The sequence below is a fragment of the Loxodonta africana genome, chromosome 7, assembly GCF_030014295.1.
Source record: "Loxodonta africana isolate mLoxAfr1 chromosome 7, mLoxAfr1.hap2, whole genome shotgun sequence".
In the NCBI taxonomy this organism is placed as follows: Eukaryota; Metazoa; Chordata; class Mammalia; order Proboscidea; family Elephantidae; genus Loxodonta; species Loxodonta africana.
This window is the reverse complement of record NC_087348.1, coordinates 14,348,336-14,419,986: the sequence shown is the minus strand read 5'-3', so window position 1 is coordinate 14,419,986 and position 71,651 is coordinate 14,348,336. Positions and strand designations below refer to the sequence as shown.

The 71,651-nt window shown below is 39.1% G+C and overlaps 2 protein-coding genes across 3 annotated transcripts; both read left to right on the top strand.

Annotated features, from left to right (window-relative positions):
- The first annotated feature begins 16,607 nt into the window (after positions 1-16,607).
- MS4A5 (membrane spanning 4-domains A5) lies at positions 16,608-35,054 on the top strand. Its single transcript, XM_003419508.3, has 5 exons — positions 16,608-17,748; positions 26,479-26,607; positions 28,149-28,205; positions 29,401-29,553; positions 34,974-35,054. The coding sequence occupies exons 1-5, from the start codon at positions 17,605-17,607 to the stop codon at positions 35,052-35,054; spliced, it is 564 nt and encodes a 187-aa protein (XP_003419556.1). The 5' UTR covers positions 16,608-17,604.
- Positions 35,055-36,550: 1,496 nt separating this feature from the next.
- On the top strand, positions 36,551-55,083 carry MS4A1 (membrane spanning 4-domains A1). Of its 2 annotated transcripts, XM_003419373.3 has the most exons (7): positions 36,552-36,759; positions 43,816-43,987; positions 44,472-44,591; positions 45,762-45,818; positions 47,517-47,753; positions 48,707-48,808; positions 49,959-55,056. In XM_003419373.3, exons 2-7 carry the CDS (start codon positions 43,829-43,831, stop codon positions 50,175-50,177), a joined length of 894 nt encoding a protein of 297 aa, XP_003419421.2. In that variant the 5' UTR covers positions 36,552-36,759; positions 43,816-43,828; the 3' UTR covers positions 50,178-55,056. The 2 variants fall into 2 exon arrangements, with proteins under 2 accessions (XP_023415471.1, XP_003419421.2); XM_023559703.2 differs by lacking the exon at positions 43,816-43,987 and having other exon boundaries at positions 36,551-36,759; positions 49,959-55,083.
- Positions 55,084-71,651: the final 16,568 nt, after the last annotated feature.

The following is a 71,651-nucleotide window of genomic DNA, read 5'->3' as shown; positions in this document are numbered from 1 at the left end:
GCAAACTGCAGAAAAAGCCAAGGAACACACTGATAAAACTGTTGAAGAACTCAAAAAGATTATTCAAGAACATAGTGGAAAAATTAATAAGTTGCAAGAATCCATAGAGAGACAGCATGTAGAAATCCAAAAGATTAACAATAAAATTACAGAATTAGACAACGCAATAGGAAGTCAGAGGAGCAGACTCGAGCAAGTAGAATGCAGACTGGGAAATCTGGAGGACCAGGGAATTAACACCAACATAGCTGAAAAAAAATCAGACAAAAGAATTAAAAAAAATGAAGAAACCCTAAGAATCATGTGGGACTCTATCAAGAAGGATAACTTGCGTGTGATTAGAGTCCCAGAACAGGGAGGGAGGACAGAAAACACAGAAAAGAGTTGAAGATCTGCTGACAGAAAACTTCCCTGACATCATGAAAGACGAAAATATATCTATCCAAGATGCTCATCAAACCCCATTTAAGATTGATCCAAAAAGAAAAACACCAAGACATATTATCATCAAACTTGCCAAAACCAAAGATAAAGAGAAAATTTTAAAAGCAGCCAGGGAGAAAAGAAAGGTCTCCTTCAAGGGAGAATCAACAAGAATAAGTTCAGACTACTCAGCAGAAACCATGCAGGCAAGAAGGCAATGGGATGACATATACAGAGCACTGAAGGAGAAAAACTGCCAGCCAAGGACCATATATCCAGCAAAACTCTCTCTGAGATATGAAGGCGAAATTAAGATATTTACAGATAAACACAAGCTTAGAGAATTTGCAAAAACCAAACCAAAGCTACAAGAAATACTAAAGGATATTGTTGGGTCAGAAAACCAATAATATCAGATACCAGCACAACACAAGGTCACAAAACAGAACATCCTGATATCAACTCAAATAGGGAAATCACAAAAACAAATTAAGATTAATTAAAAAAAAAATGCTCATAACAGGGAATCATTGAAGTCAATATGTAAAAGATCACAATAATCAAAAAGAAGGACTAAATACAAGAGGCATAGAACTGCCATATGGAGAGTGATAAAAGGCGATATAGAACAATACAAGTTACGTTTTTACTTAGAAAAATAGGGGTAGATATTAAGGTAACCACAAAGAGGTATAACAACTCCATAACTCAAGATAAAAGCCAAGAAAAACGTAACGACTCAACAAACATAAAGTCAAACACTACGAAAATGAAGATCTCACAATTTACTAACAAAAACATCTCAGCACAAAAAAGTAAGTGGAAAAATGAAATTGTCAACAACACACATAAAAAGGCATCAAAATGACAACACTGAACACTTATTTATCTATAATTACGCTGAATGTAAATGGACTAAATGCACCAATAAAGAGACAGAGAGTCTCGGACTGGATAAAGAAACACGATCCGTCTATATGCTGCCTACAAGAGACACACCTTAGACTTAGAGACACAAACAAACTAAAACTCAAACGATGGAAAAAAATATATCAAGCAAACAATAAGCAAAAAAGAAGAGGAGTAGCAATATTAATTTCTGACAAAATAGACTTTAGACTTAAATCCACCACAAAGGATAAAGAAGGACACTACATAATGATAAAAGGGACAATTGATCAGGAAGACATAACCATATTAAATATTTATGCACCCAATGACAGGGCTGCAAGATACATAAATCAAATTTTAACAGAACTGAAAAGTGAGATAGACACCTCCACAATTATAGTAGGAGACTTCAACACACCACTTTCAGAGAAGGACAGGACATCCAGTAACAAGCTCAATAGAGACACGGAAGACCTAATTACAACAATCAACCAACTTGACCTCATTGACTTATACAGAACTCTCCACCCAACTGCTGCAAAGTATACTTTTTTTTCTAGCGCACATGGAACATTCTCTAGAATAGACCACATATTAGGTCATAAAACAAACCTTTGCAGAGTCCAAAACATCGAAATATTACAAAGCATCTTCTCAGACCACAAGGCAATAAAACTAGAAATCAATAACAGAAAAACTAGGGAAAAGAAATCAAATACTTGGAAAATGAACAATACCCTCCTGAAAAAAGACTGGGTTATAGAAGACATCAAGGAGGGAATAAGGAAATTCATAGAATGCAACGAGAATGAAAATACTTCCTATCAAAACCTCTGGGACACAGCAAAAGCAGTGCTCAGAGGCCAATTTATATCGATAAATGCACACATACAAAAAGAAGAAAGAGCCAAAAGCAGAGAACTGTCCGTACGACTTGAACAAATAGAAAGTGAGCAACAAAAGAATCCATCAGGCACCAGAAGAAAACAAATAATAAAAATTAGAGCTGAACTAAATGAATTAGAGAACAGAAAAACAATTGAAAGAATTAACAAAGCCAAAAGCTGGTTCTTTGAAAAAATTAACAAAATTGATAAACCATTGGCTAGACTGACTAAAGAAAAACAGGAAAGGAAACAAATAACCCGAATAAGAAACGAGAAGGGCCACATCACAACAGACCCAACTGAAATTAAAAGAATCATATCAGATTATTACGAAAAATTGTACTCTAACAAATTTGCAAACCTAGAAGAAATGGATGAATTCCTGGAAAAACACTACCTACCTAAACTAACACATTCAGAAGTAGAACAACTAAATAGACCCATAACAAAAAAAGAGATTGAAATGGTAATCAAAAAACTCCCAACAAAAAAAAGCCCTGGCCCGGACGGCTTCACCGCAGAGTTCTACCAAACTTTCAGAGCACAGTTAACACCACTACTTCTGAAGGTATTCCAAAGCATAGAAAATGACGGAATACTACCCAACTCATTCTATGAATCCACCATCTCCCTGATACCAAAACCAGGTAAAGACATTACAAAAAAAGAAACTTACAGACCTATATCCCTCATGAACATAGATGCAAAAATCCTCAACAAAATTTTAGCCAATAGAATTCAACAACATATCAAAAAAATAATTCACCACGATCAAGTGGGATTTATACCAGCCATGAAAGGCTGGTTTAATATCAGAAAAGCCATTAATGTAATCCACCACATAAATAAAACAAAAGACAAAAACCACATGATCTTATCAATTGATGCAGAAAAGGCATTTGACAAAGTCCAACACCCATTTATGATAAAAACTCTCACCAAAATAGGAATTGAAGGAAAATTCCTCAACATAATAAAGGGCATCTATGCAAAGCCAACAGCCAACATCACTCTAAATGGAGAGAACCTGAAAGCATTTCCCTTGAGAACGGGAACCAGACAAGGATGCCCTCTATCACCGCTCTTATTCAACATTGTGCTAGAAGTCCTAGCCAGGGCAATTAGGCTAGACAAAGAAATAAAGGGCATCTGGATTGGCAAGGAGGAAGTAAAATTATCTCTATTTGCAGATGACATGATCTTATACACAGAAAACCCTAAGGAATCCTCCAGAAAACTACTGAAACTAATAGAAGAGTTTGGCAGAGTCTCAGGTGATAAGATAAACATACAAAAATCACTTGGATTCCTCTACATCAACAAAAAGAACATCGAAGAGGAAATAACCAAATCAATACCATTCACAGTAGCCCCCAAGAAGATGAAATACTTAGGAATAAATCTTACCAAGGATGTAAAAGACCTATACAAAGAAAACTACAAAACTCTACTACAAGAAATTAAAAACGACATACTTAAGAGGAAAAACATACCTTGCTCATGGATAGGAAGACTTAACATAGTAAAAATGTCTATTCTACCAAAAGCCATCTATACATACAATGCACTTCCGACCCAAATTCCAATGTCATTTTCTAAGGTGATAGAGAAACAAATCACCAACTTCATATGGAAGGGAAAGAAGCCTCGGATAAGCAAAGCATTACTGAAAAAGAAGAAAGTGCGAGGCCTCACTCTACCTGATTTCAGAACCTATTATACAGCCACAGTAGTCAAAACAACCTGGTACTGGTACAACAACAGACACATAGACCAATGGAACAGAATTGAGAACCCAGATATAAATCCATCCACGTATGAGCAGCGGATATTTGACAAAGGCCCAGTGTCAGTTAATTGGGGAAAAGATAGTCTTTTTAACAAATGGTGCTGGCATAACTGGATATCCATTTGCAAAAAAATGAAACAGGACCCATACCTCACACCATGCACGAAAACTAACTCCAAGTGGATCAAAGACCTAAACATAAAGACTAAAACGATAAAGATCATGGAAGAAAAAATAGGGACAACCTTAGGAGCCCTAATACAAGGCATAAACAGAATACAAAACATTACCAAAAATGACGAAGAGAAACCACATAACTGGGAGCTCCTAAAAATCAAACACCTATGCTCATCTAAAGACTTCACCAAAAGAGTAAAAAGACCACCTACAGACTGGGAAAGAATTTTCAGCTATGACATCTCCGACCAGCGCCTGATCTCTAAAATCTATATGATTCTGTCAAAACTCAACCACAAAAAGACAAACAACCCAATCAAGAAGTGGGCAAAGGATATGAACACACACTTCACTAAAGAAGATATTCAGGCAGCTAACAGATACATGAGAAAATGTTCTCGATCATTAGCCGTTAGAGAAATGCAAATTAAAACCACGATGAGATTCCATCTCACTCCAACAAGGCTGCCATTAATCCAAAAAACACAAAATAATAAATGTTGGAGAGGCTGCGGAGAGATTGGAACTCTTATACACTTCTGGTGGGAATGTCAAATGGTACAATCACTTTGGAAATCTATCCGGCATTATCTTAAACAGTTAGAAATAGAACTACCATACAACCCAGAAATCCCACTCCTCGGAATGTACCCTAGAGAAACAAGAGCCTTCACACAAACAGATATGTGCACACCCATGTTTATTGCAGCTCTGTTTACAATAGCAAAAAGCTGGAAGCAACCAAGGTGTCCATCAACGGATGAATGGGTAAATAAATTGTAGTATATTCACACAATGGAATGCTATGCATCGATAAAGAACAGTGACGAATCTGTGAAACATTTCATAACGTGGAGGAACCTGGAAGGCATTATGCTGAGTGAAATTAGTCAGAGGCAAAAGGACAAATATTGTATAAGACCACTATTATAAGATCTTGAGAAATAGTATAAACTGAGAAGAACACATACTTTTGTGGTTACGAGGGGGGGAGGGAGGGAGGGAGGGAGAGGGTTTTTTACTGATTAATTAGTAGATAAGAACTGCTTTAGATGAAGGGAAGGACAACACTCAATACATGGAAGGTCAGCTCAATTGGACTGGACCAAAAGCAGTTTCCGGGATAAAACGAATGCTTCAAAGGTCAGCAGAGCAAGGGCGGGGGTTTGGGGACCATGGTTTAAGGGGACTTCTAAGTCAATTGGCAAAATAATTCTATTATGAAAACATTCTGCATCCCACTTTGAAATGTGGCGTCTGGGGTCTTAAATGCTAACAAGCGGCCATCTAAGATGCATCAATTGGTCTCAACTCACCTGGAGCAAAGGAGAATAAAGAACACCAAGGTCACACGACAACTAAGAGCCCAAGAGACAGAAAGGGCCACATGAACCAGAGACTTACATCATCCTGAGACCAGAAGAACTAGTTGGTGCCCGGCCACAACCGATGACTGCCCTGACAGGGAGCACAACAGAGAACCCCTGAGGGAGCAGGAGATCAGTGGGATGCAGACCCCAAATTCTCACAAAAAGACCAGACTTAATGGTCTGAGACTAGAGGAATCCCGGCAGTCATGGTCCCCAAACCTTCTGTTGGCACAGGACAGGAACCATCCCCGAAGACAACTCATCAGACATGAATGGGACTGGACAGTGGGTGGGAGAGAGATGCTGATGAAGAGTGAGCTAATTATATCAGGTGGACACTTGAGACTGTGTTGGCATCTCCTGTCTGGAGGGGGGATGGGAGGATAGAGAGAGTTGGAAGCTGGCAAAATTGTCACGAAAGGAGAGACTGGAAGGGCTGACTCATTAGGGGGAGAGCAAGTGGGAGTACGAAGTAAGATGTATATAAACTTATATGTGACAGTCTGACTTGATTTGTAAACATTCACTTGAAGCTCAATAAAATAAAAAATAAAACCTACCTTGGGTTTTTATGCCAAACATAATGTCTACCCCTAAAATCTCTTAGGTTTGTTTTATAAAAATTGGGAACAGTTGATTTCCAGATGCTACTACCTTATATCGTGGCACAGTGGTTAAGAGCTCAGGCTGCTAAACAAAAGGTCAGTAGTTTGAATCCACCAGCAGCTCCTTGGAAACCCTATGGGACAGTTCTATGCTGTCCTATAGGGTTGCTATGAGACAGAATTACTCAACGGCAATGGGTTTATGGGACTACCTTATAACTACAGCTCCCAAGTCCGTGTGGTAAAAATGTGCTGGTTGTTCACAGTATTCTTTCTTTTTTGCTAGATTAAACATCCCATAGCAAGATTAAATTTCCCAGCCCCCATGCATTTAAGTGGAGGTCCTTGGCTGGTACAAGAATTTTACGTTCAACTACTCATCTAAAGTTTGATGGTTCAAACCCATCTCAAGGCTCCATGGAAGAAAGGCCTGGAGATATGCTTCTAACAGATCACAGCCAAGAAAACCTCACCAGGAGTCACAGTTGACTCGACAGCAATGGATATGTTTTGTTTTGGTTTAGCCTGTTCCAAGTGGTAAAGTCACTAAGGCAAAAAATGCCAAATCTTGCTTTATTTGCTTGTATTATCTATTGCTGTGAAACAAATTACCACAAATGCAATTGCTTAAAATGACACAAATTTATTGTCTCACAGGTTCTGTAGGTCAGAAGCCCAGCACAGTGTGGCCACGTTCTCAGCTCAGAGTCTCGCTGTACTGGAAGTATCAGCTGGGGCTGTGGTTCTGGGGCCGGAGATCCTTTTCCAACCTCTTTCATTGTTGGAAGAATCCAATCCCAGCTGTAGGTCTGATGTTCCTGTTTCCTTGCTGGCGGTCGGCTGGGGGCTGCTTTCTGCTTTGACAGGCCACTTGCATTTCTTCTCATGTAGCCACTTTTATCTTCAAACAAGCAATGGCATGCCAAGTCCTTCTCAGATTTTGAATCTCTGGCTCCCTCTCCTGCATCTGCTTTTAAGCAGTCCTGTGATTACATTAGAAACCCTGGTGGTGTAGTGGCTAAGTGCTACAGCTGCTAACAAAAAGGTTGGCAGTTCAAATCCACCAGGCTCTCCTTGGAAACTCTATGGGGCAGTTCTACTCTGACCTATAGGGTTGCTTTGAGTCAGAATCGACTCGACAGCAATGGTTGTGGTTTTTTGGTTTGGTGATTACATTGGGCCCACTCAAAAAATCTAGGATAATCTCCCTACTTTAGAGTCAACTATTTAGTAACCTTAAGTACATTCGTAAAGTCCCTTTTGCCACATAAGGTAACTTATTCATGACTGTAGTATCTGATCATATTTATTCAGTTCTGGGAAGTAGGATGTGGAATAATCTTTGGAGCCACAATTCTTCCTAACATACCCCCTAATGAGTAATACTAGTACAGTACCAGTTGCCAGTGAGTCAATTCCAACTAATGGCCACCCCATGTGTTTCAGAGTAGACCTGCACTCCATATGGTTTTCATTGCTGTGGGCTTTCAGAAGTAGCTTGTCAGGCCTTTATTTTGAGGTGTCTCTGAGTAGCTTCAAATCATCAACCTTTTTGATTAGTAGTCAAGCACTTAACTATTTGTGCTACCCAGGGAATAAGAAAAAAAAATCAAATTAATAATTCAATCTATTTAATGCATTGTTTTTTATTTTAAATGCTAATTTGTCTTGCCATGCATGCAATCAAAGTAGTCATTTTTTAGGCTTTAATAATTACAAAATGTGTTCTTTCCTTTTGGTTTTCTATCTCCAGCTCTTTGCACATGTCATTATAATACTTTTTCTTCTTGATTCGGTCTTTGAAATCTTCTGTTCAGTTCTTTTACTTCATCATTTCTTCCTTTTGCTTTAGCTACTTGACATTCAGGAGCAAGTGTCAGAGTCTCTTCTGACATTCATTTTGGTCTTCTCTTTCTTTCCTGCCTTTTTAATGACCTCTTGCTTTCTTCATGTATGATGCATCGCTGCAAGTGCTCATTCCTCTATGTCAAGAAACTTGGAAGACAGCTACCTGGCCAACTGACTGGAAGAGATCCATATTTACGCCTATTCCCAAGAAAGGCGATCCAACCAAATGTGGAAATTATCAAACTATATCACTAATATCACACACAAGAAAAATTTTGCTGAAGATCACTCAAAAGCAGCTGCAGCAGTGTATCGACAGGGAACTGCCAGAAATTCAAGCCGGAATCAGAAGAGGATGTGGAACCAGGGATAACATTGCTAATGTCAGATGAATCTTGGCTGAAAGCAGAGAATACCAGAAAGATGTTTACCTGTGTTTTATTGACTATCCAAAGGCATTCAACTGTGTGGATCATAACAAATTATGGATAATGTTGCAAAGAATGGGAATTCTAGAACACTTAATTGTGTTCATGAGAAGACCTGTAGGTAGATCAAGAAGCAGCTGTTGGAACAGAACAAGGGGATAGTGCATGGTTTAAAGCCAGGAGTGGTGTGCATCAGGGTTCTATCCTTTCACCACACCTATTCAATCTGTATGCTGAGCAAATAATCCAAGAAGCTGGACTATATGAAGAAGAACAGGGCATCAGTATTAGAGGAAGACTCATTAGCAACCTCCGTTATGCTGAAAGCAAAGAGGACTTGAAGCACTTACTGATGAAGATCAAAGACCACAGTCTTCAGTATGGATTACACCTCAACATAAAGAAAACAAAAATCCTCACAACTGGACCAATAAGCAACATCATGATAAATGGAGAAAAGATAGAAGTTGTCAAGGATTTAATTTTACTTAGATCCACAATCAACATCCATGGAAGCAACAGTCAAGAAATCAAAAGATATATTGCATTGGGCAAATCTGCTGCAAAAGACTTCTTTAAAGCATTGAAAAGCAAAGATGTCACCTTGAAGACCAAGGTACACCTTACCCAAGCCATAATGTTTTTAATTGCTTCATATACATGGAAAAACTGGGCAATGATTAAGGAAGACTGAAGAAGGATTGACGTCTTTGAATTATGGTTTTGGAGAATAATATTGAATATACCATGGGCTACTAAAAGAATGAACAAATCTGTCTTGGAAGAAGTACAACCAGAAAGCTCCTTAGAAGCAAGCATGGTGAGACTACATCCATATACCTTGGACATGTTATCAGGAGGGATCAGTCCCTGGAGATGGACATCATACTTGGTAAAGTAGACGGTCAGCAAAAAAGAAGAAGACCCTCAATGAGATAGATTGACACAGTGACTGCAACAATAGGCTCAAGCATAACGAGGTTTGTGAGGATGGAGCAGGACGAGGCAGTGTTTTTTTCTGCTGTACATAAGGTCACTGTGTGTCAGAACTGACTCAACAGCACCTAACAACAACAAATTGAAGAAGAAGAATAAAGTGGGAGGACTTGCACTACCTGATCTCAGAAACTGCTCTACACCTCCAGTTCAAAACAGCCTGATACCGGCACAACAGACATGTGAAGATGGAACAGAATCGAGAACCCAGATGTAAATCCATCTTCCTATGGTCACCTAATCTTCAACAAAGGCCCAAAGTTCATTAAATGGGGGAAAAACAGTCTTTTTAACAAATGGTGCTGGCAAAACTGGATGTCCATCTTTAAAGAAAATGAAACAGGACCCATACATCACACCACACAGAAAAACTAATTCAAAATGGATCAAAGACCTAAATATAAAACCAAAAACTATAATGATCATAGAAGAGAAACTAGGAAGATAACCAAAAGATTCCAGGCATAAATATGATACAAACCATTACTAACAATACACAAACACCAGAAGATAAGATAGATAACTGGGATCTCCTAAATTTTAAACACTTATATTCATCAAAAGAGTAAAAAAGAGAAACTAGAGACTGGGAAAAAAAAATTTGGCTATGACAAATCCAAAAAAGGTCTAATCTCTAAAATCTACAGGAAAATCCAATGCCTCTACAAAAAAAGACAAAAAATCCAATTAAAGAATGGGCAAAGGATATCAGCAGACACTTCACCAAAGAAGACATTCAGGAGGCTAGCAGACACATGAGGAAAATGTTCACAATCACTAGCCATTAAAATTAGAGAAATGCAAATCAAAACTACAATGAGATACCATTTCATCCTGACGTTCCTGGCATGAATCAAAAAAAAAAAAAAAAGCAGAAAATAACAAATGTTCGAGAGGCTGCGAGGAGATTGGAACTCTTATGAACTGCTGCTAGGAATATAAAAGGTACAATCATTTTGGAAAATGATAGGGCGCTTCCTTAAAAGGCTAGAAATAGAAATACCATACAATTCAGCAATCCCACTCCTAGGAATATATCCTAGAGAAATAAGAGCCGGTCACACAAATAGACATACGCACACACATGTTCATTGCAGCATTGTTTACAATAGCAAAAAGATGGAAACAACCTGGGTGCCCCTCAACAAATAAAGGACTAAACAAACTATGGTACATACACACAATGGAATACTATGCAACAATAAAAAACAATGATGAATCTTCAAAACATCACACAACATGGATCAGTCTGGAGGACATTATGCTGAGTAAAATAAGTCAATCACAAAAGGACAAATATTGTATGAGACCACCACTATAAAAACTCATGAAAAATTTTACACACAAAAAGAAACAATTTTCGATGGTTACAAGGGAGGGGAGGGATGGGGAGGAAAAACACTAACTAGACAATAGACAAGTGGTAACTCTGGTGAACGGTAAGACAATAAACAATACTGGGGAAGTCAGCACAACTTGACCAAGGCAGGGTCATGGAAGCTTCATAGACACACCCAAGCTCCCTGAGGGACCGAATTACTGGGCTGAGGACTGAGGACCACAGTCTTGGGGGATGTCTAGCTCAACTGGCATAATGTAGTTTGTAAAGAAAACGTCCTACATCCTACTTTGGTGAGTACCACCTGGGGTCTTAAAAGATCGTGATGGCCATCTAAGATACATCTACTGGTCCCACTTCATCCGGAACAAGGGAGAATGAAGAAAACCAAAGACACAAAGGAAAGATAACTCCAAAGGACTAATGAACCACAACTACCACAACCTCCACCAGACTGAGTCCAGCACAACTAGATGGTGCCTGGCTACCACCACTGACTGCTCTGACAGGCTCACAATAGAGGGTCCCAGACAGAATGGGAGAAAAATGTAGAACAAAATTCTAACTCACAAAAAACGACCAGACTTACAGGTCTGACAGAGACTAGAGAAACCCCAAGAGTATGGCCCCTGGACACATTTTTAACTCAGTACTGAAGTTACTCCTGAGATTGATCCTCCAGCCAAAGATTAGACAGGCCGATAAAACAAGACTAAATGGGCACAGTAGCCCAGGGGCAAGGATGAGAAGGCAGAAGGGGACGTGAATGTTAGTAATGGGGAACCCAAGGTCAAGAAGTAGAGAGTGTTGCCATGTCATGGGATTGGCAACCAATGTCACAAAACAATATGTGTGTTAATTATTTAATGAAAAAACTAGTTTGCTCTGAAAACCTTCATCTAAAGCAAAAAAAAAAAAAAAGGATTACAGGCAAGAAAATCCCTATGGAGCAGTTCTACTCCATCACATGGGGCTGCTATGAGTCAGAATCGACAAGACAGCACACAACCACCACAACAAACCGTAGGTCCATTTCAACATGGTAAAACAACTTTATTTACTGGTCTGTTGAAAAGTGTCAAAAGCATTACGTTCTAGTTTCATCTCAAAAATCTTACAATTAATTTAAATAAAAAGGTTTTTAATTTTCTTACAAAAAAGAGAAAATCGTAAAAGAAGCTAGAGAAAAAGACAATCATTAAAACAACAATTAAAAAATATATAGCTGGCTTCTTACCAAAAACATTGCAAGATGGAAGACAATGATAGTACACCTCTAAAATTCTGCAAGAATAATGTAAAACTACAATTGTATATCATGACGGAAAGGACAGTATCTCTCTCTTTATCCTGAATTATACAGATTATCTCCCTTATTTTGCGGGAGTTGGGGAAAGAAGTAAGCGGATGAAAAGCTCATCTGACCACAGGAAACAAAGTATCTTCAGTTTTTTTTGTTGTTGTTTTTGGGGATTTTTTTTTTTTTTTTTTTTTAGAATAAAAGCCCTGGAAAGTAATGAAGGGAAGATCTAATGTCTATAATGTCTACGAATAAGGCAAAAAATAAGAATCAGAATATTTCACTTCCTGCCTTTGTAGGTACTGTAGACATGTTTGCTATTTTTTAAAGAGTGTTACATATGCAACATTGGGTTAGTGCTACTTTGGGGGAGTGAAGAATCAGGATGATAACCAGCAGGATAGCACATTGAGCAAAAGATTCATCATACATAGAACCCCAGATATATAGTGGAAACTAAGAATCCAACAGAAGCAGGAAATCAGAGCACACAGCCACTAGGCAAAATATAAGCCCTAGCTGCTCCCCATCCCCGTGTCTATGTGCTCTCTTCAAGAAATACCTGCAGACAATGGAAAGGACAGTGAGTTTTATTCTCATTCATGGAATAACATATAGAGCCATTGCTGTTTATAATTTAAAGAACAAGAGAAAACTAGATTTGGGAATCCCTAGGCAGGGGACACCTGGTTACACCAGTTGACTGCTACTGTTGTACTCTCTAGGTCCTTAGATGGCACAAACAATTTGCACCTGACTACTAACCTAAAGGTTGATGGTTTGAACCCAACCAGAGGTGCTGCAGAAGAAAGGTCTGGCAATCTGATTACAGTCGAGAAAGTCCTACGGAGCCGTTTTATTCTGTAACACATGGAGTCACGATGAGTCAGAATGGACTTGACGGCAATGAGTTTTGTTGTTGCCGTTTTACTCTCTACAGTTCGGGTACGGATATTTCTAAGATGGGGGCTTTTGTAACCGAAAGATGAGAAGCTAAATAATACAGAAAACTGAGCTTCATCTGCAGGAAGAGAGGAAGAAGAGAAACAATACGGAGAGCTTTCTTGGAACTAGCTAGCAAGGGAATCAAAGGAGTGGCTGTGAGAAGGAGAAGCCTAATCCCATTGCCTATCAGAGAATTTTGCCTTGTCACTTGGATCATCATAACTTACCTGGAATACCTAGCAATAAGAAGCTTGAAATAAAAAGAGGCTATGTTCTTGGGAATATCAAGGAAGAAAGGGAGGTCGTACAGCATTCCATGAACCCCCTTGAGGCTAGAGCTGTTAGTTGCCATTGAGTAAGCTCCAACTCATAGTGACCCCATACCCAGCAAAACAAAACATTGCCCACTCCTGGCACCATCTTCACAATCATTGATATGCTCAAGTCCATTTTTTCAGTCACTGTGTATTTTGAGTGTCTCCCAACCTAGTGGATTCATCTTCATCATTGTATGGGACAATATTCTGTTGTGATCCATAAGGTTTTGAACAATGTGGCAGCTTGTAGAACTGTGGCAGCTTGCATGTTGCTATGATGCTAGAAGCTATACCACCAGTATTTCAAATACAACAGTCACCCATATTAGACAGATTTCAGTGAAGCTACCAGTCTAAGACAGACTAGGAAGAAAGTACTGTTGATCTACTTCCAAAAATCAGAGGCTAGAGTAGTTTCTACTAAAAGAGTAGGTTTTGTTAGATTGAAAAATAAGAAATCTAGGAATATGGGAAGAAAGAAAACAAGTGAACAGATACGTGTCAGCTACGTATGAATGGGCCCAAGGGTTTTACAGGACATCATGGGGTTCTACAACCATCACGACATGGAGAAAGAGCGTAAAAAAACTTCTGGACTGATTTGGTGTGATATTTCCAACGTTATTATGGCTAAACTCATAGAAATACCTAGGACATTTAGCTGATAAAAAACCAATCATATTGAAATGAAGTTTGGAAATAATGCAAACATAAAGCAAGACAAAACATCTGTCCATTATGATTAGACAGACAGCTGCTGTTGAGTAAAATCCAACTCATGGCAATCCTATGTTCAACAGAAAAAAAATTACCTGATCCTTTGTCAACCTCATGTTCTCCGGTGTGTTTAAGTCCATCATTGCAGCTACTGTGCCAAGCCATCTCAGCAAGGGTCTCCCTCACCCCCATTGACCCTCTACTTCACCAAACATGATGTCCTCCTCTAGCAATTGACCCCCTCCTGATGACATGTCCAAAGCAAGCTAGTCGAACAATATTCTGTGGTGATCCATAGGTTTTCTTTGGCTAAGTTTCAGAAGTATATTGCCAGGATTTTCTTCCTAGTCTGTTTTGGTCTGGAGGCACTGCTAAAACCTATCCACCGTGGGTGATGTTGCTAGTTTTGAAAATAACTGTCATAGCTTTCAGCATCATAGAAACTTGCAAGTCACTCCACTATAACAAACTGACTGATGGAGAGTAGCCACTATGATTAGAATGGTAATGATATTAGAAAAAATGCTTATCGATATTATTTTTATTTTTACCATAGTTTACATAGAGTTCACTACATGACAGATGCTTTATAACTGACTCACAATGATCATAGAAGGTAACAATTACCATCTACATTTTCTGCACGATAAATGTAATGTTTTTATGAATATTTTTAACTTAACCTGATTATGTAAATTTATATATAATTCAGCCAAAACTCCATAACTAGTAAATGGAAAGGCTTTTAGAATTAATTCCAGATTTTTATGCTCCAAAGATTAAGTGTTCCACTGTATTACCAAAATCGGTTTGCATGAATTAAAGCATGTTGTTGTTAGGTGCCATTGAATCGATTCCTACTCATAGTGAGCCTATGTACAATAGAGTGAAACAGTGCCTGGTCCTGCACCATCTTCACAATCATTGTTATGCTTGTGCCCATTGTTGCAGCCACTGTAAATCCAACTGGTTGAAGGTCTTCCTCTTTTTCTTTAACCCTTGACTTTACCAAGCATGATGTCCTTCTCCAGGGACTTCTCCCTCCTGAAAACTTGTCCAAAGTACATGAGACGAAGCCTCATCATTCTCACTTCTAACGAGCATCCTGGCTGTACTTCTTGTAAGACAGATTTGTTCATTCTTCTGGCAGTCTGTGGTATATTCAATATTCTTTGTCAATGCCATAATTCAAAGGCATCAATTCTTCAGTTTTCCTAAGGTTACAGCCTAGGAAACCCTATGGCGCAGTTCTACTCTGTAACATATGAGATTGCTATGAGTCAAAATCGATTTGATAGTACCTAATTTTTTTTTTAATAACCCTGGTGGCACAGTGCGTAAGAGCTCAGCTGCTAACCAAAAGCTTGGCAGTTGGAATTCAGCAGCTGCTCCCTGGAAACCCTGTGGGGCAGTTCTACTCTGTCCTATAGAAAAAAGGTCGCTATAATTTGGAATCAACTCGATGGAAATGGGTTTGGTTTGGTTTTGGTTTAACAACATCAGAGAATTTTCATGAAAGATGATCACCATTAGGTTTCTATGTCCATGGAAAATCGAATGAGAGAAGGTTAAATTCAGAGAAAAGAAATTGTGAGGGAAGTGGCCCCTTAAAATGTTTTAACTGGCAAGTGATGACTGGATGCTGTCAGACCAGGATGCTCAATTTAGGAAAAGCTGATCTCGGAAGGAAACACTTACTAATGGCAAGGGTGACAAGGTAGAGTGAAAAATGGACACAAATTCCCCTCCTTTCATCCATGTCCTTGCAACTTGACACTGCAGCTCCTCCCACGAAGATATGGAGTTCCCTTCCCTATCCTTTCAGTTTGAATTGGTCACGCAGCTTGCTTAGGGTAATGGAACATTAGCATTCATGAATCAATCAGTGAGTAGAGGGAGAGCCAAGACTTAGGCCATCCTAAATCATTCAGCCCAGCCACTCACCAGATAATCACAGATGCACCAGAGAACATGGCAGAGAACCGTTAAACTGGACCAGGCCAGAAGAACCATCCGTAACTGCTATGGATTGAATTGTGTCCCCCTCCCCAAAACATGTGCTGGAATCCTAACACCTATATCCGTGGATGTAATCCCATCTGGGAGTAGGGTATTCTTTGTTATGTTAATGAGGCCATATTAGCCTAGGTTGTATCTTAAACCTAACCACTTTTAAATTATAAAAAGAGCAGATAAGACACCAAAGCAAGCACAGAATGGGGAAGACAGATGCCACATGAACATCACCAAGGAACGAAGGAACACCAGGTCTACAGAAGCTGAGACATGGATCTCCCCCTAGGGCCTACAGAGAGTGAGCCATCCGCTATAGCCAGTGCCCTGTGCCTCCTAAACTGTTAGAAAATAATTTCTGTTCCTTAAAGCCACCCACTTGCAGTATTTCAGTTATAGCACCACCGGGAAACTAAGAGAATGACCCATACAATTGTGAAAAAAATAAAATGGCTGCTGTTTGAAGCTACTAAGACACATTGCATTGGGCAAATCTGCTGCAAAAGACTCTTTAAAGTGTTGAAAAGCAAAGACGTCACCTTGAAGACTAAAGCGTACCTGACTAAAGACATGGTGTTTTCAATCACCTCACATGTGTGCAAAAGCTGGACGATGAATAAGGAAGACCTAAGAAGAATTGATGCCTTTGAATTGTGGTGTTGGTGAATAATATTAAAAATACCATGGACTGCCAAAACAACAAACAAATCTGTCTTGGAAGAAGTACAACCAGAATGCTCCTTAGAAGCAAGGATGGCGAGACTGCATTTTACATACTTTGGACATGTTATCAGGAGGGATCAGTCCCTAGAGAAGGACATCATACTTGGTAAAGTTGACGGTCAATGAAAAAGAGGAAGAGTTTCAATGAGATGCATTAACACGGTTGCTGCAACAATGGGCTCAAGCATAACAATGATTATGAGGATGGCACAGGACTGGGCAGTGTTTCATTCTGTTGTGCGTAGGGTCGCTATGAGTTGGAACCAACTCAACAGCACTTAGCAACAGCACAACCAGATTTGGGCTGGTTTGTTACACAGCTAAGGCTAATAAATTTAGGTGGCAAGAAAAAGAAGTGATGGGCTGAGTAGTCTATGTCTGCTTCAAGAAATGGCTAATTCTGTGGTCAAAGAGATTTTTTTCCTCTCATGTCTGAACAATGAGAGCTGAAATAAATGTTCACACATACTCGTTTATTTTGGAAATAAAATGTCTTTAATAGATCTCCTAGTCCTGGTCATTATACACATGAGGAAGCTGAAACCAAGAGAGGGGGATGTGACTTGCCCAAGGTTAACACAATGAGTTTCGATTGAACCAGGACTACTGATCAGGTCCTCTCCCTCCCAGGCTGGGACCTTTAACCCACTCGCCATCTTGGGATCTTGACCAGTCCTGAGATTCCATGACTCTGTGACTCTATGGTTCTATAATTCCAAGACAAAGCACAACAATCGCAGTGCTCCAGGAAGCCTTAGCACAAGAGAAGAACATGGTCTAGACTGAAATGCCAACCAAATAACTTTCTTTCATTTCAAAATATCAACTACACCATCATGGATTCAACCAATACACACAACCCCGTGCTTTTGGTGTTTCCTCCAGAGATCGCTATTCCCAAATTGCAGCAAACAGCCACACTCTTTGTGCCTAGAAATCCATTGTCAAAAATACTTGCTTCGAAACTGAAAATCTTTGGGGTAAGTAAAGACTTGTCTTAATGTACACTGAGGGGGAAAGGGGATAGGGAAAAATATCTAGTTATACATGTTTTAAGGTAAGAACCAATTCCAATGGTTATTTCCTTTCAATTCAGGAAATAGGGATCACATTTCTACACTATGTACAAGGTTCTGTGAAGAGGAAAATACAAGATGAATAAACCAAGGTCCTTGGGTTCTTGAAGGTCACGAAGTAAAAAATCTCCCAAGTGACCATCTATGAGATTTTTCCAGTCAAGTTCACAGAAAATAAAGGAATAGAAACAATAATAATTAAGTAGACGTCAATAGGCAAGCTCCCCACCTGGGTTATGGAGTTCTTCAGTTTCATATTTTCCCAATCAAAAGTCAGAATTCAGTTGAGTAACATAATGTGGTATTTTATATATGGGCTTTTCACAGAAAATCCTCTTAATTCTGCACTCACTTCTCCAGTCATCCATCTATGCATTCCATAAACACTAATTGTTTTTTATTTAGCAATCTGTCTTTCAGACAATGTGGAGGTTCAGGTATGTTTGAGGCTATAATTAGAAAACACTTTTCCTTTCAAATCCCACCCTCTGAGAATGGAAAATAGAAATTAATGTTGGAGTGTGTGTATGTGTGTGTGTGTTTTTGTTTTTCTCAAGAAAAAAGTATGGAAATAGAGAAAGATGGCCTGTTTACAAGCAGCAGTAGGCCATTAGTCTACTACTTCAGCATCATGTGAAATATACTGGAATCCAAACTTCTGCTAAAGAGTTGTATTTTTTTTAAATGTGTTTTAGGTGAAAGTTTACAGCTCTGGTTTCTCATACAAAAATTTATACACACATTGTTATGCAACCCTAGTTGCTATCCCTATAACATGACCATACATTCCTCCTTTCCACCTCGGATTTTCCATGTCCATTCAACCAGCTCCTATCCCTTTTTGCCTTCTCACCTCACCTCCAAAAATGAGCTGCCTATTTAGTCCCGTGTATCTACTTGAACTAAAAACCACCCTCTTCACCAGTATCATTTTATGTCTTACAGTCCAGTCTACTCTTTGCCTGAAGAGTTGGCTTCGGGAATGGTTTTAGTTCTGGGTCAACAGAGAGTCCAGGGGCCATGTCTTCTGGGGTTCCTCCAGTCTCAGTCAGACCATTAAGTCTGATCTTTTTACTAGAATTTGAGGTCTGCACCCCACCTTTCTCCTGCTCCATCAAGGACTCTCTGTTGTGTTCCCTGTCAGGGCAGGTAGCTGGGCACTATCTAGTTCTTCTGGTCTCAGGCTGATGGAGTCTCTGGCTTATGTGGCCCTTTCGTCTCTTGGGCTAATATTTTCCTTGTGTCCTTGGTGTTCTTCATTCTCCTTTGCTGCAGGTGGGTTGGAACCAATTGATGTGTCTTAGATGGCTGCTTGCTAGCTTTTAAGACCCCAGACGCCACTCACCAAAGTGGGATACAGAACATTTTCTTAATAAACATTGTTATGCCAGCTGACCTAGATATCCCCTGAAACCATAGTCCCCAGACCCCTGACCCTGCTACACTGTCCCTTGAAGTGTTTGGCTGTGTTCTGGAAACTTCTTCTCTTTTGGTTTAGTCCAGTGGTGCTGACTTCCCCTATATTGTGTGTTGTCCTTCCCTTCACCTACGGTAATTGAAAGAGTTATAACTATTTTAATAAATATTTATTGAACTCTGTGCAAGGGGTTATACATGGTGGGGGTTGCAAAAATAAATACAACCTCTTCTCTCTCATTGGGAGAATAAATATATAATTTGCAAGTAATAAAGTGAAAATATTAAGAACTATATTTCAATATAACATCTAATAAGACCTATAAATGGATGGGGCTGGACAAAGGGTGGGGGAAACCAGAGAGGAAACAGTTATTTCCGGCTAAAGGAAATGCAACAACTTCATTGCAAACTTGTCATTTAAACTGGACTCTGAAGAAGGGTGGAATTTCAACAAGTGGAAATGAAAGGAGCAGATGGAGGCAGTATACGCTAGATGGAGAAAGCACCATGAACAAAAGCACATGGTAGCATACTTTGGGAATGGCAAAGGAGAGCTAGGAGAAAATAAACTCATCTTAGAAGATGTAGGAGGATTAAAAAATTTTAAAGAGAAATAAGAAACAACCAGAAAGGTAAGTTGGGGCCCTAATTGCCAAGAATACTATATTCTGTCTTTACTAATTTTTATAACGTAGACAAAAAACAAACCCATTGTTGTACAGTCGAATCCAACTTATAGCAACCCTATAGGATGGAATGGAATTGCATGTAGTTTCCAAGGAGCAGCTGTTGGATTCCATCTGCTGACCTTTTTGTTAGCAGCTGAATTCTTAACCACCGTGCCACCAAGTGGTTTCTAACATGTAAAATTTAATATGTAAAATGAACTAAAGACAAAAAAACAAACCAGTTGAGGTCAAGTTGACTTCAACTCATGGCAACCTCACAAGTGTCAATGTAGAACTGTACTCTATGGGGTTGTTTTGTTTTGTTTTTTATACTTTCATTATTGTTGTGAGAATATACACAGCAGAACATACACCAATTCAGCAATTTCTACATGTACAATTCAGTGACTTTGATTAGGAGTTGTACAACCATTCTCACCCTCTTTTTCTGAGTTGTTCATCTCCTGTTAACATACAATCACTGTCCCCTAAGTTTCCTTTCTTTTGAGTTGCTGTTGTCAATTTGATCCCCATATAGATAGACCTTATAAGAGCACTTCAAGGAAGACATTCTTTACTAGTTGAACTAAATTATTGTTTGGTTTTGGGAAGACTTCAGGGAATATTTCTGGTTTAAGGTTTAAAGATCATCTTGGGGCAATAGTTTCTGGGATTCATCCAGCCTCTGTGGCTCCAGATAGTATGGATTCCATGAGAATCTGAAATTCTGTTCTGCATTTTCCTCCTTTTGATGAGTGTTCTTCTATAGAACCTTTGATCGAAGTGTTCAGTAATGGTAGCCAGGCACCATTCAATCCTGGACTCAAGCCAAAAGATTCAGTTATTCATGGAGGCAATTAGCCACACTTTCCATTTCTTCCTCCTATTCCTGACTCTCCTTCCTCTGTTGTTCCAGGTGAATAGAGACCAATTGTTGTGTCTTGAATGGCTGCTTCCAAGCTTTTAAGATCCCAGGCACTACACAACAAGCTAGGAGATAGAACAGAAGCACTAAATATGTTCTTAGGCCAGTTAACTGGGATGTCCCATGAAACCATGACACTAAACCTCTGAAGCAAAGAACCAAATCCCATGAGGTGTTTGGTTGTACTTAGCAGCCTCAGCATCTACTCTTTTTCCTTTATTTTCTTTTTTTCTCTGTCATTGTCACACAACTTTTGCCAACTCAACTTTTTACATATATACAACTTATTGACAGCAATTATACTGATTGGCTGTGCAACCCTTCTATTAGTCAATGCAATTTTTCTATCACTGTAAATCAAAAGTCAGTACTCCATAAGCAACAGCCCCTCCTTTCTCCCCTCCCTCCTGCCCCTGGTAACACTAACAAACTTTTTTCTGTATATATTTGCCTGTTCTTGTCTTTTTATATGTTGTTGTTGTTAGGTCCTATCAAGCCAGTTCTAACTTGTAGCGACCCTATGTACAACAGAATGAAACACTGCCAGGTCCTGCACCATCCTCAGAACTGTTGCTATGTTTGGGGCCATTGTTGCAGCCACTGTGTCAGTCCATCTCATTCAGGGTCTTCCTCTTCTTCACTGACCCTCTACTTTACCATACACAACGTCCTTCTCTAGGGACTGGTTCCTCTTGATAACATGCCTAAAGTATGTAAAAGCAAGTCTTGCCATCTTCACTTCTCAGGAGTACTCCATCTGTACTTTTTCCAAGACAGATTTGTTTATTCTTTTGGCAGTCCATGGTATGTTCAACATTCTTCACCAACACCATAATTCAAAGTTCTTCTTCGGTCTTCCTTATTCATCAACCAGTTTTCCCATGCATATAACGCAATTGAAAACACCATGTCTTGGGCTAGGTGCACCTTAGTCCTTAACATGACGTCTTTGCTTTTCAACACTGAAAAAGGACTCTTTTTCAACAGAGTTGCCCAACGCAATGCGTCATTTGATTTCTTGACTGCTGTTTCCATGGGTGTTAATTGTGGATCCAAATAAAATAAAACCCTTGACAACTTCAATCTTTTCCCCATTTATCATGATGTTGCTTACTGGTCCAATTGTGAGGAATTTTGTTTTCTTTATGTTGAGGTGTAATCCATACTGAAGGCTGTAGTCTTTGATTTTCATCAGTAAGTGCTTCAAGCCCTCTTCACTTTCAGCAAACAAAGTTGTGTCATCTATGTGTTGCATGTTGTTAATAAGTCTTTCTCCAATCCTGATACCCCAATCTTCTTCATATAGTCCAGCTTCTCAGTTTATTTGTTCAGCATACAGATTGCATAAGTATGGTGAAAGGACACAACTATGACACATACTTTTCCTGACTTTAAAACACACAGTATCCCCTTGTTTTGTTTGAGCAACTGCCTCTTGATCTATGTACAAGTTTCTCATGAGCACAATTAAGTGTTCTGGAATTCTCATTTGTCTTAGTCATCTAGTGCTGCTATAACAGAAATACCACAAGTGGATGCCTTTAACAAAGGGAAATTTATTTCCTCACAGTAAAGTAGGCTGGAAGTCCAAATTCAAGGCATCAGCTCCAGGGGAAGGCTTTCTCTCTCTGTCTGCTCTGGAAGAAGGTCCTTCTCATCAATCTTCCCCTGGACAAGGAGCTTCTCTGTGCAGGAACCCCAGGTCCAAAGGACATACTCTGCTCCTGGCACTGCTTTCTTGGTGGTATGAGGTCCCCAGCTCTCTGCTTGCCTCTCTTTCCTTTTATCTCTTGTAAGATAAAAGGTGATGCAGGCCACACCCCAGGAAACTCCCTTTACATTGGATCAAGGATGTGACCTGAGCAAGGATGTTACATTCCAACCTAATTCTCTTTAACCACAGGCAGAGATTATGATTTATAACACACAGGAAAATCGGAAAATGGAGAACAACCACACAATACTGGGAATCATGGCTGAAACAAGTTGAAACATATTTTGGGAAGACCCAATTCAATCTATGACATTATTCTTTGCAATGTTCCATAATTTGTTATGATCCACACAGTTGAATGCCCTTGCATTGTCAATAAAACACAGGTAAACATCTTTCTGGTATTCTCTGCTTTCAGCCAGGATCAATCTGACATCAGCAATATTATCCCTGATTCCACATCCCCTTCTGAATCCGGCTTGAATTTCTGGAAGTTCCCTGTGATGTACTGCTACAACCGCTTTTGAACGATCTACAACAAAATTTTACTTGCATGTGATATTAATGATACTGTTTAATAACTTCCGCTTTCAGTTGGATCACCTTTCTTAGGAATAGGCATAAGCGTAGATCTCTTCCAGTCGGTTTGACAGGTAGCTGTCTTCCAAATTTCTGGGCAGAGATGAGTCAGCACTTCCAGCATTGCATCCATTTGTTGAAGCATCTTTTTATACAAATCATAAAATATTTGTCATTTTATGGTTGACTTATTTGAATGGGCATAATATCTTCAAGCTCTATCCATGTCATAGCATGTATCAAGACTTCATTTCTCTTATTGGCTGAGTAGTATTCCACTGTATGTATGGAACTATATTTTGTTTATTCATTATCCGTTGATGGGCATTTATGTTGTTCCCACCCTTTGGCTACTGTGAAAAGTCCATAGGGTTTTCAATGGCTGAATTTTTGGAAGTAGATCTCCAGGCTTTTCTTCTAAGGTGCCTCTGGGTAAATTGGAACTGCCAACCTTTGGATTAGCTGCTGAGCTCGTGAACCATTTGCATCATTCAGGGACTCCCAAATGACCTAAGGAACTTTATAAAATATATGCCGAGTCTCTAGACCTCATCCCAGAACTACTGAATGGCAATTTTCCGGGCTGGGGTGGGGGGACTAGAAATCTGTATTCTCTGGGTGAATCTGAAGATCTCCTGATTTGAGAGACATTTTTCAAACAATTTTGAGAACAGCAATTGGATTGGACTTGAGTTTTGGAATCTTACTTCAGCACAGACATAACATTGAAATAGAGAAAAAGGAGGTTGGGGCAGAAAGGCTACTTAGAAAACGATTTTGGTAATTGAGATGGAGTCCCTGAATATTGCAAACTGGTAAGCACTCGGCTACCAACCAAAAGGTCGGTGGTTCAAATCTACCCAGAAATGCCTCAGAAGAAAGACCTGCTGATCTACTCCCGAAAGATCACAGCCATTGAAAACTTGATGGAGCAGAGTTCTACTCTGAAATGCATGGGCTCTCCATGAGTCAGAATCAACTTGAGAGCAACTGGTTTTTATTGAGGTGAACTTATTCTCAAAACATCAGGCTTCTTCACTGCAAAAGCAGTGTTTTTTTCTATGATATTTAGGGAATGAAGGAGAATGTATGCTACCTGTTGGAGTTCACTTCCAAGAAGAAGGAAAGAGAAGGGGACTGGGCTCTCATTGCCCACTTCCTTCTTTGAAACTCATCAGTCATAGACGGAGAAAGGCCAAGAGTACCTCCACACATGTCTGTACATATGGGAGAGATTTGTTGTTGTTGTTGATGGGTGCCATTGAGTCGGTTCTGACTCATAGGGACCCCATGCACAACAGAACGAAACATTGCCCAGTCCTGCACCATCCTCACAATTGTTGTTATCCTTGAACCCATTGTTTCAGCCCCCATGTCAGTCTATCACATTGAGGGTCTTCCTCTTTTTCTCATGTGAGAGATTTAGGATGTACGAAATAAGTGTCCCTACATTGGCCACAACAGTGAAAATGAAAAGAAATAAGTCAAATACTTATGTTTGCAAGTAGAAATAACCAAAAGGTCAGCAGTTCAAATCCACCAGCCTTTCCTTGAAAACTCTATGGGGCAGTTCTACTCTGTCCTATAGGGTCACTACAAGTCAGAATCAACTCAAAAGCAACAGGTTTGGTTTTAATGGGTTGGTACTTTTTTGCCCTGGTGGTGCAGTAGTTAAGAGCTACGACTGGTAATCAAAAGGTTGGCAGTTCAAATCCACCAGCCCCTCCTTGGAAACCTTATGGTGCAGAGTCAGAATCAACTCAACAGCAATGGGTTTGGTTTTTCTGTTTTTGGTATTTTTTGACTGTTGGGATTGAAGGAATTAGAGAAACTGAAAATGACATTGAGATTTCAAGCCTAAGAAAATTATGGTGCCAAAAATAGAGGCAAAGAAAGCAGAAAGAAGAGTTTTAAAAGGAGTAAAGAGAGCTTGTTTTTGGACATGTTGACTCTAAGGTGTTGGCGGGGCATTCAAGTTGGGGATGTTTAACAAGAGCTAGATATGAGAATCTAGAGTTGAGAAAAATGATATCATTTAGGACTTACCTAGTTAAAAATGATAGTTGCTATGGGAGTAAATGAGATTACTCAGACTAAGAAGGTGGGCTAAGATTAAAAAACATTCTTTGGACATTCTTCCAAAGGACAGGTCTTCCATTTCTTATGTAATATTTTTATGTATTCTATATACCTTATGTTATATTTTATGTGTTCCTTTATGTAATACTCATAAATCTTCCTTGACATTTTTCACACTGCTACTTGGTGTTGCATTACAGTGGCCCAGGAAGGAAAAAGAAATACATAGAAAAGATGGGGACACCCATAAGGAATGCACTCCTTTAAACAACTAACTATACAAAACCAAATGGTCAACATTTACCCAAAAGGAAAGATGAGAAGGCAAGGAGGGGTAGAGAAACTGGATGGATGGGAAGAGGGCAGGTGGCGTGGAAATGGTAAGAGTGCTGACATATTGCAGGGATTGTAACCAATGTCATGGAACAGTTTGTGTATGAGTTGTTGAATGGGAATCTAATTTGCTGTGTAAACTTTCACCTAAGACACACCAAAATATCCAAAAAAAAAAAAGAAAAGAAAAGATGCAGAGTGCTCTGAATCCAGGAGAGTGGCAACACCCCCACATGTTCAGAGTATCAGTTATCTCCAGGAGGGTTTTCTGATGGTTCTTTTCAGCTTGAGACCAGGCTGGTATGATGACTTAGAATTCAGCGCTTCTCAGACTTTAGCATTCATATTAATCACTTAGAGAGCTTATTAAGACATAAATGTCTCAACTCCACCTACAGATTCTATTCAGTAAGTATGGGATGAACCTTTGAGTTGATATCAACTCATGGCGACCCCATGTGTGTCTGAGTAGAACTCCACTCCATAAGATTTTCAACAGCTGTGATTTTTGGAAGTAGATCACCAAGTCTTTCTTCCTACGTGTCTCTGGGTAAATCTGAACCACCAACTTTTGGTTAGTAGTTGAGCACGTAAACATTAGCACCACCCAGGGACTTTGAAGTATGGGATAGGGCCTCACATTTTGCATTTTGTAACTAATTCCTGGGTGATGCTGATGTTGCTAGTCCATGAACATATTTTTAGGAACACTAATTTAGATCATTTTCTCTATCACCAATACCAGACAGAAGGATTAAGAAAATACCTGGGACCATGATAAAGGGGCTTCTACTATCCTTCTCTTGTTTACAAAACTGAGAGATTGCCAAGTCCTTTCAACCAAAAGGAGATCTTCCAAGGGAAAGTGAACCCAGCACTTTGTTTTTTCCTCACCATGACCTTTTCTCTTTTTATAGGCTATCCAGATCGTGTTTGGAATGATGAACTTTTCTTTTGGAATGATCATGCTTTTCACCTTAGTAGAACCATACCCACGGTTTCCCTTTATATTTATTTCAGGATATCCATTCTGGGGCTCCATTTTGGTGAGTATAGTCAATTGAGTCCAACCTGGATCCATGGCAAGTTGGGGCTTGGGGATGGGGATGTTACGGAACAGCTGTAGGGATGTTAAGGAATTTTTAGTTATGAAATGAGCTAGATTCAGTTGACAGATCCTGATACTTGTTGTTATATGCTTTGAAAAGTAAAAATAATAATAAAAGAAAGAAATCTACCCTTGTTGAAGTTATTCTCTTATGATTCATCAGCATTACAAATATGCCATCATCTAGTGTGTATTTCTTTGGGTCTTAAAGCTGTTTATTTGTTCATTCATTCATTCAAAATGAGTCACTCTCAGTCATGAGCAAGATGCACAGAGCAAAGCAATGGCAATCGAGGGTTAATAATGTGGAGGCCCTTCCTACAATTAGCTCTTACTCTAGCAAGTGAGAAAAGCAGGTAAACAGGTAACTTCAAGGCAGTGTGATACATGATATCACGGAAGTGTAGAAAGTGCTCCTGGAAGCAGAGAGGAAGGAGCAATTTACCCTCTGGAGACATGGAGAAGGGGGAAGGTTTCTCAGGTATACATCTGAGCTGCACAGAGGCATTCATTTAATTATGTTTAATAACACTCAATAAACATTAACTTAGCACCTATTTTAGTGCCACAGAATGAGCAGTTGAGTGGAGGGTCCAACAATTCCCACAGAGAGTGATGAATGGTTATAGAGGACGCACAGCCTGCCTCTATAGTAAGGCCCCTGCCAAAATGGAGAGGAGTTTTCCCAGAGACATTCCCAGCTCCACCAAGTTTGGAAGGATGAGTGGTTAATCAGAAAAGGATGCCTACAGAGGAAGGGGGTAGGGAAAGGCTGGATGTGAGGGACAGGAATATCTTGTTGCATGCCAAGGAAGAAACAGGAGTAAAAGGCTGAACATATGGAAGAGTTCAGCACAAGGAGCAGAGGAATGAAGCTGCAGAAATGCGGCCTCATATTCCAGGCTAAGGGGCTAGCAGTATCTTTCACGTGGATATGATGTAATCAGATTTGAAGTTTCCATTAGATAGTTATGCTACCACACATGATTCACCTCCATGAAAATCTCAGGATTTTGCAGAATTCCCAGCATATTAGCTGCAAATCCACCACATTTTCCCATTCAAGATAATGCATTTGATTGTAATGGGTAGAAGGGATGTTTCTTATAGGAATGATGGGATCTGATCTAATTGTTTAAAACTAATTTGACACCAACATGTCATGATACCAAAGCTGAGGTCATAGTAGCTACAAAAAGAGGTAAGAAAACTTAAGCCATAAAAAAAAAATAAGGTTAAAAAAAAAAAAAACTCATGTTCAAAATAAATAGTTAAAGAACAAAGCAAATTTCTGGCCCAGTATTTTGCCCACTATTCATTTGCAGACAGTCATACAAGGTATCTTACCCTCCTTACTGCACTGAGAATCGTGTGAACCAGTAAGAACATATAAATAAAAAGGGGAGAGATCTATTCTGTAAGAGCTCCGTAATACCAGCTTAACGTGACATCCATTAATATATTGATTCTTTTTAACAGTTCATTAATTCTGGAGCCTTCCTAATAGCAGCAAAAAGGAAAAACACAGAAACTCTGGTGAGTTGCATTTAGCTTTCTTAAAAACTTTTAACTTTGAAATAATTCATTCTAGCCTTGAAGATGAATTTGGAAAATCATTAGGCTACCATAATTCTCCAAACTGCCAAGTTAGCATTGGGACCAAACAATTGCATTTGCTTCCTTTATTTCGTAGTATCATAAAACATTAGTTTGTCTCTCTATGAAAGAGAACAGAAGAGAGTTTTCCAGACTATCCAGTTTAAATCTTATTGTATAAATTAAGGCACTGAGGCACAGTATAGTTAAATGACTTGTCCAACGTTCTCAGCCAGTTAATGGTAGAATGGGTCTCAAGCATGCCAGTTACTCACCCATTCATTCTTTCCATAAGTGTTTTCAATGCCTACTGCATACCAACAGCCCCTGGGTTCGACTACTAGCCAAAAGGTTGGCATTTGGAACCCACCCAGAGGCCCCTCCAAAGACAAGCCTGACAATCTGTCTCAGAAAGGTCAGAGCTTTGAAAGCCTGCACTCATAATGGGTCACCATGAGTCAAGATCAACTTGGCGGCAACTAATAACAACTGCTTGCCACTGATTTTGACAGGCACTAGCTTGACTCATATGAAAGGCACACTGTGCAGACATCTTAATTAAGCCATAAACAGAGCTGAGATATAAAGAATACTTGAATGTGAAATTTAATTGTGGATATAAGGAGAATACTTTTACTTTTCTTAAAGAAGCAAAGAGATGAGATTTTAATCAACAAGGCAATAACTGATTTCAGCAAGGGGCATCTCTCATAAATGTGCACTTTTAGCAAGAAATCAAAATTGCAGGGAGATTCAGTATTTAATGAAACACAAGAGTCTTAAAAATGTAAAGAGACAATGGCTCTTGTTAGAGCATCAAAATGCAATGCAACATGACTACTCCTATACCCCCAAGTACACCTTTTGTGTTCCTTGTACACCCCACCCCATCAACTGGATTAGGCACAGAATGGGAGGGATGGAAAGGTTATTAAATTTCACTGAATCCCCTCATTCTGTGGATAAGGAGTCTGAAGCCCAAAGAGGTAAAGTTACTCACACCAGATCACATATCGATTCAATAACATTGGCGATGTTGTGATTAAAGTGTTGCTCCCCAGTCACCGAGCCTGTTGTTTTGTCTACTGCATGAGTTGGGCCTTAGTGACTCCATTATGTTCTTATTCTCTTTCAGATGATAGTGAGCCGAATGATGAATTCTCTTAGCGCCCTGGGAGCATTAGCTGGAATCATTCTCCTCTCATTTGGTATCATACTAGATCAACACTACCTTTGTGGCTTTTCTAACCAACATAGTCAGTGTCATAGTATTACCACCTTGTTAGTTGTAAGTATGTTGCATCTTTAGGGTGAGGAGTAATGGGCTTAATCAAAAAGATGTCCGAATCCAATCAGCACTATCTATATATTGTTGTTATTGTTAGGTGCCATCGAGCAGGTTTCAACTCACAGCGACCTTATGTACAACTGAACGAAACACTGCCGTCCTGCACCATGCTCACAATCGTTGTTATGCTTGAGCCTATTGTTGCAGCCACTCTGTCAATCCACCTCATTGAAGGTCTTCCTGTTTTTCACTGACCCTCTACTTTACCAAGAACGATGTCCTCCTCCAGGCACTGATATTGTCGTAGACATATGTATTTTCTTTTATTCACAAACATTTCCTGAACCTATAATAGTTGATTTACAACTATTAGTATTACTTACAACCATTATTATTACAGACATTGTGGAATAGAAAAATAAACACATTATAACCCCATCTTTAGAAATTCACAGATAGGTACAAAAGGTAAACCATATAGACAAATATTATAAAAGAATGATATGCTAAAAGAAAAATATAGATACAGCAATATGATAGCAGCTCACCAACCTAGATGTTGGAATAATGAGTAGAATGTTGTTATGGTTTTGGTTGGCTTCTGGTAGACTGGACTTCTGGTAAAGCATGGTAGACTGAATGCAACCATTTATTGCTAATCTTTCCAAAATACCACTAAAAGTAGAGTAAAGGAATAAAAAAAGCATGAATTCACAAGGAAAGACAAAAAAAATTCAATAAGACTCATAAAAAATTGACTCCACAGCAACTAACAACAAGAGTAGTCTGGGATGGAGCTAGTTAGAATTTCCAAACTAGAAGAGTTGCTGGGACAGTCAGTGGTCTTATTTTTGGAATACATGAATTCACATGGAATTACTGTCAAAACAGTTTCTCTGTGCTCTCAACTTGAACATACAGCTCTGAAGAACCTTATGTTAGAACCTGAGACTTAGTTGTTTTGTCTTGCTTACTGCGCTTTGGTAACTTTAACAATTTGGTTAGTCATAGTACAGTTGTTTTTCAAATCATAGTTTCTGTTTTATTTCTTAGTCATCCTCAGCCACCCTCACTAAAACAAATAAAGGCTATGAAGACTACAAAAAGGCAAAAAGAGAAGCAATTCAGCTTACAGCTAACTTCTCAAAAGTAACAACGAAAACCATAAAACAACGGACTAATATCTTTAACGTCCTGAAAAAAAGAACAAAAAACTGTCAAACAGTAACCTATCATTACCCGTGAAAACATAAGAACGAAGGTGAACTGAAGAATTCTCCAAATACACAAAAATTTAGTTTTCCACCTTCAGACCTTAATTAAAGGAATAACAAAGGATGAATTCCAAACAGAAAGAAATGATAGCTCACTGAGATACAAGAAGGAATAAAGAACAAAGTGTGATAAATATGTGGACGAATATAAATATTTTTTGTGCAAAACAGTGGTTATAGTAATATCTATTGGAATTAAAAATAAAAGTGTTTAAAATACCAGACAACATTAACACAGAAGTTAGGAAAGGAGAAAATAGAGTTGAAATGTTTGCTAAGGTCTTTTGTTTTACCTAAGAGGGTAAAGGTTTAATTAATTTTAGACGTTGGTAAGTTATGTTATAATGCTGATGTTGTTGTTAAATTGTTGTTAGGTGCCATCGAATTGGTTCCAATTCACAGCAACTCTGTGTACAACAGAACAAAACGCTGCTGAGTCTCTTGTGCCATCTTACAGTCACTATGTTTGAGCCCGTTGTTGCAGCCACTGTTTCAATTCATCTCATCAACGGTCTTCCTCTTTTTCACTGACCCTCCACTTTACCAAGCATTACTTCCTACTCCAGGGATTGATCCTTCCTAAAAACATGCCCAAAGTACGTGAGACAAAGTTTCACCATCTTTGCTTCTAAGAGGCATCCTGGCTGTACTTCCTCCAAGACAGATTTGTTTGTTCTTTTGGCAATCCATGGTATATTCAATATTCTTTGCCAACACCATAATCTAAAGACATCAATTCTTCTTCAGTCTTCCTTATTAATTTTCCACTTTCACATGCATATGATGCAATTGAAAAATACCATGGCTTTTTTGGGTCAGGTGCACCTCAGTCCTCAAAGTGACATCTTTGCTTTTCAACACTTTATAGAGGTTTTTTTGAGACAGGTTTGCCCAATGCAATGTCTTTTGATTTCTCGACTGCTGCTTCCATGGGGCTTGATTATGGATCCAAGTAAAATGAAAACCTTGACAACTTCAGTATTTTCTCTATTTATCATAATGTTGCTTATTGGTCCAGTTGTGATGATTTTTGTTTTCTTTATGTTGAGATGTACTCCATACTGAAGGCTGTAGTCTTTGATCTTCATCAGTAAGTGCTTCAAGTCCTTTTCACTTTCAGCAAGCAAGGTTGCGTCATCTGTATATCACAGGTTGTTAATGAGTCTTCCTCCAATCTTGATGCCCTGTTCTTCTTCCTATAGTCTGGCTTCTCAGATTATTTGCTCAGTATAGAGATTGAATAAGTATGGTGAAAGAATACAACCTGACACACAACTTTCCTGATTTTAAACCACACAATATCACCTTGTTCTGTTGGAATAACTGCCTCTTGGTCTAAGTACAGTTTCCTCATGAGCACAATTGAGTGTTCTGGAATTCTCATTCTTCACAATGTTATCCATAATTTGTTATGATCCACACAGTTTAATGCCTTTGCATAGTCAATAAAACATAGGTAAACATCTTTCTGGTATTCTCTGCTTTCAGCCAAGACATCAGCAACAATATCCCTTATTCCATGTCCTCTTCTGAACCCAGCTTGAATTTTTGGCAGTTCCCTGTCGATGTACTACTGCAACCACTTTTGAATGATCTACAGCAAAATTTTACTTGCTTGTGATATTAAAGATATCATTTGATAATTTCCCCCATTTGGTTGGGTCACCTTTCTTTGGAATGGGGGCAAATATTGATCTCTTCCAGTCAGCTGGCCATGTAGCTAGCTGTCTTCCAAATTTCTTCACATACGTGAGTGAACACCTCCAGCACTGCATCCATTTGTTGAAATATCTCAGCTGATATTCCATCAGTTCCTGGAGACTTGTTTTTCACCAATGCCTTTGGTGCAGCTTGGGCTTCTTCCTTTAGCACCATCGATTTTTGATCATATACTAGCTCCTGAAATTAACATAAACCAATTCTTTTTGGTACAGTAACTCTGTGTATTCCTTCCATCTTCTTTTGATGCTTCCTGCATCATTCAATATTTTGCCCGTAGAGTCCTTCAAAATTGCAAGTTGAGGCTTGAATTTTTTCTTTAGTTCTTTCAGCTTGAGAAACGCTGAGCATTTTCTTTCCTTTTGGTTTTCTAACTCCAGGCCTTTTTTACATTTCATTATAATATTTTGCTTTGTCTTCCCAAGCTACCCTTTGAAATCTTCTGTTCAGCTCTTTTACTTCATCATTTCTTCCATTTGCTTTAGAGACTCTATATTCAAGAGGAAGTTTTCAGAGCCTGTTCTGACATCCATTTTGGTCTTTTCTTTCTTTTTCGTCTTTTTAATGACCTTTTGCTTTGTTCATGTCTTCTCTCCTTGATGTCATCTGACAACCTGAGACAAGCTGTGGTCATTATTGTTCAGTGCATCAGATCTATTCTTGAGATGGTTCCAAATTCAGGTGGGATATACTCAAGGTTGTATTTTTGCTCTTGTGGACTTGTTTTAATTTTCTTCAGCTTCGACTTGAACTTGCATATGAGCCAGCCCCTGGCCTTGTTCTGGCTGATGGTAGGGAGCTTTTCCATAGTCTTTTTCCACAGATGTAGTCGATCTGATTCCTATGTTTTCTATCCTGTGAGGTCCACGTGTGTAGTCACCTTTCGTGTTCTTGAAAAAAGATATTTGCAATGAATAAGACGTTGGCCTTACAAAATTCTATCATGCAATCTCCAACATCATTTCTATCCACATATCCATATCCACAGTAATATCTATTGAAAAAAAAAAAAAAACTAGTTCCATCGAGTCAATTCCGACTCATAGTCACCACTAAAAGAATATTGTTTTAAATGTAGAATGAGTAAGCTTATTGAAGTTAAAAACTGGAGTAATAAAGAATAGTTTATTAATTAAGAAAAAAAAAACAAGACAATAAGGAAACAAATAATAAGAAAGATTTAAACCTATCAGTAATTTCATTAAATGTAAACTACTCCAAATAAAAGGCAAAAGTTGACCAAGTGAATTAAGAAGAAAACAGTAGTCTATTTGCAAGAGACACATATTCTAATGACAAACAAGTGGACTTTAGGGTAGGAAGCATTACCAGACATAAGATAAGGGGTCTTTCATAATGATCAAAGGGTCAATCCACAAGAAATCACAATTTTCTATTCAAAATGTTCATATAACTGACAAGAAAGAGTCAAGAACAAAACTCTTATAGAACAATGCTCAAATTCTCTAGTAGTCAGAGCAATGTCAATTAACAATGGACTAACATTTACACTCATTAGACTGTCAAAAATTAAAGACTTTAACACTTACCTCTGTCAAAGACGTGGTAACAAGAATGTTCTTGCATATCATTCTTTTGATAGGATAGAAAGGTCAAAGGTTATTATACCACTTTGGAAATCAAAGGGGAAAACATCTATTTATATGAAAGGTATGCATAACTTTTAGCCCAGGTATCTATCCTCACAGCATTTAAACCACTGATATATAAAGGTATGTACACAAGAATGCTCATTGCAGCATTATTCAGAGTGGTAAGAAAGAAGAAGTGAAAGGAAAAAAGAGAAAGAGAAGGGGTGGAGAAGGAGGAGAAAAAAAGGAAAGAGAAAAGAGGGAGAAGGAGAAAGAGAAGAAGAAATAATAGAAATAAGTTCCTGTCACTCAAGATAAGTGAATAAATTATGGCAAACTACAGCATTAAATACTGTGTGACCATGAATACCCATGTGGCTCTAAAATAGTTTTTCAACCTATAGTTGAAACATGATAGACAATTAGGTTATATAACAGAATGTCAACCATATTAATCCTTGTAACTTAAATGTAAAATACAGCTCTCAGAAGATTACAAATCTTAGCTGACATAGCGCTAATATGTTCAACCTCTGGGCTACCAAGATGGCATGTATCCTAATGCGTGCTCTTGGTTGTCAAAATACAAAACACTTCCAGAGATCTTTTGCGATGATAAAAGCACAATATGCTACTATTGGCCTGTGCTTCTTTTATGTCTCTTTTTCTGCATGGGTTCTCTTTTTTTCCTGGGCCCCAAGTAGCTGTACATGCTCTAGCGTGAAGTAGGGGTATTCTTCCTTTTCTTGGACATTGCTACCTCACTGTAATCAGAAAAACCACTACCGTGTTAACACCATGACTCTTCTTCATTTTTCTTCTTCTTCTCTTACAGGGAATTTTGATTATGTTGATGACCTTCACCATTATTGAATTTGTCATTGCTCTGTCTTTCTCGATCTTCTGGGGCCAATAAGCCTATTGTGATTATGGGGAATGGTGTTGAATAGCACTGTGAAAATAAAGATGTGTTACATTACTTAGAGATAAATTGTGCTCACGAAGAAAAGCCAAAAGGAGCATAGAATCTTAAGGCTGAGAATTCTGCAGCAAAAGGGAGTGATTCAAAGTTGGGGGTGGGGGGGCTGGCGACATTTTAGCTGATGAAACACACCCTTCCTCAATACAATGCCATCGCCTCCTCTCCTTAATTCACGTGGTCATTCACCTTCTCTGTTAGTCATGCATTCATTCAACTAATGAACAGCAATGTGGGTTGCCTCTGTACAGAGCCCAGGGTCTCATAGCAAGTCATCGAATTCTCTGCTTCATGACATCTCCTGCTGATTTCTCCAAGTGGCTCCACCCAGTGGCTCCACCCAGTGGCTACTACTACATTGCTGTATGGAAAGAGGAGCTGGTTGGCAGTGCCTTGGACCACAAATTTTACATCGATGCTGTAAGATCATCAATGCCAAGAGTCACTTATTACAACAACTAGAATAGTAAGGATAATGAGGGTTAGCAATTGTGGAGCCACTACTATGCTATGTTCCCATGCAGAAGACCCAGGTTCAATTCCTAGCCAATGCATCTCACTCACAGCCACCACTGTCTGTCAGTAAAGGCTTGTGTATTGCTATGATGCTGAACAGCTTTCAGCTGAGCTTCCAAACTAAGATGGACTAAGAAGGTGGCCCTGGTGATCTACTTCTGAAAGATTGTACCAAACTAAACCAAACCCACTGCCATCGAGTCAATTCTGGCTCATAATCAATTGACCCTATAAGACAGAATAGAACTTCCCCATGGGGTTTCAAAGCCACAAATCTTTACAGAAGCAGACTGCCACATCTTTCTCCCACGATACACTTGGTAGGTTTGAATAGCCGACCTTTCAGTTAGTAGCCAAGCACTTAACCACTGTACCGCCAGGGCTCCTCTTAAAGATCATAGCCACTGAAAACCCTATGGAGTGCAGTTCTACTCTGAAAACACATGGGGTCACCATGAGTTGGAATTGATGCAATGGCAGCTGGTTTTAATGTTAAAATAGAACCATCATATCTAAGCCCTTTAGATTAAGATTAGCTAGGCAAATAATCACCTAACTATACCCCTGCGTCTCTAATGAAATAAATATTTGGAGACCACTATATTCAACACTCCCAAGTGTGTGGACTCAATGATTCTTGAATTTATCTGCATGGATGCCTCCTCTCCACTTACTCACCCTCAAAAGTGAAGTAAAAAGGTAAATGTCAGTCCAACCAAACCATCTCTGGAGAATTTCTGGAGTCCTTCTTGTCCTTGGGGACCCACCATCCACACCTGCTTACAGGGTGGGGGCTGCAAAATTCTTCCACTTAAGGTAGTGTGAAGCTCACCAGGCAGTCCCCTGGGGTCTTTTTCAAGAACTGAAACCTCCTGGTAAGGCAGAAACTTTTTTGTACTTCCTTCGACACTGGTAAGAGTGTGTTAAACCAAAGTAATTGGGGCGAAGCCCAAGGTGGCAGAAGTTACTGATTTCCGTCACCTGGTATCTATCAGATATCCCAGCCCCAGGCCTGGCCTATCTCACTTGCCCTCTCTCCCCACATTTGTGAAAAACTGGCAGCATCAAACTGAACTTGCAGACGTTATCTAAATCCGCTCTTGAGCCCTGAGGACTTGGAGACAAGGTAAGGAACCAATTTGCTTTATTTAAATATCTAAACGGGGAATGATAAATGATTCATGGTTTAGTTTTGGAGCCTGGAAATTCTCACTGTAATCCTAGGGTTTCCCTGGTCAGGATTTCTGCTGGTTTCAGAATTTGAGGGATGATATCAAGGCTCACTGTTTACCCGCTTTCTTAACCACTCGCACCCTCAAGAATCACTCTGGGCAACCAACTACGAGTCATTCCAGGGTGATAGTAGGTTACAGCATGTAGATTAAAAAACATGGTTTCTAACCTGCTGGGTTCCAACCTCAGCTCCACCATTTACAAGCAATGTATAACTTTGCGCAAATTACAATACCTCTCTGTGCCTCAGCTTCTTCATCTATAAAATGGAGGCAATGATAATACTTATGAAGATTAAATGAGCTAAAATCCTGCAGCTCTTAGAATTGCTCGGTACCAAATAAGAAAGCCATCAGTCGTGGCTATAATGAAAATAACTCCATTCCTCTTGCAGTAAAGGCTTTTGTCTCCAATGGTATCGCATTGAATATAAATACCCCTAGGCCTTATTAAGTGTTACAGGTTAACATTTTCTGAATGAGGTTGAGGGACACCAATCTGAGCCAAAATCCTGCCTAAAACCAATCACCTGAGAAGCATAGAGAATGGGCAGTGGAGACTAGAAGAAGCTCTAAAGAAGGGAACAAGATGAATGTTGAAACCCAAACAAAACCAAACCCATTGCCATTGAGTCGACCGCGACTCACAGAGACCCTTTAGGACAGAGGAGAACTGCCCCATAAGGTTTCCAAGGCTGTAATCTATGAGTGGGAATCGACTCGATGGCAGTGGGTTTTAATCTTTACAGAAGCAAACTGCCACATCTTTCTCCCGCAGTGCGGCTAGTGGGTTAGAACCGCTGGCCTTTCGGCTAGCCACTGAGTGTTTAACCGCTACTCTACCAGGGCTCCTTGATGAGTGCTAACCATGGCCACAATTGTTTCCTAAAATCAAAAACTCATTGCTGACAAGTCGATTCTGACTCATAGCGACCTATAGGACAGACTAGAACTGCCCCTTAGGGTTTCCAAGGAGCGGCTGCTAGATTGGAACTGCCAACCTTTTAATTAGCAGCCCAGCAGTTAACCACTGTGCCACCAGGGCGCCACTGTTTCCTAAAACCAGCATATAATATGATTCCCCTTCCCTGCTTTCCATAAAATGGCTTGATGTCTCTGATTGTCAGGTGAAGTGAAATAAACACCTTTTCACCTGGCATCCTGTGCATTTGCAAAGCTGCCCTGAGGAAGTAGTCCAATTTAATGTATGATTTAATGTTCACTGAGCTAATGCTTACCGAGTATGTACTCCAGGGAAGAGGTTCCTTTAAGCAATTTATACTCCATCAGAGAAGTTATAGAAAACCTGAAGACGTAGTGATTAAGAGCTACAGCTACTAACCAAAAGGGCAGCAGTTCAAATCCTCCAGGCGCTCCTTGGAAACCCTATGGGGCAGTTCTACTCCGTCCTATGGGGTCGCTATGAGTCAGAATCGACTCGATGGCAATGGGTGTTTAGAGAAGTTATGGTATATAAGAAAACAGCTGGTGAGAAGGACTGCAAGGAGCTATGAGCTTCAGAGGAGAAATCTTAGCAATCAGGTAAGGAGAGCTGGATCAGCTTCATAAGGCCTTAGGTGATGTGAATGTATAACTGGAGTTTCGCTCAAAGTGATGGGAATGGAGGGAGGAGGATTTCCAAGTTCGGAGACATTCAGAGAAGAGAGCAAGAGGCATGTCCGGAGCAGCAGCAATTGGGGGAGTAGTGCGAGAGAGCTTAGAAAGTTATGTAGGGCTGAACTGAGGGACTAGGTGAAGCAAGGTTTTATCCTGGAGGCAACGGCAGGTCAGGGAAAGACTTTACGCTCAGGGAGCGCATGAGGATAGCACTGACTTAGGGAGTTCAATCTAGTAGTCTTGGCCAGGATGAATAAGAAAAAAGAAATTGAAGGCAGAAAAATAAGATTTTTGTGCTAGACCAGGAGAGAAAATGAAAATGAAACTCATGGTGTGACACTGGAAGTGGAAAAAACATCCACACTCAAGAGATGCTGCAGAGGCAGAGATGGCATGACTTGGCAATGAATTGAACATGGGAGGTGAGGGAGCTGAAGGGAAATGTGTCTCTAACCTTTTAAGCCTGGGTGTGAAGGAAAATAGAAATAAAGCCAGCTGAGGTCATTGGTTTTGCAGCACAGTCCTTAAAGAGGACCAGAAGTTTCAACTGAGTGGCTCTGGCTGAAACTGGATGCAAAGCATGGAGGAATGAGTGGGTGGTGAGGAAGTGGAAGAAGAGAGTGGAATGCTAAGCTTATAAGGTGGGGTTATAAGAGGGGGAGAACGGGCAGTGGCTGAGGACATTGCTAAAGGAACACAGCTTTGAGACAGGGAGACCCCACAGAACATGTTATTCATAAAGATCTGGTAATAACAACTATTCTTTGAGTGTTTAGTACTTTATAAATTGAAAATTATCTCAAATTCTTAAAACAATACTATAAAATGGGTAAGGCAAATATTAGAGTATATTTATGGAGAGATCTTGGATGCCACAAATGGTTAAATGCTGGGCTACTAACTAAAAGGTTGGCCACTGGAACCCACCCAGGGGTGCCTCAGAAGACCCCGTGATCTACTTCCGAAAGGTTGGAGCCATAAAAACTCTACAGAGCTGTTCTACTCTGAAACACATGGGGTCACCATGAGTGACAGCAGCTGAGTTTTTTTCTGGTTTTATAGTCAGACCACAAGACTATAAACCAACGAAGTTGGAAGCAGCTCTTTCTGCTACCAGCACAGCTCTTTCTGCTACCAGCACAACAAATTGAGTGAGAGGCTGAAAATGCAAGGAAGATGTCATGGTGGGAGGTGATGGGCTGAGGAGAACAAGTAGAAGAAAAATAAGAATGTTCTTCCTCAGAAATAAGTGAAAAGAAGGCCAGAAAAAATAAAGATAAAAAGCTATGTTGAGCAGCAAAGGAGGAAGTCAAGGTAATGAAAGTGAGGTAGCTTTGAACTTAGTAGGACTATTGGACCCAGAGTCATTATTCCAACAACCTCCCATCAAGGCTGTGAGATCTTCTTCAGTGAGGAGACACCAAAACAAGGGAGCCTTTAAAAAAAAAAAATTCTTTTTTTTTTGCAGAAGTTGCTTCAAGTAATAAAATGGGGCAGCGTGTAACAGAGTTCTAATTTTAATATAAAAAAAAATTTTTTTTATATAGTTGAGCAAAAAATAGATATATACTATTATATTTTGATCAATGTGGACAAGTAACCTGCATTAACCTACCAACTAGTCTTTGACTCTAACTATGTGTCTGGCACTATTTTAAAGTCATTGTGAACAACTGAAAAAACAGGCAAGTTTTCAGGAATCTACAATATTTTTAGATATACATGGTCTAGTTTCATATATTCCCACGGAATGACATTGTTTTCTTTATACTGTCAGCGTACAATGCCCTACTATAAAAAAAAAGTTGAAAGCGTATATGAAAAATGAAATAACACAGAGAAACAATCACATTCGTGTTTATACACTGATATTTCACAGTGATACTTGTTGAACACTCTGTAGAAATACAGTGGTCAATGGTGAAACACCATTTTAATAAATAGAAATAATATATTTGTCCCTCAATGGTCATTACCATCACCACCCAGTGTAAAAAACTTGATTTTGCTTACACAATAATGCAGACACAGCCTCAATCAAGCTGTTGATGAATAAGGTGAAATTAAAAATTATAATCCAAATACCTCCCTCCATCCAAACAATCAGTGACCTTTGCTCTTTAAGTTGTCCTCACAAAAATGACCCCTTCGGAGAGGAGTGTGCTGGCTCCAAGCTCATTCCATAACTTGCTATGGGATCTTGGGGAAATGAATTGTCCTCTCTGAACCTCCAACTCCACATCTACAAAATGAAGACAAAATACCCACTTAGTAAGGAAGGCATTCAGAGAATGGGAAAGAGCATATACCATATTCCTGCCATGCAAAGTGCTCAGTAAACAACTATAATTATCTAGTCTAGATTGTGGTACAGCAGAAATAGCATCAACCTCAAAGTCGTGGTGTGACTGCCTCCTGGTTTGGCTTTGTCAGTAAGTGTGAGGTCTTTAACAAGACACGCCCCATCCCTGGGCTACAATTTCTTAATTTGTCAAATGACCAGAGTAGTTTCTGAGAACTGACTAGCTCTAAAAATTCTGTCTGGTGACAAGAATCAGTTTGTAAACTCGAGTGGGCTGTATTAACATATTCCCTTTTGTGTTGGTGGTCTTGTGGGGTGGTTTGTGGTAGAAAGCAAATCCCCAGTACCACATGACTACTGCTAATCTAAGGCTGGGGCAAAATCAAGTGAGAAGTACAGTCAGTCTACTCCCTCCCCTCCAGCCCATGCCCTAGACAAATATTCTGTTTTCAATTGCTTTGTTGTTGTTTAGTGTCCTCGAGTTGATTCCGACTCATAGTGACCCTCAGCACAACAGAATGAAACACTGCCCAGTCCTGCACCATCCTCACAATTGTTGTTATGCTTGAGCCCATTGTTGCAGCCACTATGTCAATCAATCCATCTGCTTGAGAGTCTTCCTCTTTTTCGCTGACCCTCTACTTTACGAAGCATGATGTTCTTCTCCAGATACTAATCGGTAGCTTTATAATCACTAGAATACCACATACACTTGAAGGAAAAGGGAGGTGATCATAAGAACAAGGCTGAATTCCTATTCCTCACGGAGAACAAAGCAGTCTGGTAAGACCATGGAAAGAGCATCAGAGCAGCCCTAATTAGACAGAACTAAATCCTCATTTTAAATCTGTAATTGTCATATCACCTTGAACAAGTTCCTTAACTTTGCTGTGCCTATTTCCTCATCTGCAAAATAGGGGCAATGTCTTATACTTGGTCTACTCTGTGAGGTGCAAATGAGATGATAGATGTGAAATCTCTTTGTAAATTATAAAACTTCTTGCTGTTGAGTGGATTCTGACTCGTAACAACCCTACAAAAAAAAAAAAAAAAAAAAACTGCCCCATAGGGTTTCCAAGGAGCAGCTGGTGGATTCAAATTGCCGACCGACCTTTTGGTTAGTGTTGGTTAGCAGCCAAACTCTTAACCACTGTGCCATCAGGGCTCCCTGTAAACTATAAAGTGGGTGCACATGTGAGACCTGTAGACTCATAACCACCTGTCTTAGGGCATCCCTGTCATTACTTAGCACTTGCGACTTTGGTGAGATAAGCAAGCTAGGCCGACTGTCTTGGTCTCAAAGACATCTTACATGACTTAACCTCAGTAAAGACAAGACCAAAGATGTGTATCCAGGGAGAGATCCCCAGAACAGAGGCAAGATCCAATGAAATTCATATGAGTGATGCAAATGGTTTGTTCTCACCTACTAATGAAACGGTTGCAGGTTCCAATCCACCCAGTGGCACCTCAGAAGAAAAGCCTGGTGACCTACTTTCATAAGATTACAGTCAGAAAAACCCTAAGGACCACAGTTCTACTCTGAAGCACATGGGGTCTCCATGAGTTGAAATCAACTTGACAGCACAGGGTTTGGTTTGGTTTTAGTTGGCATAAATAAATAAATCTCTAAGAAAGAGAGAAGCTAGGATTGTAGGTTCAGGAAAAGCTTCTCTTAAGAGGTGGCATTTGAGCTACCAAACCAAAACCAAAAGTGGGTCAATTCCAACTCATAGCAACCCTATAGGACAGAGCAGGACTGCCCCATAGGGTTTCCAGGGATGTGAGCTTTATGGAAGCAAATTGCCACATCTTTCTCCCGTGGAGCAGCCGGTGGGTTCCAACCACCGACCTTTTGGTTAGCAGCCAAACATTTAACCACTGCACCACCAGGGATCTTTATTTGAGCTATACCTGAATTAAAAAAAAAAAAATCAGTCATCCAAAGACCATGAGACAACTTAAGTCTTATAGCAGCCTATGAAACAAGAATTATTACTATTCCGATTGTATAGTTGAAAAACCTGAGGCCCAGAGAATTTAAAGGACTTGCCCAAAGGCTCACAGCAAATAGAAGAACTGTGATTTAAACCTGAACAATCTGACTCAGGAGGCCACAGTTCTACACAGAGCGTTACGAGGCCTTCTTGGAGTGGAATGCTCAAGGTCACAGAGTTAGAGGCTGAGTCATTGTTAGCTGCTTTTGGGTCAGCTCCAACTAATGGAGACCCCATGTACGACAGAATGAAGCATTGTGTGGCCCTGTACCATCTTCACAATCATAGCTATGCTTAAGTCTGTTGTTGCAGCCACTGTGTATTTTGAGTGACTTTCAACCTAGGGGGCTCATCTTCCAGCACTACACTGGAAAGTATTCTGTTGTGATCCATTGTGTTTTCATTGGCTAATTTTAGGAAGTAGATTGCCAGGCCTCTTTCTTCCTAGTATGTCTTTGTCTGGAAGCTCCACTGAAAGTTGTCCACCATAGGTGACCCTACTGGTATTTGAAATACTTGTGGCATAGCTTCCAGCATCATAGTAACACACAAGCCACCATAGAATGATAAACTGACAGACAGCTGGTGTTAGAGGCATAGGGAGGACTAGAATTAGCTCCCCGATTCCATCGGCAATCCTCACTATACTTGGTCATGATGTCTCTGGTCCGCCATACTGGACAAAGAGGAATAAACAAAAAGACAAGGAAAAGTCAATAAAAAAATACATTGTCCAATATTAAAGCCTAAGAAAAGCATTCAGAGATGAAAGGCAAACAGGACATGTGGGCTATGAGCATGGTGTTCTCTACATATAATACTGGGACCATATGTCCTTGACTGAGCTGCCTCCTCCAGAACCTTTCTCAGGACTCAGCAGTAGGCCTTGCCTCAGATCTCAGGCCACTAGGAAGATGCTTCACTGACACCCATAGAGGGAATGCAAAGTATTCAGACGCATGACACAAGATCAAAGATGGCCAACAGTCTTTATGTATCTCCCTTCATTTTATCATTTGTTTTATTTTTTGAAGCTTTGAGAGTGAAATGACGACACCCAGAAATTCACTGAGTGGAACTCTCCCAGCAGAGCCTATGAAAAGCCCTATTGATATGTACCCTGTTCAGAAAATAAATCCTCAGAGGATGCCTTCAGTGGTGGGCCCTGCACAACATTTCTTCATGAGGGAGTCTAAGGCTTTGGGGGTAAGTCAGTTGCCTTCCGTTCCATACCCTAGGAACTCTCTGGCCTACTGAAACTGATGCTGTGGGCCAGGCACAGAATTCTAATCAACTTGAAGAGATTTGATCCAACCAGAGGTATTTTCTATGCCTGACACAGTGGGCCAAATCTGGGGTGTATCATGAAAGTGATTACCTAGATCACCTCAGTGTGATCTTATGCCCCCTTTTAGTATTGTTATTGGCATTGATATTGGGGCTTGTGTATTTAGGGGCCACCCATCCCAGTTTGGTCCAGCATCCCAGGAATGTCTGCTTCCTTGGAAATGTCCCAGGTGACCGGCAAAACTGGTCTGAATAACAAAAGACAAAGGTCTTGGCACCTTTGTAGCTTCTTTCAGACATTTTACACTGACCCAAGTCAGTAGCAAGGACTTCCAGCCTTACCTTGCCTTCTAACTCGACGATGATTTCAGTTCATCCATCACCGTCTCTATTCTCTCCCTAGGCTGTCCAGATCATGAATGGGCTCTTCCATTTTGCTCTGGGGGGTCTCCTGATGATCCCCATAGGGATCTACGCACCCATCTGTGTGACTGTCTGGTACCCTCTCTGGGGAGGCACTATGGTAAGTAGAAAATAACCACCATTTGGGGAGTGATGCATACAAAATATGAAAAAGCCCCACAGACATACGTCAGATTGTTTCTGTGTTGAGGGAAGTACATGGGTAGGAAATAGGATATCAGGTTAAAGTACTTTCATGGGAAGAGAGGTTTGACTGCATTAAGCGTGCATCCTGTGGTTGAGAGTCAGGCGTATGCTTCATCAGAATTCAGGGAAAGATACCCTGCATGGATCTACACGAGAAAGGAAGATTGTTCAATGCAGGACTTCTCCAAAGTCAATTTGGGGCAGGAAGCTAGACATTTGGACTGTATGGCATGGTGGTTTAGAAAGGAAGAAGGAGCAGGAACATTCGGCTTCTTCCTACCTGCTCCCTCTTCCCTAAAATTCTGATTACTTACTATGGCACTTGGTGAAATTAGTCCCATCCTACAAAAATCTCCTGTTGCTTATCAGCAAAGCAGCACTCCTTTTGGCTGTTTTGTGTACGTTTCCCAAGCTTATAGCCCTGTCTTGGTATATGGGGCAGTGATGGTTCTTTCACTGTGACAGTTTTATAGTTGTCACTATAAAGTTGGGTCTGGGAGTAAAATTTTCCAAACAAGGAGAGATGGGATAGAACAAAAATTTCCTCCATTTAACAGCTCGAACATTAGAAAAGGAAGATAAAAAATAATCATTATTTCCTGTAGCAACCAACACTTTAATGAAGTGCCTATGACACTCTGGTCAAGTACTTCCTTCTATATTGATTGATTCTTCATGGGCATCAAAGTCATTTACATAATTGTGAACCCTAAAATGCAATTCCATGAATTTAAAAAAAAAAAAAGCAAACCTTTGAAATTCACAATGTGAGTATTAATTGAAGTGAAAATGTGGGTCCTACCTCATTGCCTTACAATATTCCTAGTCACAGCCCCCTAGATGGTTGAATAAAGGGGACGGATTAAATGTAGTTGAGCCTGAATAAAGGAGAATTATGACTGCTGAAAAATGAATGGATCCAGTAAGAATGGGTGGATAGTTTAGTGAAAATGACTGAAGGTCTGAATGGCTTCTTTACAACTATTAAAAAAAAAAAAAAAACAATGTTAAATAGTGATCTCCCTCTCTGCCTCTCCCCTTCTCTCCCCACCCCCTTCTCCACCCATCCCTTCTTTTTTTGCAGTTTATCATTTCTGGATCACTTCTGATAGCAGCAGAGAAAAATCCCAGGAATAGTTTGGCAAGTAATTATATGTCCTTCTTCCCCACACATCAGAGAAATGTTTATTCCCTCAGTTGAAAACAGGGAGCCTTAGGATCACAGTAGAATTGAGTTCTCTCTCAACCCTAAAAACAAAAGGATCCTCCACAATCCTGTTGTAATTTTATTCATTAAAAAGTTTGGAAATGAGATCTACATGAACTATGCCCATGGAAACAGAATTAAAGACAGATCTCTGAAGAACATGCTTTAGTCTTGTGAATGTTAAATGCTGTGTAAGAATAATATATCTTTTTGAAAACTGTGTCATTTATCCCAGACCACCATTTAGGAAAATCATCTGATCAATACTGTAATTGATTCAAGTTCTAAGTTAATGTTTAGGTGTAACCTTGAGTAGGTCAGTTCACTTCTCTGCACCTCTGAGTTTTTACCTGTAAAATGGAAGTCAGTCTTTGCTGCCATGCTAAATTGGCTTGAGGATAAAATGGAGTCACATATGTGAAAGTGCTTTAGAGGCTGTGAAGAGCTACACAGTGCAGTTTGTTCATATCATCCTACCACAGTGCAGTTGGTTCATATAACCCTGAGACTCATTTACACCCAGGAATGGGCTGTTACACAGAGCTCCGGATTCTATCCCTTTTGGGTCAGGACCTCACCTGCATTCTCCTCCCAACTACAATTTGAAGACAATTCTCCCTTAACACTCTCTTATACCTTCTAAGCCATTACCAAGTTGAGTAACCTTCAAAGTAAGTGAGGGACTGGCTGGGTTGAGATGGCTCCTCTCTACAGGTAGACTGACAAATTCAGTTTTGGGGGAAAAAAATTGTTTATAAAGACCAAATTATTCTGTTCTCCAAATACAGCCAGATGTACGGACTAGCTCTCTGTAGGTCAGAGGTGAAACATGTATGCCCTAAAATAAACATCAGAGATCACAAATTACTATGGTACTCTTTACATATATTTCCTGTTTCAACATTTTATCAGTCCTACACCCACCTTCTCTTATCTCTCCTCCCCAGAGACATCAGCTATAATTTTATCTTGAAAGATGGTTGACTGAGGCTGACAGCCTATTTCAGGAAAGAGTTAGGTTTTGGTGGTGGTGGTGTTGCTTGTTTCCATTTGATGGTACAGACCTAGAAGGTTCTATCTGCTCCTTCTCTATCTATACCCACAACATCATCCCACTTCAGTGTGGCGGAAGAACTTCCTTCCTCTCTTCCTTCTACCTTCTAATGCAGACAGAAAATAACCTGGATACTATTTATCTTCATTTATTCAATGGATATTTAGTGAATGCCTAGTAGGATGGTGGCAGTGACATTGAAGGAAATACAATGATACAGGATATAAGAATTAAGGGTCACTCCTAGAACCTTGACTTGATAATCTCAATAGGTGGTCAAAAAAAAAAAAAAAAACCCCAGTGCCATCGAGTCGATTCCGACTCATAGCGACCCTATAGGACAGAGTACAACTGCCCCATAGATTTTTCAAGGAGAAATAGGTGGTGGTAGTATAAAATAAGGGAAGACTGAGAAAGGAACAAGTGAGCAAGCTCAAGGTTCTGAGATAAGAACCATAGTATGATTTTAATATAGTACCTTTGTGAGACAGAACAATAGTATCTGGAATTCCTTCATAGCTTATATTCTCCAAATGGAAATCAAACCCAATAAACAAATCTTTGTGTCACCATTTTAGGTCAAAGGGAAAATGGTAATGAATTCGCTGAGCCTCTTCGCTGCCATTTCTGGAATAATTCTTTTGATCATGGACATATTTAATATTACACTCTCCCATTTTTTTAAAATGGAGAGTCTGTATTTTATTAAAGCTGACAAACCACTTATTAATATATACAACTGTGAACCAGCTATGGCCTCTGAGAAAAACTCTCTGTCTACACAATACTGTTACAGCATACGATCTGTGTTCCTGGTAAGTGTGAAACTGGATTTCTTTCCAGGGAAGAAGTATGGCATTTTATTATGACCATCAGCTTTAGATCCAAACTACCTGGATCCACTACTTACTAACAATGTGGTCTTGGACAAAGTTTTACTACACACTGCCTCAATTTGCTCAACTATAAAAGGGGGATGATAACAGTACTTACAGGATTGGTTTGAGGAATAAGTGACTTAATATATTCAAAGCACCTAGAACTGTGTGTGGTACATAGAAAGTGCTATGTGTTTGCTATTATTATTTATTGTTATTATTAATGGTGTTAATATTACTACCATTGATTAAGTAGGATGCATGATGGAAGGAAATAATTTAGTTGTTACAAACATCTTTTGCCTCAAGGAGTTTTTAATGCAGGGTTTAAAGGGCAAAAAACTGCACCTGGCAAGTCTAGAGAGGCTTCCATGGCATGATACCACAACAACTAAAACCAAATACAATTTAATTGAGGTTTAGTAAATATCCACTTCTATGTAAAATTGATTTTTCAAATGATTATCCCTGCAACATACATTAACCATTTGCTGTGTTAGAATTACAAAGGATAGAATTACAAAGATACTGCCCCGAGTGGTGCAAATGGTTAACACATTTGGCAGCTAACTGAAAGTTTGGAGGTTCAAGTCTACCCAGATATACCTTGGAAGAAAGACCTCATGATCTGTTCCTGAAAAATCAGCCATCGAAAATCCTATGGAGCAAGGTTCTACTCTGACACACAGAGGGTCATCTTGAGCCAAAATCAACAGCAACTGGTTTTTCTGGTCTTCTATACTAGTAGCAGTTGTCACAACTAGCCCTTAATCACCTAAGGAATTGGCCCTTCAATCATTTAATTTTGTTCAAAAGTCATTTACTAAACCTCAGCTATGTGCTTTGGACCACTATTACATTCTCATCCTCATTCTTCTGTTCTGCTTAAGGGCATTTTCGCGGTGATGCTGATCTTCTCCTTCTTCCAGAAACTTATGACAGCTGGCATTGCCGAGAATGACTGGAAAAGACTGTGCTCCAGACCCGAAGCTGTAAGTACAGGCAGTCCCAGGGTTACAAACATCCGAACTTCTGACTTACTGACTGGTACTTGCCCTTTAATGTTATGTATATTTGCCCTCACTTTGAAAGGATTGATTGAACCAACCCCTAGTGGCAACAAATTTTTCATCACAATCTCCTTCACTTGCTGAAAGTACAGGTTTTAAATCACTGAAAAGGCTTTTATTGCACTAAAATAATGCTAAGTAAGAACCATAGGCACCTGTTAGCTACAAATCCCACTTGAAGACACAGTTAGGAACGGATCTCATCCGTGACCTGGGGCTGCCTGTAGTAGCTACTCTGTCTACAACCTCCCTCTAAAAAAATCACTTCTATAAAGAATCTTTTATGGATAATGTAATATGATGAGACTTTGAGACTGGGGAGCTTCATGAAAAATAGTCTTGGCATATTCCTGGAAAGCAGAAAATACCAACGATGAGGAAAACTGTCTTCACATTTGAAATAAGTCCAAACATCAGACAGAAGATGCAGTTTCATAATATGTGTGCCTTTACTAACCTTTTTTTCGGATCGACGTCATGTTTCCATCTTGATTTCATAACTCCATACTTAGAGTTTGAAAGCAGGACTATTGACTCTTTAACTTCATTTTTCATTATCCCCTTCTTCCTGCTTTTTCATCCCATTCCTCTTCCAAGACAGTTGGTTCAAAAGCATCTTCAACTGGTAGATGTGGATATCCCAGAGATAGATCAACGGTTTCAGAACCAGATAATGTTAGAATAGAATTTAGAAATTATCACAACTCCTTTATTTTGTAGATGAGGAAAACCGGATCAGAGGGAGAATATTGCTCTTCCTGGGTTATTTTCACTAAACGTAAAGGAGAACTAGAATCTAAATTCCTCTAACATTGCAGTGTTCTTCCCCCAGTACTGCACGATCCCCCAGGCACAGTAGCAAATGCCGGTTTGTCTTGAGGATTTATTCAGAGTTGAGTTTTGGTAAGTAGGTGATCTGAGCACCTGGGAAGGAAATCTTTGTGTCTGGAGGCAGATGGAAAATAAAAACTAGGAGGTACTCAATAAATATTTATAGAGATTGTTGAGAATGAGGCCAATGATAACAAGATCAAGAAAGATCAAGAAACATTCGTTTATTTTTGTGTTCTAGGACGTGGTTCTCCTATCAGCTGAAGAAAAAAAAGAACAAACAATTGAAATAAAAGAAGAAGCGGTTGAGCTAACTGAAATATCTTCCCAACCAAAGAACGAAGAAGAAATTGAAATCATTCCAGTCACAGAAGAAGAAGAAGAAGAAACAGAAATAAACTTCCCAGAGCCTCCCCAAGATCAAGAATCTTCACCAATAGAAAATGATAGTGTCCCTTAAATGATTTTTCTGTTTCCTTTTTTTAAGCATTAGCCTTCATGGCTTCTAAGAAGACAGTTACACATTTATCCCCCATGCATGTATATCCTCCACATTTCTTTCTCTGGCCTTTGCATGGAGTGACCGCCACACTCTTTTGTCTCTAATTCAGAGAATGTAGCAATTGTAGCAAATTGTGTTTTCTTCTTTCTTGTTTTGGGCAACTGTCTTAGATTTTAAAAAAAGGAAGAATAAGTGCTGCAGAATGTGTTCCCCCACTAGCCTTTTCCTTGCCATTCCTAAACTATCTTCAATTCCTTCCACATCAGTGTGTTTGGTGGAGTTCCTTTTGCACCATTGTTTTAAAGAACGTAAAAATAAATAGGTGGAATACAGAACCTATTTCATCTATATTTTCATGGGCTGATACTGCGACTCAATCTCAGAGCCTCCATACCCCATTACGGGACTTCTAAGTTATTTATACCCAACCCATTTTGTCTACAAACAGGATAGCTTATGCATGGAGATGTCTCTATCTGTTGTAACTTTCCCTAACTCCTGTTCTAGGCTCTTGGTTGCATTGCCTACCTACTTCTAGCCTTGACCCAAGAGAAGAAAGAATGAATGAAAGCAAAATGTTGTAATGAGTACCCAAACCTCAAACAACAATCAGCACTGTATTTATAGCATGCTTTCCAGTTCACAAAGTATTTTATCAAATAATTTCATTTGATCTTCCATGATCTAGAAAGAATCATTATCCCTATTTTACAAGTGTGTCTTGGTGGCACAGTGGTTAAAGTGCTCAACCACTAACCAAAAGGTCGGTGGTTCGAACACACCAGCCTGCTCCATAGAAGAAAAATTGACAGTCTGCTTCCATAAAGATTTACAGACTTGGAAACCCTATGGGGCAGTTCTACTCTGTCCTATCAGGTCGCTATGAGTCAAAATCAAATCGATGACAGTGGGTTTGATATTTTACAAGTGATCCAAAGAAGTGAAGTAATTTGTAATCAAGTAAAGGTAACTTGTTTCATAACCAGATTTTCTTACTCAAATTCTGTGATGTTAGAAAGAACTGAATTGCCTCTCCAAATGTTCAATCTACTAGAGCCAAGTCAACAGGTCTTATCAAGCACTTAAGTACTCTCTGACCAGCACTGAGCAGTATGGAGAGTGACACAGAAGAATCAGAAGTTAGGTTTTGCCCCTTGGGAATAAAAAGGCTTAGACACTTAGAACATCTGGAAAGCTACTTACATCGATATATAATTAGCTTTTAGATGATCTAATGCAGATGCTAAATGCTGTAGACATTCTCAGAAAGATCATGCTTGGAAATAACATAATTAGCTGAAATGCCAAGTCTTGGGAAATAGCCACCCTCTTCTCAATTCCTGTTCGTATCAAAGAGATACTTACGCAGAAAGAATGTTAACCTAAGAAGCTATCACTATAATCTATCAACTACATTTGATCATTTTTTACATGTCGAGTGCTGCCAGGTTGTGGCAAGCATACAGACAATGTAGACTACCAATGGCAGATAGTTCTTGCAATTAGAAAAATAAGTAGGCAGAACATTCCTCTGCGTATAGATAGTCCTCAAAAATGGCTTTAAACAATCGCAGCAGTGTTCACAATAGCAAAAAGATGGAACCAACCAAGATGCCCATCAACAGATGAATGGATAAATTATGGTATATTCACATAATGGAATACTACACAATGATTAAGAACAATGATGAATCCATGAAACAGCTCATAACATGGAAGAATCTGGAAGGCGTTATGCTGAGTGAAATCAGTCAGTTGCAAAAGGACAAACATTGTATGAGACTGCTATTATAAGAACTCAAGAAAAAGTTTAAACACAGAAGAAAATATTCTTTGATGGTTACTAGGGTGGGTAAGGAAGAAAAAGGGTATTCACTAATTAGATACTAGACAACTATTTTAGGTGAAGGGAAAGACAACACACAATACAGGGGAGGTCAGCACAACTGGACTAAACAAAAAGCAAATAAGCTTCCTGACTACAACCAAATGCGTCCAAGGCCAGAGTAGCAGGGACGGGGGTCTGGGGACCATGGTTTAAGGGGACATCTAGGGCAATTGGCATAATAAAATCTATTAAGAAAACATTCTGCATCCCACCTTGGTGAGTGGTGTCTGGGGTCTTCAATGCTAGCAAGCGGCCATCTAAGATGCATCAATTGGTCTCAACCCACTTGGAGCAAAGGAGAATGAAGAACACCAAAGACACAGGGTAGATATGAGCCCAAGAGACAGAAACGGCCACATAAACCAGAAGCTACATCAGCCTGAGACCAGAAGAACTATTTGGTGCCCGGCTACCACCAATGACTGCTCTGACAGGGAACACAACAGAGAATCCCTTATGGAGCAGGAGAACAGTGGGATGCAGACCTCAAAGTCTCGTAAAAAGACCAGACTTAATGGTCTGACTGAGACTGATGGGACCCCGGAGGTCATGGTCCCCAGACCCTCTGTTAGCCCAAGACTGGAACCATTCCTCAAGCCAAATCTTCAAACAGGAATTCGACTAGACTATAAGACAGAAAATGATACTAGTGAGGAGTGAGCTCCTTGGCTCAAGTAGACACATGAGACTGTGGGCAGCTCCTGTCTAGAGGTGAGATGAGAAGGCAGAGGGAGACAGGAGCTGGTTGAATGGACACAGGGAATACAGGGTGGAGAGGAGTGTGCTGTCTCATTAGGGGGAGAGCAGCTAGGAGTACATAGCAAAAGTGTGTATAAGTTTTTGTATGAGAGACTGACTTGATTTGTAAACTTTCACTTAAAGCACAATAAATTTTTTTTTAAAAAAAAAGCTTTAAACAAATAAAACTATGTATGTGTTCTTATCTGCAACAAATGATTCCAACATTGGTGTTCCTCCAGTCTTCCTTACTCTTGTGTCTCTAGAACATGGGAGGCTGCTATAGCTTTGAGTGCATATTCACATAACCCCAATCTGAGACACCAGGTCATCAAATATTCATGTCAGTGTATTCTTACACATACACATTCCCAAGGAAAATTTCATAAAATAGGTCATCGATAATGCATTCCTCACTCTCGGCATTCCAGGACACAACTGAAATACATTTCACACATCCCTGCCTTGAACTTGAAGAGAGGGAAGAAAGTGTGACAGTGTAAGTCCAAGAGGAAAAAAAATAAAACCAGGAAAACTTCAAAAAAGATAAGATCTTATTTCTACCTTATTTTCTCCACTTCTGAAATATAAAGAAGGTTGCTGGCCTGACAAAGACTGGAGAAACCCTGAGAGTATGGAACCCGGACACCCATTCAGCTATATGAGACATCTTTAATGTCTACTGTGAAAGAAGAATGATAATCCTTGATATGACCTTCTCCCCTAAATACCCCTTCAGTAAGATGTTGTTGTTGCTGTGTGCCCTCAAATCGATTCCAACTCACAGAGACCCTAATGGGACAGATTAGAACTCCTTCCATTGGATTTCTTAGGCTGAAATCTTTATGGGAGCAGATCACCAGGTCTTTTCTCCCATGGAGCAGCTGTTGGCTTCAAACTGCCAACCTTTCGGTTAGCAACTGAGTCCTTAACCATTTTGCCACTGGGGCTTCTTTTTTGTAATATAGAATCAAGTACATAATAACAATGGCCAATAGAAAACAAGATTTGCACTGAAGTAGAAGATATATCCTCTGGTCTTTATTATTTTCCTCTCAGTTCTTATTTTTGTAAAAACAATCTTATAACTATGAAAGAAATGAACTTAAAAAAAATCAATTTACCCACTTATTAGGAAGTTGACATCACCTGTTACCATTTTTCCTTGTGCTCTTATAATCCTTGCTCAAGGTAGGGTGAGCAACCATCCATTTGTCTGGGACTGAGGGACTTCCTGAGATGTGGGACTTGCAGAGCTAAAGCTAGGATTATTCCAAGGAAACCAGAATGTTTGATCATCCTAATTCATAATAATACCTAATTCTACCTAGTTATACTTACTGCATAACTTAATTTGCTTAACATTAGATGATAAATATTTTTCTGATTAATATACAATTTTCATAAGCATAATTTTTAATTGCAACTTAGCGTTTCATGAAATCAACATAAATTAATTCAACATTCCTCTATAATTGGGTACTTAGGGTATTTCCAACTTTTTTTTTTTTTTCAAATCACTTTTGGAGTTACAGAAACCATGACCAAGGTACTTATTTCCTCTTCTCATTATTCAAAATGTGGCTTCACACTTCTTTTGTCAAAGTCTATCAGTAGGAAGTACTGGCACCAGTTAAAAATCAGGCAATGAATTCTTATTTCACTTTGAAAGGAAACCAGTCAAAGATCCAACACACAGAAATGGTGGCTTCCGATTGATTTAGTATGAGTTCACTTATGAAATTTGATTTATTTTAAATTCTTTGTATATAACCTAAAATATTGATGGTTGTTAGCTGCCACTGAGTCTGCCCCAACTCATGGTGATCTCATGTGCTACAGAGAAGAGCTGCTCTATAGAATTTTCCTGGCTGTCATCTTTACAGAAACAGTTCACCACGCCTTTCTTTCAAACAGCCACCAGGTATGTTCAAACCACCAACCTTTAGGTTAGCACCCAATCTCAAACAGCTGGTACCACACAGGCTCCAAAACACTGATGATGGGTGTTTAAATCTGAAATCTTCCTAGGATGTCTGTGATCCTTCACGGTGTTTCCTTTCAATTCAAAACCTGGCTATGTGTTGTGTGCTAAGGAGAACCAAGCAATAAAAAATGAATGTGGTAGAATTGTCTGGTGGTAAATTCAAAGCTAAGTTTGAAATCTCCTATGGAGTTATGTTTGTCCCTTGTTCATCTCTTCCCTTGGTGACTTACAGTAAGAAAATGACCCTTAATATTCTGCTATCAGAGACAACAAAATTGCAAAGGAAGACACAAAATAACCATTGGGAAATTATTAATACATTCCTCCAAAAAGAAACACATCCCTCTCCTTTTAGAGCTTGCAACTCTGTTGGGGAGAGAGACATCAGTAAATATCCATCACATACCAACTATGAGTAAGGCATCCTAAGTACACACAGATGTACAGAAATATAAGACAAGTCCCTGCCCTAAAAATCCTTACTTCCAACAGGTGGACACTTGAGACTGTGTTGGCATCTCCTGTCTGGAGGGGAGATAGGAGGGTAGAGAGGGTTAGAAACTGGCAAAATTGTTATTAAAGGAGAGACTGGAAGGGCTGACTCATTAGGGGGAGAATAAGTGGGAGTATGGAGTAAGGTGTATATAAGTTTATATGTGACAGACTGACTTGATTTGTAAACCGTCACTTAAAGCTCAATAAAAATTATTTTTAAAAAAAATCCTTACTTCCTGAAAATATTATGTTAAATGAAACAAGGCAGACACACAAAGACAATATTGCATGACTCCATTTGTATGAAATATCTAGAGTTGGCAAGACTACAGAGACAGAAAGTAGATTAGAGATTACCAGGGACTGCTGGGGAGAGGAGAAAATGGGGAATTGTTGCTTAATGGAGCTTTGTCATAATGAGCCACCAGACTTACACTCTGCCAGAAATAAAAAGTTTTACTGAAGGACAAAAGGTTTCACGAAACTGGGAGACACACAAGTATCCAGGCACGATATGCAGTGTTCTAAATTGCAGGAAGAACAGTGAAGTTTTTATAGGTATAGGGTCGCTATGAATTGGAATTGACTCGATGGCAGTGGGTTTGGTTTGGTTTTTGGCTAGGAGGCCCTGGTGGTGAGGTGGTTAAGCACCACAGCTGCTAACCAAAAGGCTGACAGTTTGAATCCACCAGCCACCCCTTGGGAACCCTATGGGGCAGTTCTACTCTGTCCTGTAAGGTCCTTATGAGTCAGAACGGACTCTCCGGCATCGAGCTTGGTTTTGAGTTTAGCGGACACTGGGGTTTCAGAAAGGAGGACAAAAAAGTTACAAAGTGGGTCATTAAACTACAACCTTTCTTTACATCAATCTCCAACTTAACATTTATCTCTAATGTTTTGGAATTTGTTTGACAAAGACCTTCTTTTTAACATCAGCAAGTCTGTTAGTTAACATTCCAGGGAACAACTGAGTCACCTTTCTGCACGTTTGCTTTCTCCTCTTAGAGAAATACTCCTACTTAATTACAGATTTTACAAAAAGCCAGTAGAAATGGGGTGAAGGACCCAGTGAGTGGGTAAAGTCTGGTTTGAGAGAGTTAGTAAATTAGATTAGGACTTGGTTAATTGGCTTTTATTCCATCTTGGTTACAGAGTTACTAGACAACTGCAGGGCTTCATCTTTACTTAACATTACCAATTCTATTTTCTAACCTCATGTTGACCAAAGTCTTTTTCCCTAGGACAAGTTGCATAAACATTCTTGACAAATATCTTTTAATAAACAATTTTTAGTAAAAGCTAAAAAACATTCTGACCCTTACTTCTTTTGTGTTACGAGCAGTTAAACTTTTTCAAGAAGCTGAATTGCCTCTTCAGAACAGTAGAGGCAGAGACTTTGGTCAGGCTGCCCTTTAACTTAAAATGAAGTTTCATTTAGGTCTGAAATTAGACATTTTAGTTATGCCAAGCATCCCATAGTTTGGACTGCTTTACACATTTCTATTTGGGGTGACAAAAAATTCTGGAAAAAGTGGTGATCTTTGTACAACAATGAATGTAATTGGTGCCACTGAATTGTACATTTAAAAGTAGCTGAAATGTCAAATTTTATTTATATATTTTAAGACAATAAAACTTTTTTTTTTTTTAAAAACTAGTGCCTGATTGAAGATGATAAAACATAACAAGTACAGGGCTAATAGAATACAATGGGGAAGGAACAGTCTTTACAACAAATGGTGCTGTGACAACTGAATAGCCTCAGGCAAAAGAATGAAATTGGGCTCCACAACCTTGTTTGCTGAAAGTAAAGAGGACTTGAAGCACTTACTGATGAAGATCAAAGACTACAACCTTCAGTATGGATTACACCTCAACATAAAGAAAACAAAAATCCTCACAACTGGACCAATAACCAACATCATGATCAATGGAGAAAAGAATGAAGTTGTCAACGATTTCATTTTACTTGGATCCACAATCAATGCCCATGGAACCAGCAGTCAAGACATCAAATAATGTTTTGCATTGGACAAATTTGCTGCAAAAGATCTCTTAAAAGTGTTGAAAAGCAAAGACGTCACTTTGAGGACTAAGGTGGGCCTGACTCAAGCCGTGGTGTTTTCAATCATCTCACATCCATATGAAAGATGGATAATGAATAAGGAAGACTGAAGGAGAATTAATGCCTTTGAATTATGGTGTTGGCAAAGAATATAGCATGGACTGCCAAAAGAACCAACAAATCTGTATTGGAAGAAATACAGCCAGAATTCTCCTAAGAAGCAATGATGGTGAGACTTCATCTCACATACTTTGGACATGCTATCAGGAGGAACCAGTCCTTGGAGAAGAACATCATGCTTGGTAAAGTAGGAGGTCAGCAAAAAAGAGGAAGACCCTCAACGAGATGGACTGACACACTGCCTGCAACAATGGGCTCAAGCATAACAAGGATCATGAGGATGGCTCAGGACCAGACAGTGTTTCATTCTGTTGTGCATAGGGTCATTACGGGCTGGAGCCGACTCATAGCACTTGTCCACAACAGCAAACCTCATACCAAATAAAAAAATTCACTCAAAATGGACCAAAGACCCAAATGTAAGAGCTAAAATTATAAAACTCTTAGAAGAAAACATAGGTGTACTCCTCATGACCTTGGATTAGGCAATGATTTCTTAGACATAACACCAATAGCATAAGCAACCAAATAAAAAAATAGATAAATTAGACATCATCAAATTAAAAACAAACTTTTGTGCTTCAAAGAAAACTATAAAGAAAGTAAAAATACCAAGGGGGAGGGAAAAACACTAACTACATGTAGATAAGTGGTAACTTTGGTGAAGGGTAAGACAGTACATCATACTGGGAAGTCAGCAAAACTTGACCAAGGCAAAGCCATAGAAGTTTCACACGCACATCAAAACCCCCTGAGGGATGGAGATACTGGGCTGAGGAGTGGGGACGATAGTCTCTGAGGACATCTAGCTCAATTAACAGAACATAGTTTTATAAGGAAAATGTTCTGCATCCAACTGTGGTGAGTAGTGTCTGGGGTCTTAAAAGCCTTCAAGCAGTTGTCTAAGAAAAATCTACTGGTCCTATCCCAGCTGCGGCAAAGAAGAATGAAGAAAACCAAAGACACAAGAGAAGATTAGTCCAAAGGACTAATGGACCACAACTATCACAACCTCTGCCAGGCTAAGCCAGAATAACTAGATGGTGCCTGGCTACCACCACCGACTGCTCTAGCAAGGATCACAATAGAGGATTCCAGATAGAGTGGGAGAAAAATGTAGAACAAAATTCATATTCACACACACAAAAAAATCAGACCTGCTGCTGTGTCAGAGACTGGATAAACTCCAAGAGTATGGCCCCCGGACATTGTTTTAACTCAGTACTGAAGTCACTCCCAAGGCTCACCCTTCAGCCAAAGATTAGACAGATTTACAGGGCAAACAATAACACACTTGAGAAACGTGCTTCATAGTTAAATTGTGTATAAGAGACTAGATGGATACACTATCCCAAAAGCAAAGATGAGAAGGCAGGAAGGGATAGGAAAACTGAATGAATAGAAACAGGGAAACTGGGGTGGAGAAGCAGAGAGTGTTGACACATCCCAGTGTTGGCAACCAATGTCACAAAATAATTTACGTGTTAACTGTTTGAGACACTAATTTGCTCTGTAAACTTTGACTTAAAGCACAATTTAAAAAAAAGAGTCCAATGCCCCAATAAAAAATCACAAGACACACAAAGAACAGAAAAACGATGGCAAAAAAATATATATATATGATCCACAAAAAGAGAGAAAATATTTTCAAATAATATATCTGATAAAGGTCTAATATCCAGAATTTATAAAGAAATCATAAAATTCTACAATAAAAACCAAAAAACCAAACCCGTTGTCCTCAGGTCAATTCTGACTCATAAAGACCATATAGAAAAGAGTAGAACTGTCCCGTAGGGTTTCCAAGGAGCACCTGGTGGATTCGAACTACTGACCTTTTGGTTAGCAGCCAAAGCTCTTAACCACTATGCCACCAGGGTTTCTCTACCATAAAAAGACAACCCAATTTAAAATTGACAAAAGATTTGAATACACATTTCTCCAAAAAAAAAAAAAAGTATTCAATAAGCACATGAAAAGATGTTTGACATCATTGTCGTTGTTGTTGTTAGGCACAATGGAGTCAATTCCGACTCATAGCAAACCAATGCACCGCAGAAAGAAACATGGCCAGGTCATGTGCCATCCTCACAAATCTTGCTACTTTTATGTACATCATTGTAGCCACTGTGTCAATCCATCTTGTCAGGGGCTTTCTCTTTCTTGCTGACTCTCTACTTTACCAAGCATAATGTCCTCCCCCAGGAAGTGGTCCCTCCTAATAACATGACCAAGGTACATAAGACAAAATCTCGCCATCCTTGCTTCCAAGGACCACTCTGGCTATACTTCTTCCAAAACAGATTTGTTTGTTTTGGCAGTCCATGGTATACTCAATATCAATGAAGGCTCAAAAAATCCTCATGGAATAAGAGAGATTTGAGTTGGATCTTAGAGAATAGGTAGAAATTATACAGTAAGAGAAAAAGAGGGAAGAATATTCCAGGTGATGGAAACAATACCTATACAAAATGAAAACAGAAACACTCTACTTGTTGTTGTTAGGTGCCGTTGAATCACTTCCAACTATTACTGACCCCATGTACTACAGAAAAAAACATTGCCCAGTCCTGTGCCATCCTCACAGTCATTGCTACATTTGAGCCCATTGTTTCAGCCACTGTGTCAATCCATCTCATTGAGAGTCTTCCTCTTTTTTGCTGAGTCTCTACGTTACCAATCATGATGTCCTTCTCCAGGTACTGGTCCCTTCTGATAACATGTCCAAAGTGCATGCTTCCAAGGAGCACTCTGGTTGTACTTCTTCCAAGACAAACATGTTCATTCTTCTGGCAGTCCATGGTATATTCAATATTCTTTGCCACACCATAATTCTTCTTCTTCGATCTTCTTTATTTATTGCCAAGTTTTCACATGCATATGAGGCAATTGAAAATACCAAGGCTTGGGTCAGGCCCACCTTAGTCCTCAAAGTGACATCTTTGCTTTTCAACACTTTAAAGAGGTCTTTGGCAGCAGAATTTCCCAATGCAATGTGTAGTTTGATTTCTTGACTGCTGCTTCCATGGGCATTGATTGTAGATCCAAGTAAATGAAATCCCTGACAACTTCAATCTTTTCTCCATTTATCATGATGTTGGTTATTGGTCCAGTTGTGAGGATTTTTGTTTTCTCTATGTTGAGGTGTAATCCATACTGAAGGCTGTAGCCTTGAATCTTCATCAGTTAAGTGCTTCAAGTCCTCTTTACTTTCAGCAAGCAAGATTGTGTAATCTGCATATTGCAGGTTATTAAGGGGTCTTCCTCCGATCCTGATGCCACGTTCTTCATATCATCCAGCTTCTAGGATTATTTGCTCAGCATACAGATTGAATAAGTATGGTAAAAGGATACAACCCTGATGCACTCTTTTCCTGATTGTAAACCACACAGTATCCCCTTGTTCTGTTCCAGTGACTGTTTGTTTATGTACAGGTTCCCCACGACCACAATTAAGTGTTCTGAATTCCCATTCTTCGAAATGTTATCCATAATTTGTTATGATCCACACAATCAAATGCCTTTGCATAGTCACTAAAACACAGGTAAACATCTTTCTGGTATTCTCTGCTTTCAACCAAGATCCATCTGACATAAGCAATGATGTCCCTTGTTCACATCCTCTTCTGAATCCGGCTTCAATTTCTGGCAGTTTCCTGTCAATGTGCTGCTGCAACAATTTTTTACTTACCTTCAGCAAAATTTTACTTGCATGTGATATTAACGATATTGTTTGATAAAATCCACATTCTGTTGATAATCTTTCTTTGGAACGGACACAAATATGGATGGCTTCCAGTCAGTTGGCCAAGTAGCTGTCTTTCAAATTTCTTGGCAAGAGGATTTAGCAGCCGAACACTTAACTGTTATACCACCAGGGCTCCTTGTGTCCTATCTTAGAAGACAAGGAAAGGAAAGAATCTCAAAGGATAAGGACACAGCAGAGCAGTGCTGTTGAGAAATCTTAAAGCGTAAGGATTGAGTAGAGGCCCTGGATTCAGCAGCTCAGCATTAATAACATTAAGGGAAACAATTTTAGAAAAGTATTAAGGACAGAAGATAGGCTATAATCTACTAAAGATGAATGTGGCATGAAAATATTTAAGCCGTGAGATCAGACTCTGATTTTGGGGTGCCCGGTTGTACAGGGAAGGGGAGAGATGATTTAGAGTTTGAGTGAAAATCAGGGAAATAAAATGCTTCTGAATTGTGGATGGTCTAAAGCCTGCATGCACAGGTAGGTCCAAGGCTACGTTCATTCAACAAATGCAACAAATATTTATTGAGCACCTACTATGTACTTGGTACTGTTCTAAGGGCTAGGGAGACATCAGTGAACAACACAGCCACAAATCCTTGCTTTTCTGGAGCTTACATCATTCGGAGGCATTCATCTGCATCTGACTAATGAGTCCTCAACAAAAAAAAAAAAAATTGCAAAGTTCACTGAAGAGCTAGGGTTCGGTCACATCATTTCAAAATTATTGATGTTCGAATTAACAATTTTATGTGCTTTTATGACGTTCTTGCTCTTCACAACAATATTTACTCAGCTTCAATAGCAGCAACCACAACAACCAGTGCAGTAGAAACAAATTTATGGGCTGCAGGATCAATGACAAGAGGAATATTATTCCGCTGAGGTGGAGGGAGAGAGAAATTCCTGGCCCTGAAGTGTCAGAAAGCTTTTGTTGTGTAAATCACGCTGGCACCACTTTTCATCCCCTTCTCAGTAACCAGAGATCTTTCCACAGGTCCTCATGCTTTATCTTTACAGGAAATGAAACTTGGTAAAGTTATGCTTCTGCATTTGCAGGAAACAGCTGCAGTGAACTGAGTTTACTATAGGAACAATCCAAGTCACGAGACAGTAGAAAACTTTATTAAAACTGACTTCAGAAAATAGACCCAAAAGGTTTTTTTTTTTCTTTTAAATAAGCTTGAATAAGGTGCTTGTCCATATAATAAGATAAGCTGTATCTAAGATGTGCGATTGACAGATCCATTATTTGCCAATATGGAATGGGAAGGGCGATTCTTTTAAACACATTCTCTTTCCTGAGCCCTCTTGAAAATTTTATAATCCAGGAAGCTCTGAGAAAGACATGTCAGTGAATGGGGGGAAAAGGAGCAGATTTAAGCTGAATTTTTGTGCAGGTATTTTAGCATTCAATAAAGCATGGACACATGACACATTTTAAACCACTTGTTATTAATTGGTATACATTGGAATCGCCGAATTTCTTTTTAAATCTTATTGCCAACCCCAGAGATTCTAATATTGTTCTGGGCTCAGCCTGGGGATCGGGGTTTTTTTTATTATTATTATTTCCCTATGCTCATCATTTTGAGAACCATTATTCTAAATTCATTCTATGGAGTCCCAATAATTAAGATAAAATAATTTAGGTAATTAGTTTCACTTCAAATAGCTTCTGAAATACATTTTTAATGGTAAAGACAGTATTTCAAAAATTTTGAAGGAGGACTCGGGCAGACATGGCTGTGGCACCATGCTTGTCCGCTTTCCTATTCTTGCTTGTTCTGTAGTATTCTCTGGACTCAGACAGACATGGCTGTGGCAGCACGCTTGTCGGTTTTCCCATTCTTGCTTATTCTGTGACTCCCTTGGACTCGGGCAGGCATGGCTGTGGCAGCATGCTTGCCCACTTTCCTGCTTTTGCCAAATAAAACTTTCTTTTTGCTTTACTAAACTTTTTGATGTTTTACCCTACAACAGTTAATGGCATAGTCGTCGAGGGATTTCTGAAGCCACGAATCCAGCCAAACTTGAAGAGGCCTGGACTACAGAGCAGAAGGCGTCAAAAAAGAGATCCTATCTTCTAGACCCACTTGTTCCCACTCCATGTACCTTCAACATTGACGAGCTGAGTACTATCAGAAAAAGAGCCTTTGCTTATTCTTTTTTTTTTTTTTCCTTATGTTTTCTTAAGTTTTGTTTGGCATATTTGTTTGAAAACCTGTTGGTTGATTAAGGAGAATCTTTCTTAGATTTTTCTTGATCATTTGGTTAAGAGTAACATTTAGAAACTCTTTTGGTGAACTGCAGTTTAAGTCCAGGTTCAGACATTTGAAACATTAAAGAGGAAACTCTGTTTTCAAAGAGATTTAAGTCACTATAAGCCACAAAAATTCAGGCACAGGTTGACCAGTAAAAGCCATTAGGGCAGTTGCCAGCACTCGTCACAAGCGCTGAAGTCTCCTGTGACAGAATGAGGTGTCTTGAGACAGGCTAGAGCATTACGCTGCCTGACACACACAAGCCAAACTCTCACACAATGAAGGTACACACTGGTCTAAGCGAAATACTGCCCAAACCCCACGGGTATTCCTCATTGTTTCTTTTGTGGCTCAGAGAAAACCTGGAAAATAGTGCTCTGTTTCGCCAAATTCTTAAGGAGAGGTGCCAGCTCCTGATCTATGCCATGAAATTTGAGGGAGAAGTGGTAGTTCTGTACCTGTTTTATGACACAGTTTCTCAATAAAGAATCACAATGTTAAAATTAAAATCATCAGTAGCTACTTTAAAGTACTTTCTGAATTGGAGGAACCAGTATATTTATAATATCTGAAATAAGAGACTAGGTCTCTAGCCAGCAGAATGAATTAACTTCAAATAGAAAGCAACCAAAAGCTCGAACCTTAGAGCTTAACATCTTTGATAAATGAGGCTGGATTTCCCCCTACTACCAGGACACTGGTTTGGGGTTCATACTTAAAAATGCTGTAAACTGAATACACCAGAAGTAATTTAGGATTTTAGCGACCACTTCGGAAAAACGAACTTTGATTTGTGCTCTTTTCCTCTTTAGGGAACTTATGCTTGATGCCAAGGTTCTGTCAAAATGTCTAATATTCCTCCATCTGAAGCTCTGGCAAGCTAATAAGTTTTATCTAGAGCCTGTTTTTTTCCTTTGAATTGAGTCAATCTTACCAAAAATTGCTATATACACTTTAAGAAACTAGAATCCCCATATCCTTGTTTTGTGTGGTATTGTCTGGTGAGTTCATGGGATCTTCCTGTCTCCTTTTGTACTAAGAGCTTGCTTCTGGTCTTAAGCTTTGTGTTTAAGTTTCTGTCTTGTTTCAGGTTAGAGGCTATGGCTGACAATTGTTGGTTTTTTAAGGCTGTCTTAGAACTTCAGTTCCTTACTCCTCCAGAAAAACTGCATCTTCTGTCTGTCTTATGATTCAGATTTTTAGTAGCAACTTAGAGAAACTCTTATATAAATTAATCTATTTGAAAAGTGCACTAAGATTTTTATGCCCTGTACGTCATTCTTAAAAGCAAAACGTTTCTAAATAACTTAAGCTAGATATTATATGAAATGTGTTTTATTTAAAGAAAAAGGATAGTTTTATCTTAAAGTAAAAGGAGCAGTTCCAGAACAACAAAAGTCAAAGAAATTAGTTATCTTTTGCCTTGCAAAATGTCCAGGTCAGCTTAAACATACGTAAATGAATTGGTATGACTTTAATCTTGTCTTCTACCAGGAGTTAGAAGATGGGTAGGGTGGGGCAAGATGAGGTTTCCTCAGTGCCCAGTCCCAGTCTCCAAGGTCATATAGCTCCAGGGAAGTTTTTGAAAGACCCTTTCTAACTAGATGTAGACCCTTTTAAGACAAAAGATAAGAAAAATTGCTGCTTTGCTATAGTTATCAGAAATTGGGTGGATCCCAATCATAAAATAACTATAAACAAGTTCTCACTATTGTAGGGGAACTTTAAGAAGCCAAAAAATAGAAATCACAATGAGACACACCTGAAATGGCCTGGAAAAACATTTCCAACAGTAGCCAGAGACTTAAGGTTACATCCATATCAATGAATTGGTCAGTTGAGCAGAGACTGTGATTTCCAAAGCCAGTTGATAAAATCTGTAAGGGCTAAAATCAGATTGGGAAAAACAGTAAAAGTTGAATGAAAACTTAGAATGTTTAAACAGACTTTCTTTAAATTACAGTTATGTTTTATGGTACACAGGCTTAAAAATATTTCTAAGAACTTTCAGGCAACTTACTGATGTTACATTGAGTTAATAGATATTTATCATTTAAGTTTATATACTTTCGCTTCTTATGCCACAAGGATGTGTGTGTGTGTGTGTTTGTTTGTGTGTGTGTGTGTGTGTGTGTGTCTGTGTGCATGTGTGTATTTGGGGCTGCTAATGAGTGTGTTCATTTTTGCCATTAAAAGGGTACACTATAAGAGATATAGAACAAAGAGAACATTTAAGAGGTTTATTGAAAAATAAATTTATTTGATAATGATTAAAAGTTTTATCTGTCTGACTGAAGTTTAATGGTTTAATTTATGAGATTTTTAGGAGCTTTAACAAATAGCATAGAAAACAAAGAACTGGAGTTTCTTGTTGTCAAAATAACAAAATTTTCTTTGATTACTGAGTTAAAGAATTAGTCTATTCTTTGTGTAACCTGCCTTGAAGACAGAGGTTTGGCCTCTCATTGAAGTAAGATTCCTGAGCTGAAAACCAAGCCACATGGCTTTAGCAAAAAAAAAAGAAAAAAAAAATTCAGGTTTTTACTCTAAGATCTTTGGTTAAATATTGTTTCACGGTGACCTACAAACACAGTGACAAGTTTGAAACTTCATGGAAAGCCACAATTTTTTTTTTAATAAAGGAAAAATGCTAAAAAGTTTCATTTAGTAAATTACATGGAAAGTGATGTCAAAATCAAGAAAAACGCCTGATTCTCTTTGGGTTAAAATTTATATGTTAATATTTCCTCTTATGTTTTTGCCTAATGTTAGACAACAAATGCATAATATTATGTTATAATTTTATTTTTTTAATTTCTAACTTGGTTGCAACTTTTTTTTTAATCTAACATCATCAAAGCCAATGGTTTGATTGGGGAATTCACATCATTTACCTATGAAGTTATTTTTTATTACTATTCAGGTATTTAGAGACTTGAAAATCTTGGTATATTCTTAGTATATCCTGACAATATGGTATTAGTCTCAAGATTATTATGTATTATATCTGGAGCTCTTTAAAAATACGGTTAATAGTTATATTTAGAAATATTTTTATCTACAGTTTTTTTTTAACTGATTTTATTTGACCTTTATGTTGTGCTGGTAATTAATTTCTTTCAGGTGTTTCCCTCTTAACAGTTATGTTTATGAATTAATCATGGCCATATTAAGTTTTGTCATCTGCAGATAACTTTTTACTTCACTGATTTTTGGAAAAAGTTTGGCCAGAATATCTCAACAAGAAAGATGGACTATATTGGACTTATGAAAAGGACTGTGACTAGACTCAGTCGAGATTTCCAGGACACTTATGCAGAAGCTGATGGGTTCACAGACTGCTGCTGATCCGGAATCACATGGAACAGAAATTAACTACATAAGATTGAGTAAACTAAAGGATTACTATGGATTTTTATGTAGGAATGCTGCTGAGGTTTTAAAGGTTTACTTTCTGGATATAAGAAATCATTTTCCTTTTTCCCAAATTATCTAATGGGTTTAAATATTGTAACTCTTGAATCAGAAGTTCTTGTTGGTAAACTTAGCAAAGTTGTAAATATCATAACCAGATAAGTGTCTGAAGTTCAAGCCATGATTTTACAAATTAGATTTCCTATTAGCTCTCTCAACGAACAGCTTTGTGCCTTACGAGATAAATGTTGCTGTATTTATATTAATACACAAGCCGAGGTTTTGCTGAAGGTAGTTGCTGCTGAGGCACATGAAAAGAAGTTACTGACGCTGCTTATGCATAAACAAACACCTCATGAGGTTTGTTTCCTGGTTCAAAACCTTAGGGACATGGTTTCACTGGTTATTTAAGACCATTGGCCTAATATTATTAGTGGTTCTGTTATTCTACCTCCTAGTTCACTGTATGGTGCCTGGAATCTTAAAAACCAGATGGTGCCCAATTACCATTTATTGAGCATTTTCGATCAAATATTCTATAGCAAGATCATGATTCAAAGAAGGGAATGATTAAACAGTCATATTCTCCTGGAATCCAGATTTCTGGATTTCATGGAGGTTAGGGTAACCCACACAGGTCATCGCCTTTGGGTGTCCTTTTGAACCTCAAGCTTTGAGAAAAAAACTGTTTCCTGAAGCCACTTTGAGTCAAAAAATGGTCCAGATAAGCTAGTAAGACCATTTTGCTCTGGGCATTGTGTTTTTTCTTTTTGTTTTTGTTTGTTTGTTTTTGAATAATTCAGTCTGTTTTGTGAAACTGACTCCAAAGATCAGACTAAGAGTTTGCTTAGGGTAAATCAGTAATAGGTTTAATCAGACTTCAAGACATTGTTGTATGAAATGCTTGTCTGATGCTTGTAATCAAACTGTCACCCCCTTACTATGCAGAAATTTATATATCTTAAGGAAACCAAGTTCTCAGAAGAGATCAACCTCATGGCTCAAACTCCACTTCGTCTTAGGTTCCAGTTCTGCTTCTGAGAAAGTGACCCATGACTGTTATTAGGTAAAACCAAAGAGGGGCAGCTTGCCCTCACGGAGAACACTTAGTATGTTTTAGATAGATTAACTGAAGACCTCCCACAGGAGAGGTCTGTATTATCTTGCTACTCATGAATTCTCTACTGGAAACTTGGTTGTCACATATAAGTTTTTCTATATTTTCTGTTTTCTCTAGACAAACTTTGTGTGCTCCTTATAGATATATGTTTTTATGTGGTAAATCCAACTATACTAATTTAGATGATCCCTTTCCAAATGACAGTGAACTTACATGGACAATCTCTTGTTTGGATTCCTGGGGAATGCGTGGGCAATGCACTTTGGGAACTTTAGGATTACCTTCAGATATTCACAGTAATGATGCTAGAAAATATTGGAAAGATGACGTTAATTTGTTATCCATTATAAAACAAGAGTCAGAAGAAAGCCCATTGGTCCAACACTCAGGGTGGGGTTGGCCATTTCTAAGAGCTTTAATTTTACTTACGGTATAGTTGAATTAGAGAAATCTTTAAGAAATGTATCAATTACTATGGGACAAATAGCAGATGAAGTTGCTAGAGGGATGGAAGCACAACAGTGATCTCTGACCTCATTGGTCAAGGTGACATTAGATAACAGAATACCCTTTGATTTTTTTATTAGCCCAAGAAGGTGGCATCCGTCCTGTAGTAAATACTTCTTGTTGCATCTGTATAAATAACACAGAAGGAATAGAATAAGATACACATAGAATTGGACTGCAAGCTACTTGGTTACACACTGTAACATCCTTACAAACACCAGATTTATTTGGTTGGGCTAGTAAGTGGGCTAGATCACTACTGCAAGTAATATTCTTCGTCTGCATCCTGATACTGTTAACCCCCTGCCGTTGAGTCGATTCCGACTCATAGCGACCCTATAGGACAGAGTAGAACTGCCCGATAGTTTCCAAGGAATCCCTGGCAGATTCAAACTGCCGACCTCTTGGTTAGCAGCCATAGCACTTAACCACTACGCCACTATTAATAAAATTTATCTTCTATTGTCTTACACACTTAAAAGGCAAAAGAAGACCTCAGACTAAAATGGTCATGTACATTGAGTCTGCTCACTCTTGGCGATGCGATTGATGAGAACATTGCTCTTAAGATCCTGGTGAAGAACCAGATGGTATCTGGTGGAAAACCAGCACCATGAGTTAAAAGAGCCTGCCATGGCCACCATCTAGGAGCTCAACTAAGTCCAGGTATTGATCATCGATGTGTTATCTCCAATCTCCAACCAAAAGGAGGGTGACTTAGGAAATAATATTGGAGTCATTATTCCCTGTCCTTGAGCATAGAGAATGTGATCCAGCTGGAGCTGGACTCACAAGGGCATATCAACTGGGCCCTGAGGTATAAAGACAATAGCTAAGATAATCTTGGAAAATATCTTTTAGGAAACATTTTATATAAGCCATTCAAACAGAACACAAAAGGCTTTTCCACTCATCTTTTTCTATTAACATTTAGTGAATAGAAAATTTGTTGGACCGATGAGGACCCTCCTGACTGTCATTACTGAAACCTGTACCAATGCTTGTTAGGAAAGACAGACAATTCAAAATGTAGGATCACAGTTTCTAGGCAAACTGTGAAAAGGTGAAACTTTCAACGGTTTTGCCCATTTTGTAATGTTAATATATACTGATGATTCAGTAATGTTCTTTGGACTCAGGCAGGGATAGCTGTGGCAGCATGCTTGTCCGTTTTCCCATGCTTGCTTATTCTGTAGCTCCCTCAGACTTGGGCAGACATGCCTGTGGCAGCATGCTTGCCCACTTTCCTACTTTTACCTCTTTAAATATATGCCAAATAAAACTTTCTTTTTGCTTTACAAAAAAAAAATTGAAGGAAAAAAATAAAATTCCTTATTCAAACATGACCACTTAATTTCACCTTGTTCTCTAGATCTTCCTCTCATTTTGTTTTAATTCTCTGCCTGACACTCACTTATCACAATCTAATGTCTCTATCATTTGCTTGTTTATTTATTTATCTCTTCACCCTAGAATACAAGTTCCTGAGACCGAGGATTTGTCTGTCTTATTCACAACTAAAACCCCAGCACCTAAAAGAGTATGTGCCATCCAATATTAATTGAATCATGGATGGGTAACAATCAGCTTTGTTTATGGTTAATTGTACTTATATTAATCAACGGTCATATTGTTTTCTCTGCATAACATTTATGGGGTTTCAAGGGTGCATTTTTTTTATCTTTCCATAATTCTCATTTTAATGGTTGCATAATAGGCCATCAACTTTGTTAACTGCCATCGAGTTGATTCCAACTCATGGTGACCCTGATTCTGACTCATGGTGATCCCATGTGTGCAGAATAAAACTGCTGTATAGGGTTTTCAAGGCTGTGGCCTTTCTGAAGCAAATCATCACGCCTGTCCTCTGAGGCACCTCTGGGTAGGTTCAAACCACCAACCTTTCAGCTAGCAGTCAAGCAGTCAACAATTTGCCCCACCCAAGGAATCCCAGTGCATCAACTAGAAATGCCAACATCATTTTACCCGTTTACTCTTAGTGAGCACAGTTGGTAAAAAGGAAGTAACTTTTCAAAAAGGCGTGTTGGCCTTTGATTCAAAAATTAATATTAAAAGACATAACTCAGCAATTCATGCATCAACATCCCATTTTCCTTCTGTGAAATAAATGGATGGGACCTAGAAAGCAATACGCAAAAAGAATTTAGATTATGACATAGTTACCCTGTTTAGTAAGCTAGAAATCTATTGAGAGAAATCCATCTGTTAGAGATTGAATTGTGTTCCTGAAAAATACATGTTGAAATCCTAACCCCTATACCTATGGGTTTTCTTTGTTATGCTAATAAGTCTGTATCAGTCTAGGCAGATTAGTCAAAGAAGCAAAGAAGCATAAATGGGGTGGAGGGTTAGGGAGCCGGGGGAGGAGATAGGCACCACATGACGTGGAGATCGGAACTGAAGAATAGAAGCTGTGACAAAGATCTTCCGCCCAAGAGCCAACAGAGAATAAAAGCCTTCCACTATAGCCAGTGCCCTGAATTCAGACTTCCAGCCTCCTGAACTGTAAGAAAATAAATGTTTCTTCTTTAAAGACACCCACCTGTGGTATTTCTGTTACAGCAGCACTAGGAAACTAAGACACCCTCCAAAAATGTTCAAAGGAAAATATTTGTATGCTTAAAGGATTAGTACCCACCTTTATTCAAAAATTACTATAGTCAGAGAATGGCCCAACTTTTTTTTTTTTAATTGTACTTTAGATGAAGGTTTACATAACAAACTAGTTTCTCATTAAACAGTCAATACACATATCGTTCTATGACATTGGTTAACAACCCCACGACACGTCAACACTCTCCCTTCTCAACCTCGGGTTTCCTATCACCAGCTTTCCTATTCCCTCCTGCCTCCTAGTCCCTGCCCCTGGGAACAGCCCAACTTCTTGATTACCCAGTGAAAGTCAGGTGTTACGATAAATGTCAAAGTGCTCTTGTGCACCCTTATTATTCAACACTGACTAGCTAAATGACTCTGGTCAAGTTACTTAACCTCTATGTGATTCAGAGTTAATCTATAAAGAAAGGTTTAGAACCAAGCCTGTCAAATCATAAGTT

Bases quoted from the DNA above. Each gene is read 5' to 3' on its own strand.
- MS4A5 (XM_003419508.3), top strand. From the start codon at position 17,605: ATGGATTCAACCAATACACACAACCCCGTGCTTTTGGTGTTTCCTCCA. The intron at 26,608-28,148 runs GTGAGTATAGTC...TCTTTTTAACAG, and splicing joins CATTCTGGGGCTCCATTTTG to TTCATTAATTCTGGAGCCTT. The intron at 29,554-34,973 runs GTAAGTATGTTG...CTTCTCTTACAG, and splicing joins GTATTACCACCTTGTTAGTT to GGAATTTTGATTATGTTGAT.
- MS4A1 (XM_003419373.3), top strand. From the start codon at position 43,829: ATGACGACACCCAGAAATTCACTGAGTGGAACTCTCCCAGCAGAGCCT. The intron at 45,819-47,516 runs GCAAGTAATTAT...TCACCATTTTAG, and splicing joins AAAATCCCAGGAATAGTTTG to GTCAAAGGGAAAATGGTAAT. The intron at 47,754-48,706 runs GTAAGTGTGAAA...GTTCTGCTTAAG, and splicing joins GCATACGATCTGTGTTCCTG to GGCATTTTCGCGGTGATGCT.